The following is a 72,089-nucleotide window of genomic DNA, read 5'->3' as shown; positions in this document are numbered from 1 at the left end:
AAGAAAAAAGAATGAAGAAAAATGCACAGAGCTTCAGAGACCTTTGAGCATACCAACACACATATAATGAGCCCCAGAAGGAGAGGAGAAAGAGAAAGGGACAGAAAGTATTTTTGAAGAAAATATGCTTGAAATTCTCCAAATTTGATGAAAAACATTAATCTATACATCCGTGAAGCTCAACAAATTCCAAGATAAACTCAAATGAATTCACACCTAGACACATCATAAGACCAGAAACAAGACAAGGATTTCCATTCTTGCCACTTCTATTCCACATTGTGCTGGAGGTTCTAGCCAGGGCAATGAAGGGAGAAAAAGATATAAAAAGCATCCATGTTGGAAAGAAGTATTTGTAGGTGGCATGATCTTTTACATATAAAATCCAAAGGATTCACAAAAATACTATTATAATTAATAAAATCAGCAAGGTTGCAGGTCAACATACAAAAATCCAATACATTTATATACAGTAGCGATGAACACTCCAAACAGGAAATTAATAAAACAATTCCGTTTATAATAGCATAAAAATTACTTAGGAACTAATTTAACAAAAGAAGTGCAAGACTTGTATACTGAAAACTACAAAACAATTTTTAAATAAATACAAACAATCCCGTGCCCATGGATCAGAAGACTTAATATTGTTAATATGGCAATACTCCATAAATTGTTCTACAGATTCAATGCAATCCCTATCAAACTCCTTGCTGTCTTGCAGAAATGGATGAGATGATCCTAAAATCACATGAAAATTCAAAGGGTCCAAACAGCCAAAACAATCTTGAAAAAAAAAAAGGAAGAAGTAAGTAATAGGACTCTGAATTCATGCTTTCAAAAATTACCCCAAAGCTATAGTAATTAAGACTGGTACTGGCAGAGGATTAACATACAGATCAGTGGAATAGAATTGAGAGTCCAGAAATAAACTCAGACCTTTATTTTCAACAAGGGTGCCAAGATCATTCAATAAGAAAGAATAGTCTTTTCAACAGATGGTGCTGGAACAACTAGGTATTAACAGGCAAAAGAATGAAGTTGGACTCCTACTTCACGTTATATGCAAAAAGTAACTCAAAATTGATCAAAGACCTAAATGTAAGAGACTAAAATATAAAACTAGAGGAAAACATAGGTGTCAATCTTCCCAATCTTAGATTAGGCAGTTGTGTCTTAGACATGATTCCAAAAGCACAAGCGATGGCTTGTAACTGAGATTTGTTTTTAGTAAAAGATTAAAACAACCAAAATAAAACTCCTGAAAACACTCTCTTAGATATAGCTCCTTAATTCTTTGGGTCTGTTCAGCATGTTTGGCTTCTCTAACACCTATTTATTACATATGTGGGGTGCCACTCACGTCTCCCCTTAGGCTTCTGATGGTACATACACACAAGGGTCTGTTTTAATAATTTTAATAATAATAATAATGACAGATTTAACACTTAACATTTAAACAGCACTTACTGTTTAAACATGGATGAATCTAGACATTATCATACTAAGTGAAGTCAGAGAAAGACAAATATCATATATCACTTATATGTGGAATCTAAAAAAAAATGATACAAATGAACTTATTTACAAAACAGAAACAGGGAATTCCCTGGTGGTCCAGTGGTTAGGACTCTGTGCTTCCACTGCAGGGGGCACAGGTTCGATTCCTGGTTGGGGAACTAAGATCCTGCATGCCGCGCTGCACAGCCAAAACCAAACAAACAAACAACCCAAAACAAAACAGAAACAGACTCACAGACTTCGAAAACAAACTTATAGTTACCAAAGGGGAAAGGTGGGGGAGGGATATATTAGGAGTTTGGGATTAACATATACACACTACTATATATAAAGTACATAATCAACAAGGACCTACTGTATAGCACAGGGAGCTCTACTCAATATACTGTAATAACCTATATGGGAAAAGAACCTGAAAAAGAATGGATATATGTATATGTATAACTGAATCACTTTTCTGTATACCTGAAACTAACACAACATTGTAAATCAACTATACTCTAATACAAAAAAATAATAAAATAAACAGCACTTACTGTTTGCCAGGCACCATCCTAAGTGCTTCACCTATATTAACTCTACAAATCCCCCTAACAACTCTCTATTTTACAGATAAGAAAACTACAACACAGAGAGGTTTAATACCTTGCCCAGAGTCATCAAAGCCTATGGGGTGTGGAGCCCAAACTGCAACACAGGCAATCTTCCTCCGGAGTCTGTGCTCTTCATCTGGGCAAGCTCCCTTAACTCCTCAGATGGAGAGTTTTTTATAAACCATGTGGCTTAGGACTAGACTGAGGCCAAAGTGCATTTCCTACTCCCACTGCCCCAGATTTTAAATCTTACAAACTGTACCTTCAGGTACCACAGATAAGGAGATACTTTTCCTATATAAATTTAGTCAAAATCACTTTGGCCCTGGGTGTGGGAATCAGGAAGAAGAAAGATTGGAGTAGAGCTAAGGAAAAGATACCTTTTTCAGAACCGAATAAGCAAAGGCAAGGAAACAAAAGATCACTATGCCAAAGGAGGAAGAATTCAGATTGGGAAGGGAAAGCATATGGGATTTTCCTTAGTGAGATTTGAGGTAGGAGTTATCGGGATGATGACCACAGGCCAGTAAGTACAGGGGCTAAAATGTATATGGTTTTATCCATCCTATTTCCTGTTTTTCAGCCACACCTATGGCCTCCATTACCTGGGGTCAGCTCTACTGAGAGAGCAGGACCTCTTGGGCAACCATAGACTCCAGCCACATTGTCCCACTGTGATGCCCCCAGCAAGGCCAATAAAAGGCAGCCATTAGTAATGAGCTCTGCTTTTTTTTTTGCTTTTAAAGAAATACTAACTTTCCCAAGGTTTTTACATAAAATGACATTTTGTGCCCAGTGCATCATATTTTTCTTTTATCAGAACATTAATGCAAGAGTTCAGTGGGAGCTGTCTCAGATTCCTCAGAATTGCTACCAGGGAAAGATAAGTGGTGCAAGAGAGCAGTGGAAAAATACAAGCGCAGGAAAAGCTGGGGTTTTCTGGCTTTGTGTTTCTCCTTTCATGCATCAAAGCAATGCATGAGATAAGAACTTGTGATAAGTAAAAAATACCCATGCCCCCTAAGGTCATTGTTATCATCCTTGTACATGAATGCTTATTTACCCCAATTGCTTATTATTTCAGTAAATATTTACTGAGTGCCTACTATGTGCCAGGCACTGCTCTAGGCACTGGGGAATGCATTAGTGAATGAAACAGATACCAAAGGTTTGCGCTCATGAAGCATACTACTTCCTCCTGCTTTTCCTCTCCCCCGCTTCCTCTTCTTCTCCTTCATCTAGTGGAAAACATCAAGCTGTGAATTAGGAGACCCGGGTTCTGGCCCTAGCTCTGCCACTGATTGGATATATGATGTTCATTAGCATCTCCAGGCTCAGGTGTCCTCTCTGCAGATCCTAAAGATGAACAAAACATCCCTCTTGGAGCTGTGAGGAACCCCCAAATCAATCTAATATAGATTCTGTTTTCCAGGGGCTCACAGACTGGTAGGAGGGCCAGACACATGCCCAGATAACTATAATGCAAACTGAAGGTGGCAGAAAAGAGAAACAAGGAAAGGTTATGAAGAGGAGAACATGAGATCTAGGTTTCCAAACAAGTGGCGCTCACTGACTTTGGGCCTTGAGTGTGTGAACAGACAGGAATACTTTTCGAGGAAGAATGTAGAGGGAATAAGAAGAACCAGCAGTAGGAGAGGGGTGATCAAGGTTCAAATGGGGGAGTTCAGTGTGGCTGGAACACATTGAAAGAGCCAAACACCAAATTCACAGGAATTTTTACAAGGAAACAAGAGACTGAGACATTCTGTACTTGGCCAATAACCATGAGGTCAGTTGGTGGTTGTACTCAACATTTATAACCAATACCTTTTGAGTGCTCACCGATTACACAATTCCAATAATAGTACTAGGACTTCTATTCTAACTTACAGATTGAATGTCTTACCCAGCAAGAGCTATTCGTGTGTGTAAAATATAGACACATATGGAGGCTTTAAAAGTGAACCATATTCTGCCAGATTAAAATAATAAAACTTCTATACATGTCATTGGAAATAACACTGTGATTTCCTCCAACCTCGTACAATGATATAGAGGAGAGTATCGTCCCTCACCCTCTGGTTATTAAATACTGTTAATTAGGGTCACTACTTGTTTCCTTATGGAAAAAAAACCCCACATACTTCTGTTAATCAAGATGTTCAATTAAAGAAATAACTAAATAGTTCCAGATCTTATTTTAAAAGGAGGTGCAATTATCTACAGAAGTTTCATTTAGTGTACTGGATAACTTCCCTTTCCATTCTTCCCTCTTCTGTCCACTCTGGAATCAAAGAGCTCAGCAGCAGCAGGAGCAACAGCAAAGCGAAATGCTTTGTCCCTAGCCTGTTTTCCCTCTTACAATTACTTGCCTTCCTTGCTTCTTTCACTCCATTTCTTCTGTGTTAACCAACATTTCTACCTCTGTTTGGGTTACTATTGCTTTGTGCTAAACCAATCCAAAACTCAGTGGTGCAAAACAATCATTTTATTTTGTTCTCGGAATCTGTTCAGGAACTCAGTATACAGCAGGGATGTCTTGCTTCTACTCCGTGATGTCTGGAGCCTCAGCTGGGAAGACTCAACAGCTGGGGGCCTTAATCATCTAGATGTGTCTTCATTAACAGGTCTCCTGGTTGATGTTTGCTATCAGCTGGGACTGCTGACCAGAGGACCTGTAGGTGGCCTCACCATGAACTTGGGCTTTCTCAAAGCATGGCAGTCTCAGGGTAGTCAGACTTCTTACATGGCAGCTCAGGACTCTAAAGGTCAATGTCCCTGCAGATAAGGCACAAGCCACACTGCCTCTTACGGCCTAGCCTCAGAAGTCACAGAGTCTCATTTCTCCCTATTCTATTGATTTAGACAATCAAAGTCTGCCTAGATTCAAAGCAGAGGGGATGTCAACCCGACTTCTCAATGGAAGGGTGGCAAGGTCACATTATAGAAGAGAGCATGGGATGAGAGGTACTGTTATGGCCATCTTTGAAAAATATAATCTGCTATATTCTCCCATCCACTTACCTTGCTTAAGTATACTCTTATGATTTTTTTAAAGGGAAACAATCTCAGGAGACTGTTATTTCTCACTGAGGCTCCTAAGTTCTGTTAGAGGGTAACCAGATGCTTTAATCCACACCCAGCCCTCAATCTTTCCTGTTCAACACATCTAACCATTTCTCTGCTACATATGGCTCCTGGCAGAAAGGGAATTTGGTCTCCTACAGGCTGCTGGACCTGGCACTGATCACTCTGAGGAGAAAAGCAGCCACTGACATATGGGAGCTGTCCTGGCCCTCACAGCTAGGCCTTGTTGTTCTCCTGATGAGCGTAACCAATTTCACAGACCATCAACATCAGACAAGGCCACTCTGTGACAAAAGCAAGACTACTGCATAGTCATGTCTGAAAAGAGACAAAACATGAACTTTGACCAAACCACAAAATAAGCAGACGTCCTCCTATCCTGGCTAATAGCTGCTACTTTACAAATTGGCCTCCTTCTAGTCTATCCTCCTAGATAAGATTCATTAAGATACCCAATCATGGGGCTTCCCTAGTGGCACAGTGGTTGAGAGACCGCCTGCCGATGCAGGGGACACGGGTTCGTGCCCCAGTCTGGGAAGATCCCACATGCCGCGGAGCGGCTGGGCCCGTGAGCCATGGCCACTGGGCCTGTGCGTCCGGAGCCTGTGCTCCACAACGGGCGAGGCCACAACAGTGAGAGGTCTGCGTACCGCAAAAAAAAAAAAAAAAAAAAAAAAAAAAAAGATACCCAATCATGGAATTACCCCTATGTACAGTCTGTTACTTCCTAACAGAATCCAATCCAGAGCAAAGCCTCGCTTCTTTAAATCCTCCCCCAAATCACCTAACACAAGTCCAAATCCTATAATAAGTCCTTTCTAACACCCTCTGAGACGTTTCATCAGTTCCCCGTGGTGTGCATTCTCCCTCAACTCACTAACTAATCAACCCAACTTGTTAAACCATAGATATGTTCCTGGTGGACTTTGGCTGCAGAGCACTGGAACTCCTCTAAGGACCTTGAAATTAGAAAACACATTTCTGGCAAGGCCATTTCTGATCTCCTGAACTCCAGCTTTCAGTAAGACTTTGGATTTGGCTCTTTTACGTGCAGTTTTGGAAGACAATTTTATGAATTCCTTGGATCTCCAGAGGCTATTAAAATGCTTCCATAGTTTTAAAAAATACATATTTATACGAGATTAGGTTATCAGGGTTTCTTTATTGCCTTATCAAGTGCAGAAAAGTTATGATAAATAGCGGCAATAGCTACCCTGTCCCCAACAGATCACAGGACCTAAGGGGAACCTGGCTGCAGGCACATGGGTGTTTAGGCCTCTATTGTGGGAAAAGCAATAAGTTATACACCCAGCAACTGGCTCATCAGTTGCAGATTCCAGATTCTAGAATATACTTCTGCCTCTTCTTCCTCCTAGTGAGTTCTTCACTTTTATCTAATCTTATTTTGCAAAGAAATGTGATATTAATTATGATAATTACCCTTCTCCCCTCTACTTTATAGTTCTCACTCACTTGATGTAAGAACTCTCATCCTCAGAAAAACCATTCCAAACAAAACAATGACATCCATAGCCTTGTGGTTAAGTGCCAGACCTAAAACCCCACTCCACTCCAGGTGAGAGATACACACTGATTTAAAGTTGTTTAGGGAATCAGCTGTAACAAGCAAGAAGTCTGAATCTGCTGAAACAGATTCAGGACTGCAAACAATCCTGTCTGAATCTGAATTCTGGAGTAATCATGTGTTTGCTGCTCTGACACAGATGGCCCCAAATTCTCTTCAGCATCCATCTGTCTGCTCACAGGGTCCATAAGCTATTGAGTGTTCAAGCAACAAAATTAAATCATTCCTACTTAGGAATCACTTAGGACACAGTGATACATAGTTCAAAATCATAGGTTTATTTTATTCCTTTTTATCTCCTCATATTTCATAGAAAATTATACTGTCTGTAAGACTAAGTGCGAATTAGGCAGAGATGAGGACTGGTGAGGAGGGGAGGAGTCAGTGCACAAGTATAACTGAAAGGCTCACCAACCATAAGTGAAATTTAATTGATGTTCAAGAGTCGTGTGTGTGACTGCCGACAAGGTTCAGAACACGCTACCCCAAAATATGGCACCGTAGCACACTGAATATTTTAAAGCTGAAGGAATTTGAGTGGCAGAAACATGGCAGAAACAAGAAAGACACTTGACCTCTTGCCCCTCTTCTCCCCTGAGACAGGTCATAAAACCCTCATGTGAGAGGTTCCCTCCCTATATCCAGAGGAAAGGAGAATCTTTATCTCCAAAAATACAAAGGGATGTAGAGAAAAATCCTAACAAACAGGACTTGTTAAGTCTCCCCCAGTTTACTACACTTCCCTCATACTCCTTAATTTGTCATATTTCTCCATGACTTCCCAATCTTCGTCAAACCTAGCATAAAATACTCAGCTCTGTTTCTCTGGGTCTTCATTTCCCTATGCCGGCTCCTGTGTCGTGGAAAACTTACATTAAATACATTTGTATGCTTCTCTCTTGTTAATCTGTCTTTGTCAGTTTAATTTTCAGACCCAGCCAGGGACCCTAAAAGATCCAAGAAAAACTTTTTCTTCCCCTACAGTGTCCTGCTGACTCCCTTGCAATGTGGATATGACAGACCCTTAGATTTCTGAAACATCCAGGGTACTGGTCATCCTAGCATCTTGCTGGCCCCTGAAAAGGCTCACAATAGACCAAGGCCAGTTTATTTGGACTTTTTTGTGTGTTTTATGTGGGTCTGCATGTTTGGTTTTGGGGCTTGGTTTGGTTTTGTAACTGGCCTGTGGGGAAATTTGGGATCCAACACTGACAGGTCTAGAATGAGTGACATTTCTAAAAATCTGTCCTGGCCTTTTTCAGGCTCATGGGAGGGTATGGAGGGTAGGCAGAACTGGGGACTGCCACCCTCCAGTAGGCTGTTTAGGTCAGTCCCTCAAGGAAGGTTTCAAGTTAATCTCTGGCACAGTAAGAATTCTGGTCCCTTCTGTGCTTTACAGTGAATAAACTGATTATTTCTTCTGAAGAGGAAGGGGTTTCATTGAGGGTGGAAAAATAAATAAAACTACTTATCACACCATCTCAATTCTGGCTGCTTATACAAATCTTTGTGTTGATTAGATTGTCCCAACTGTCTTTTCATGTTTTAACTTCAAACATAATTTATTACCAGAAGTTAGAACACCTCATTTGGGGGGGGGGGTGATGACACAAGCAGGGGTGTGAGTTCTGTAAATAACTAGCTACTTGAATATAACTCAGAAAGGGATCTGAAAAGGAAATAACTACTTTGTTTTTTAAACAATTTAAGGAACTCTGAACCCCATGAGTGAATAAAAAGCTGATGCAAACCTTACTTTTAGTTCAGGAAGATTCATCTTTGCTCTTCCATTCAAAACATACAAATGAACAACAAAAACACATCCGTTTTATTTCATATCTACCATGACTTATTTCAGACTTGTCTAACCTTTAGAACTGTGCCCAGTCTTCCCTAGAGATGTCCTTTCTGGTTTACTAATCTCAGTTCTGTTGAGACCAGTACTTCTCCAAGTGTGGTCCCGGAACCAGCAGTATCAGCATCTCCTGGGAACTTGCTAGAAATGTAAATTTGGGGGCCTACCCCAGACCCACTGAATCAGCAACTCTGTGGTGGAATCCAGTAATCTGTGTTTTAACAAGCCCCCCAGCTGATTCTGATGCACAGGAAAGTTTGAGAACCATTGACTTAGACTGTCTGCTATACTGTTTTTTCTCTGGTAAACAAAGCAGCAGTTTTGATGATTCAAACTTTTAAAAAGATTGCTTAGGATTCCAGGTAAATTCACAATTCCCTGCTATGAACTGAGTATGCTAGAAAACCAAAGAGCTGGCACAGAAGTGTTTCATATGGTTAAGGCAGAGAGCCCTTGAGTTCTGCACTCTGGTCCTACCCAGAGCTTGCAGGCTATGTGTGCAAGGGGAGGCCTTGATCTCAAGTTAAGAGTGACTCTCCAGCAGGGGTCCTGGAAGTGCCACTGTGATGGACAAATGCTCTCACCAGGAATAAAAGAGTTTGGGCCTTAAGTGCTACTCAGTCCTCCAGGTAGCTGCATCTGAGCTAAACAGGGAGGGAACACGCTTGGAGAAATTGCACATAGTTTTGCCCTGCTTATTTTATCTTTAAAATGTATGTCAAATAACCACATCAAAGATCATCCCAGATGGCAACCTCAGGAGAGTCTGTGGCACCCAGTAGGTTATCAAAACACTTGGGGTATCTCTATCTCCTTTTATTGTAATTGCCTGTCTCCAAATGCATATAGTAACTGACAGGCTGTAAGTGTCGAGGATAAAGGCTAATTCCTTTCCTCATACAGAACTTCTAGTACAGTACCCAGCACAGAGCAAGTACTTGGTAATTTGTTAAAGGGAGTCAAGCCATCAAAAGTAGAATCTGAAACCAGGAGCCCAATAAAATCACTCCAAAGTCATCCCATATAGGTACGATTCATATGTGCTGGTGTCCCGCCAACAACACGTTTTCACCCTGCTGATTTTACCCTCCATTCGTCTATCCGCCACCTCTCCCATCCCAAAAGATTCACACAACTCATCACCTACGTAACATATTTACACGTCCCCTTCCGACACCCACGCCCTCAATTTTCGCCGCCGGGTCCGTCACTCTGTCAGTTCCCCCGTCTCCTCACCCCCTCTCACTTCCGTTCCCATGTCCCTGCGCGGCTGGAGGCAGTACATGCCTACGCTTTCAGCCCAAAACAAGTGCTACAAACCTCCGCCTCGTCCGCCCTCCCGGTGGCGGCCGACGGCCCATGCCTTCCGGCCTCTGAGAGCAGCTGCGCCGGCAGTGGCCAGACCCAGCCTGCCGATGGCCCTTACTTAGGGTCGGTCATAATAGAAACGCGCACTGGATATTTCCCAGGCGCCCTGGGGCGACGTACAACGGAGCTCCCACAATCCTCTTCGCCTCCGATCGGTCCACCCCCAAACTCCGGTATTAACCCCTTCACGTCTATGTTCATTGGCCCATCGACGCCCCTGGCACGCAGATTGCTTCGTGGAGATTCCGGACACTTAATTGGTAAAATACATAAAAGACCGGGCCTGTCCCTTAGTTATAGTTATCTATTGAAGATTTTCTCAACTTGCTTGTAAGTTGACTTGTAAACTTACTAACTCATTTTTAAATAGGAGCTTAACTTGTTGACAACATGAACGGTTTATAATGATGCATTTAAGCTTCCGGACCTACCGAAACTCTCAATTTCCTGTTTCTAACTGTTCACCTTGAACCTGTGCCTTTTCTACCCTCCATTCCCCATCTCTTTTTGGTTCTTGACTGATTATTTAACTGCATACCTCAATGGTTAAGGGCACAGGCTTTGTAAACCTGACTTTCTGGGTTTGAATCTCCATTCTACCACTATGCAACCGTGGAATCTTGGGCAAGGGATTTAAGCACGCTATTCCTTGGCTTCCTCATCTGTAGAATGGTTATGATAGTAGGTTGTAGTGAGAATTTTAAAAGTCACATGCAAGCAGCACCTAAAACATTGCCTAGCACAGAGTTAAGCGGTATATTGAAATAGAAATTATAATTATTGACGCTAATGGATATGTCTTATCAGCTAAGACCTTCTCGCTGATAAATAATAAACAGCAATCATGGTTAACGTTTGAGCGTCTGTGGACCAGGTACTATGTTAAGTGCTTTACACCCATTTTTGTTGTTATTGTTTAATCCTCATGATCATTGGCGGTAGTTGTAAGTACTGTCCTTCTCTCTTCTCTTTGTTTTTCTAAGCAGCTAAGAAAATTCAGGCCAGGAGCTTCCCTGGTGACGCAGTGGTTAAGAATCCACCTGCCAATGCAGGGGACACGGTTTCGAGCCCTGGTCCGGGAAGATCCCACATGCCGCGGAATAACTAAGCCCGTGCGCCACAACTACAGAGCCTGCGTGCCACACCTGCTGAGCCCGTGTGCCACAACTACTGAAGCCAGTGCACCTAGAGCCCGTGCTCCACAACAAGAGAAGCCACTGCAATGAGAAGCCAGTGCACTGCAATGAAGAGTAGCCCCTGCTTGCTGCAGCTAAAGAAAGCCCACGTGCAGCAACAAGGACTCAACACAGCCAAAAATTAATTAATTAATTAATTAATTTTTTAAAAAGGAACATAAAGGTTCATATATCTTAAAAAAAAAAGAGAGAGAAAATTCAGGCCAGTGAGATAGCAGATAACTCAATAACTTGCCCACGGTCACAGAGCTAATAACAAATAGAGCCAAGACTTAAACTCAGAGATGTCTTGGCCCTTCTCAAATATCACTGAGAAAATGGCCATAAATTCTTTTGGAGTGTTCTTCTTTTCCCTAAGAGTTGCCTCAATATCCATGCAGGTCAGGAAGGCTAGGTTCTCTTCAGAGACAGAAGGGACTGCAGGCGATAAAGCAAGGGTCTCTCCTTTGAAGGCTGACAGCAAAGATGACTAAAATAGCAAGTCAGAGTGAGCTCAATTATTGTGCCCTATTGTGCCCCACAGGCCCCATTACTGCCCAAGGCCACCGGAGATAAAATGTGCAGGATCCGCAACTCACCCCATCAGTCTCTAAAACTTGGGTATTATAAAAGATTTTGCTTGTTTTAAGACATCACCAAGAGACTCTTTAATATACTATTCTGACTCCAGATAAAGTGGTAGTAATTTCCACATTAGCAGCAGGTAGAATAAGGTATTTCTACCTCAGCCCAAGAGCACAGGGAAATCTCCTCTTTCCCAGATAAAAACAAAAAAGGAATACCCTCCTTTCCCTCAGAGCCTACAGTACCCAGGGTCTTGTTACTCTTTCTCCACACCTACCCACTCCCACCTCCCAACTTATTCTCAGGCCGTCCACAATGGTTTTTTTCAGGAGAAATACTGGTGATGATAAAGGGACTGGTGAAGGAGAAGAAGGTAAGTCCCTAAATTTGCTGAAGGTAAACCAAGTACTGCTTTGTCCCCACTCCTGTACCACTTTTATAGCTCCCTGACCTTCTTTGCTCCTTTATGGCACTTCAGAACACATTACCCTGCACACCCAGGAAAGCCTCTGGGCTTGAATTGCAGAAGAATCAACTTGCCTTTCTCTCTTCACAACACCCAACAATAGCACACGTGTCTGGGCTTGGTTTTCTACTTAAAGTGGGTCAACTGTACTCCAATAAATTTTTTTAAGTGGCTAAGTTTAAAAAGAAAAAGGAGAGATAGCATGAGAAAGCTTTTAACTTAATTTCCTCCATTATTTCTAGTGTCAAACTATTAGAAAATGTCAGCATAAGGGTAAGGCTGAGAGAAGTCCAGTTCCAGAGGCCTGGTGCAAAGCAAAAGTGTTGACAGAGGGAAAACAAGCAGACAAGGGTGTCTCTAGGGCCAGTAGAAATAAACAAAGCAGAGAGGTTGGGTGCAGATCTCAGACACAAACAAGAGACCCTGCCCTTACAGCTCCTTTCACCCTAAACCACATATCCCCATTCCAGAGACTTCATCTGCTTTAAATTCTCCCAACCAACCCTGTTCTTTCACTGCTGGGCATCTTGCCCTGATCACAGAAGCCACCACCAGCTGCTATTGCTTAGCAAAGAGAGTAGGTAAGGGGAGAGGATATTCCTAAATCGAATGTTAGAAAGGGAGATGTGTTCCCATCATCTCATCCCAGTTTTTCTCATAACATAATTTTAGAAAGTGTCATACATAGTTTGTGTTCAAGTTCTGCAGTACTTTCTGTGGTATTTTTCAGTTATATGTTTCTTAAGGGCTGATCTGGGGTCCTGATACACATATGACAGTGTTTCTATAGTGTACACACACTGCTGGTGCCCAGTTCAGGCCCCCTTTGCAAGGCAGATGGACGCACCCCCAGAAGCTGTGGGTGTTAGCAGCTAACTACACCCGCTTCCTTTTCTGGATAATTGTACTCTGCAGAATAAGAGCTTCAGTACTCTACAAGACTCCTACTCCCCACACACCCCTGCATCCTGCAGTCAATGACTGATGATGAGAGTACATAATGCCAGACTTTGCCTCAAGGTAGACCAATTTTGTGGTGCAAAATCTATCCCAGCACTCCTTGTGGGGTCAGGTTGAAGCTGGTTTCCAGCTGGCTTAAGTTTTTTCTCCCTGCTGTATCCTGCTTCCTTCACTCCCCTGCACTTGAGAGCACTCCCCTGATAAATCACATGAAGAACCCCCCTCCCCGCACCTCAGTCTCAGGCTTTGCTTCAGGCAACCCTCCCTAAGACTTTTTTTTTTTAACTGAAATATAGTTGATTCACAATGTTGTGTTAGTTTGGTATACAGCAAAGTGATTCAGATATATATAGATGTATATTCATTTTCATATTATTTTCCATTATGGCTTATTACAGGATATTGAATATAGTTCCCTGTGCTATACAGTAGGACCTTGTTGTTTATCCGTTTTATATCTAATAGTTTGTATCTGCTAATCCCAAATTCCTAATTTATCCCTCCCCCACCCCCTTTCCCTTTGGTAACTGTAAGTTTGTTTTCTGTGTCTTTGAGTCTCTCTCTGTTTTGTAAGTTCATTTGTATCATTTTTTTAGATTCCACATACAGCTCATATCATATATTTGTCTTTCTCTGTCTGACTTACTTCACTTAGTATGATAATCTCTAGTTCCATCCATGTTGCTGCAAATGGCATTATTTCATTCTTTTTTATGGCTGAGTAGTATTCCATTGTGTATATATACACCACATCTTTATCCATTCATCTGTCAATGGACATTTAGGTTGCTTCCATGTCTTGGCTATTGTTAAGTAGTGCTGCTGTGAACATTGGGGTGCATGTATCTTTTCCAATTAGAGTTTTCTCTGCATATGTGCCCAGGAGTGGGATTGCTGGATCATATGGCAACTCTATTTTTAGTTTTTTGAGCAACCTCTATATATACTGTTTTCCATAGTGGCTGTACCAATTTACATTCCTACCAACAGTGTAGGAGGGTTTCCTTTCCCTAGACTTTATTTTATCTCATGTTTATCAGAGGACTAAGCAAGCAAGGCCCTCTGTAGGCCCCCCATTGTAGGCAGAACAGTCGTAACCATCTCTGGGGAAGCCAGGGGTGAGTTAAGGTGCAACTAGATAGGGACCCTCAAATTAAACTTGGATACATGACCTAACAAATGAAAATGAGGCTCAGCCTATTCATAACATCTCTTGTCTTGCTGACATTAACAGACTACATTCACTGAAATTAGAAATAAAAGTAAATTCTTTCATGCTTCCTTGTAGTTCTTTTTCAATACAGAATCTGAAAAAAATCTTATAATTGTTAGAAAAAGCTATGTGACACTCCTTAAAAATTTGGTTAGATTGTAATTATTTTGTGATAGATATTCTTGCTCTAATAACACGCATCTTAAATTTATCAGTTGTTGGTTGTTTCATTTCTGTTAACTGTAAACCGTTACTGAAGATGGCCAAAGAACAAGCCCAAGGTTGGATACCCGATAAGGATGCTCTTATTAATCTAGAAGTGTTAAAAAAAAAACAGGCCAGATTACCAGTTTGCAAATAATAAAAATATATCCTAATTTAATAATTCTGCTATGACTCAGAAGACATATTGGGGTCATTATTATAAACCTTGATCATAATATTGTAGAAGTATATAGGTATTGGTTGAGTAGGGTTCAGGTTGAAAAATGGTTTAGGTTGAAAATGACCAGATTTTTAAAATTACATTTGCAGACATACAAAGTCCTTAACTTCTGGCATCACATTCAGTTTTTTTCCTCCAACACATAAATCCTATTATATATCCTTTGTAAAGCCACCCATACCAAAACAGTTAACTAAATATCACTCTTCTGGCTTAAAATAAAAGAGCCAAGGCAATTCTTTTCACTGGGATTATCCTCTCAATTAACTTCCATCTAAATTAAGACCTAAACATATCTGAAAACTTATTTCTGTATATTTGAATATATTCCTTTTAGTGTGACCTCTCATCATTAATTCCCTTTTTTATTTATTATTTTTATTTATTTACATGTATTTATTTGTATGTTATGTTATTATTTATTTCAATTCCTTTTTATTTGTTATTTAGCGAAATATATTGATTGTATCCTCCCTTGAAGAAAGTCAGGTTATGGAGGGTCTTTTAAGTGGTTGTTTTTGATTTGGTAACTGAAATAAGCATTTCCTATTTCATAAGAATAAAATATCATTATTAAAAAATTTATACTAATCTGAGAAATATTGGTTGTTTCTGAAAAGCCCTTTCTACATTAGTCAAATAAATCTCAATGTTTATAGGTCTTATGTATTATTTTAGTTCTGTACAAGATTTTCAGTATAGCATAGGAAAGAATACTATTTTAACTTGCATAACACAGGTATACTGAAGAGGAGAGATGACTTTCCTAACTTGTAATAATGGTTAAATGAAGTCTTGGTAAGAGCAATTGAAGAATGGAGAATTACTCATTAAAAGTTTTAAAGTGCTAAAACATTAGACTGGATAGAATTATACAGGGGAATAATATATCTTATTTCCTTTTCAGAAATAATAAGAAAATTATATGAGGGCAGATATGTACATTTTATTACAATAGTACCCTCTGTTGGTATTTCTCAAACATTTTCTGGCCACCAACCCTTAAGGGTTTCCATGATTGTATATGATTAATATCACATCATCCATTTCTAATAAAAAACATTTGCTAAGTCCTTCATCTTTCAACATTCACCAGTTTCACCACAAAAATTATATGAAATTTCAGTGTCACTGTTTGATCCAAAATGCCCATCTTTCCTGGCCTAGTTGACAGATACTCATATTCTAAAATCCCAGGCCAAGTGTCACTCCCTCTGTGAAGACCTTCCCAGTCTCCTTTTTCCTATGCAGAATTCATCCTTTCCTTAAATGTGCACTCATAGGTCTTTATACATACCTCTTTTAAACCTTACATCTTACTATATTATAATTATATGTTGTATCAATTAGCAATTGTGTTTGCCTGTCATTAAGAAACCCATTATTTTTCTATCACATAAAAGAAATCTGAAGGTAGGCAGTTCAATATTGTTACAGCAGCTCCTTTGATCTTTTTGCTGTGTTTTCCAAGCTCAAGCTCTGCCTTCCTAACTCAAAGTTTCCTCAGTGTAACAATATGGTTGCTGTAGTTCCAGCCATCACACCCATGTCCTAGGCAAGAATGAGTAAAAAGGTAATGCCTCCCAGCTTAGCAACTTCATAAGCATCATCACTCCTCCTCCCCTACCCCAGTGCATGTATGTGCACACACACATACACATGGACAAAATTATGAAGCTTTCTAGGAAGCCCCACCCAACAACTTCCACCTATGTACCATTGACCTATATTTAGTCACATGGGCACCCCTATCTGAATGGAAGGCTGAGAAATTACATTATTTCCCATTTGGGTACATAGCCACCCCCCAACAAAACCACATTTTATCACTTAGAAAGAATGGGGAGAAAGGTATGTGATAGACAACTAGCAATCTCTGTCACATTTTTTTCACTTTTTAAAAAATCATATATGTTTCCTTACCTAGATTGTAAAATCTTGGATGGTTTAGAGTATGTCATATTTATTTTGTATTTCCAGGGCCTAGCATAGTGCAAGACACTGTTCACTGTTTATTTCCTTCACCTACAATATGAAGGGTTATTCTATGTAATCTGCCTAGATAAAAAAGATTTCATGTTTTACCAGAATAATTTTCCGTGCTTTGTATTGACTTTATCATGTCCTTGATTATTTAAGAAAACAAAGTTTCCTTACTTATGAAAGAGCTAATGTTCTTGATAGTCATATTACTTCTGTTTATTTTTAAGTGCTTTATTGTTCCTTTCACATGAATAGCCAAATATTGTTTCTTTTCACCAACTCTCCTATTTTAAGTATCCAAATCTCCTGACTTTTGATTCTGTTTCCTTCCTAAGATTGACTCCTAAATGTAAAATGAAATAAAATAACTTTCAGGATATATTTTCTACCAGGCCCCTGGACAATCAAAAACTTGTTCTTTCACCTTAGAAAAAGATGCTAGAAACTATTATGTTTATTCAATATTACTATTGATGAGATGCACGGGAAGAGTTTTCTAATCAGAAGAGATGCTCAGCCTTCTCCAGGTTAAATTTGTATGGGCAAAATGTTATTAACATAAAAATTTCAAAATTGTATGCTAAATGGGAAGCACCTAGAGATTTCTCAAGGCCCTTGGTCTCCATGATGTTTCTATTTGTCAGAGTCCTGGTGATTCTTTGCCTGAGAATATTAGGCAATAGCAGTATAGCATGATCAGTTATAATTTCAGTTACTATTTTAAACTGCTTCTTGGCCACAACCTTCTTATTAATTTGAATCTAGCATCTTCAAGGCCAGTGGTTTTTAAATGAGGATGTGCATCAGACTTAACCTATGGATTTCCATTAAAATAAAGTTTTTTTGGTAACTGCTCCAGATTTACTGAATCTCTTTAGTTGGTATTCTTGATATCCTGTCAATATATATTCTTCCTGTATGTTTGGTATGTTCATGGTATAGAATGTACATTATATCTCTATTATTACTTTTCTTACAGTTTTTTCCTCTAAAAAAACTATGTTCATCTCTTTTTGTAAATCATATGTAACATTTACTGTCTGATGAAAATAAGCTCAATCATTATCCTTATAGATATTTTGTCTAAAACTTTGGGAATTGGCTTTATTATTGGGATTGTCTCTTATATCATACATTTTGGCCCATTGGTTTGTCTTCTAGGAAAAAGGATAAGCAGATAATTTAATTCAAGAAAGAAAAAAAGGGAGGGGGACTCTGACTAGAGAACTGAAGCCCTAACTACTTTTGGGGAATTCTGGATTTCTTTTTCCTCTCCTCAGACCTCTTAATTTCATGCTTTATAAGAGGCCCAGAAAGTAGAGGAAATCTTACATGCTGTGGTTCAGGGAATATCAAGCGATTTAGACAATGCCACTGCAGTGGGCTGAATGGTAACCCCCTGAAACATATTTCCACTTCCTAATCCATGAAATCTTTGAATATTACAATATATGGTAAGCAAAAAAAAAATGATAAATTTAAGGATTTTGAGAGGAGACCTCATCCTAGATTATCCAGGTGGGCCCTACATCCAAAGACAAGTGTCATTATAAAAGTGAGGCAGAGGAAGATTTGACAGACACACAAAGAAGGCAGTGTGATGAAGGCAGATGTTGAAGAAATGAAGCTACAAGCGCATTAATTCCAGGGCAGCTACAAGAAGCTGAAAGAAGCAGGGAACCACTTCTCCCCTAGGGCCTCCAGAGTGAGTGTGGTCCTGCCAGATTTCAGATTTCTAGCCTTCACAACTGTGCAAGAATAAATTTCTGTTGTTTTAAGCCACCAAGTTTGTGGCAATTTGTTATAACAGCTTTAAGAAACTAATACAGCCACTAAGATGATAGAACTTCTTGCCTCAGAAGTTCATAAAATTGAGCAGGCCATGGTTCAGAATTGAACTGTCTTAGATATGATTGGCTTCTTGAGGGAGAATGTGAGCTACTTTAACAGTAGAATGTTGTGCTTACATCCCTGCAGACTTCTTTGAGATCTGTGATACTACTAAAAATCCAGGAAGTAAACCAAGAAATCAGAATTTGGGTAATCTGGAGAATGACCTCATAGCTGGTTCAGCAGACTCTTCAGATCAGGGATGGGATATATTCCCTTGGTTTAATATAGGCACTCTTGGCTCCTGGCTGAGAAGTGTACCACAAACTCTGATCATAATCAAACATACAAAATCTGATCATAATCCTTCTTTTAGTATTTAGTATTGTTTGTTTTGCAGTTTCAGATTGATGATCTCCGTCACAGCTGTTGTTCCATCAAACAATTGAGCAAATGATTATATAGCAGAAAGAGCAGAAAAACCTGATACAGAGATATAAACCACTGTGGGAAACTTGGAGACTGGAACAACCATAGACAGAAACTTGACATATGATTGTGACACCTCAAGCAACAGTGAAAATCCAGAATGATCACACCTTAGACATTAATGATGTATTTAAGGAAAAACTGAGAGCCCAAACTAGCCCCACACTCAGCCTGGACTCTGAGAATCAAAACTATGCTTTACTGTCTATATTAATATAACTTTGCTGTTCCTCTGTCTTCATGAGCATCTCTTTATTTTCAGGACTGTCCTGCCCAGGCAAATGGTTTGATTGCTCATCCCAAGAACTTCCCCAGGATACAAGGTTAATATACAAAAGTGTCACTTTCCTGTATACCAGCAATGAACAAGTGGAATTTGAAATTAAAAACACAGTACTGGGGCTTCCCTGGTGGCGCGGTGGTTGGGAGTCCGCCTGCCGATGCAGGGGACACGGGTTCGTGCCCCGGTCTGGGAGGATCCCACATGCCACGGAGCAGCTGGGCCCGTGGGCCATGGCCGCTGGGCCTGCGCGTCCAGAGCCTGTGCTCCGCAGCGGGAGAGGCCACGGCAGTGAGAGGTCCACGTACCGCAAAAAAAACCCCAAACAAAAACAAAAACCCCCACAGTACTATTTACATTAGCACCCCCAAAATGAAATACTTAGGTGTAAATCTAACAAGATATATATAATATCTATATAAGGAAAACTAAAATTCTAATGAAAGAAATCAAACATGAACTAAATAAATGGAGAGATGTTTCACATTCATGGACAGGAAGACTCAATATTGTCAAGATGTCAGTTCTTTCCAAATTGATCTATAGATTCAATGCAATCCCAATCAAAATCCCAACAAATTATTTTGTGGATATTGACAAACTGATTCTAACGTTTATATGGAAAAGCAAAAGACCCAGAATAGCCAACGCAATGTTGAAGAAGAACAAAGTCAGAGAACTGACACTACCTGACCTGAAAACCTACTATAAAAGCTACAGTAATCAAAACAGTGTGGTATTGGCAAAAGACTAGACAAATAGATCAGTGGAACAGCACAAAGAGTCCCAGTTTAGACCCACATAAAATAATCTTTAACAAAGGTGTAAAGGCAGTACAATGGAGAAAAGATACCCTTTTCAGCAAATAGTGCTGGAACAACTGGACATCCACATGCAAAAAAATTAGTCTAGACACAGACTGTATACCCTTCATAAGAATTTCCCAAAAGACTCACCAATTCTTCACTGGAAAGCATCAACAAAGTTTGCACCCTAAGTTTCTCTGAATTTCTTACCTCAATTCTTGCCTTGCTGCTTCCACCACTCTTAGACTGTTGTATCATGATTCTGAATCCTAATTGAGTCTCCACACTGAAATCTCTACTTTAAACCAAACTTCCAATTTTAATGAATTCTATCCTTACCTCTTCCCTCTGAGACACTGCCAAATCTTTGTGGAATAGATGTGCTCCCTTGCTGTGATAAGTAATATCCTCAAGCTTTGTTTTTCAGGTTGTGTTGGTGATATTTGGGGAGCTGATTATATATATATATATATATATATATATATATATATATATAAAATATATATTATTATTTAATATATATAGATGTAGATATAGATGTAAATACATACACACTCATACGTTGCATCCATCAATCACATGAAAAAATTATAAGGGTTAGATCATAGATCATTGGGTCAAGTTGAATATTTTTCTATCCAATAGTAACTACAACGATAAAGATTGGTTGGCAATTCTCAATCCTGTTCAGTCTCTCACAACCCTCTTGCAGTTCATCAACTATCTGGGTACTAAGTTATGCATCTGAGGAAGGTAGATCACTCCAGAGTTTCCTTCCAGGCCCAGACCCTCAAAGAAGGTAGGGAACTAATACATACATATTAGAATTATTCCATTCCATTATAATGGAAGGGAGGGACGAATTGGGTAAATGCATTCAGACTAGGTACACCCAAGGGACAAACCAAACAAATTGAAGTGGGGCAAGAAGGGAGGATGCACAACAGTTATCAACTCCTAGTGGCTAAGAGCATAGTAAAGATGTATTAGTACATAATTACCACGTATTTAAGTAAACATTACACACAGTGCGCATACTCTATGTACTGTCATTATATCACTGTTTCTCAGCTGAAAATTATATTCAAGGGAACTCTTAAAAGAAAAACATTCTCTCAGACCCAATCATTTATGTAAATTCTTTTTATACTACTATTTCTTAAATATAAACAAACAAAACTAAATATGAACTCTGCTGTTCATAAAGCTATTATACAAATTCAACACCAAAGTAAATTTACAAACTATGCACAAATAAAAAATAATGTTCATTTAATGTGATACATGATGTTTGCTGAGACAAAACTGCCCTTAGAAACCTGAACATACTACTGACTGGCCAGTGTGTGCTCTTGACCTTCAGCATGCTTGTATGTCTTGTGAGGACTCTCCTTTCCCATCACTTTCCTCTCGCAAACTACTGGAAAATCTTCATTTGTACAGTAAGCCATGAAGTAGGAGGTTCACCTCACTTATTTTCTCACTAGCTTATGACAAAGTAGTATTACCTTGTGCCAACTTGATTTTAAAAACAGACCCAAATACATGTCCAAATTATGTGGCAGCTGTTATCATTCAGTCATCCAGGTACTCCAGAATATGCTTGAAACTGGATGTAAAAGTAAGACATACTTGTAGAAAAACTCAGACTGTCATTGGATTCCAGTTTGAAAAACACTGTCCTATTAAAGTATGTGTACAAAATATATGTTTAAATTAGGCTATTTTGTTAGCTTCTTATTAAGACTTTCTGGTGCTATTACCTGAGTACCTACATTATAATGCAGCACTTGACTCTTGCTTCATTTGGACAATCAAGTCTCTTGTTTGTGGGGACTAAGCTATGGGCCATTCTATCTCACTAGTCCCAGGCCCCTGAGAATGGGTGCATTGGGACCGCAGTTCAAACCATCATCACTCTCACCTCTACAATCTCTAAATTAAGTTAAAGAAGACACACATACTCAACAGTTGGGTAAACAAATAACTGAAGCAAGACGTAAATTTTAAGGAGTGGTTGAGGAGTTGTTTTCATTATAAGTTGCATTGGTAGGACAAGGCACCGAGTTTAAGACTGTTTGGGGCTCGGGTGAAAACTCCCCACTTCTCCAACCCCCTTTCTCCTTCCCTTCCTCCTGCATTCTTTCACTGTTCCTCTTCTTTCCACCTACTTTAGTTCTATGCTTCCCTCAAAGTTCATTGTGATGTTTTCCCGTGAAGCTAAATATATTTTTATTGAGAGATTATGTCCTTATCATTTTATATTAAAATGTTCTTCCTTTTATGAAATAGTAGGTAGTTTTAAAAATTGTCTTTGTTTGGCAAAATAAGTAATTGGCAATGTTGTGTTTTCCTCTATTTTTAAAAATTTTACACGTCCAAGATCTGGAACCACTGTCTAGAAAACAGAGAAAAGGGAAACAGGTAGGAAGAAAGAAAAGCATGTAAGTTGATTTAAGTTGAACAAGTTTAGCGCCATAATATATCTTCTACGGGAGCATTGGCAGAAATACCTAAGTCTCATTTGGGAGTCAGGGAAGGCTTCACAGAGGAGGTAACGTTTGAGCTGGGCTTTAAGGATTAGCAGTGGAGAAACGGCAGGGCATTCCAAGCAGAATGCATAATGCGTGCAAGAGCACGGAGCACAAAAGAACACTACGTGTCCAGCAACTCTAAGTAGCCTGGTGGCTGTTGCGCAGTTCTGGGGTTAGGTGATCAAGGGTGAAGCAGGGACTATTTCTTCCTACTTGGCCCACTTCCCCTGCAGGTCATTGCACAGTGCTGGGCACACACACTTCAGGAGCTCAATAATTACTTGTTGAATTGGGACAGGGTGATCGAGTGTGCTGGGAACCAGAGCCTCCGGATTCTTTCTCACGCACCGCAGTGTGACCTTGGCCAAGTCCCTTTTCTCAGCACTGCGGCTTGCTGCTTAGTAATCAGCCGAGGGTGAGAAAGCGGAGGAGGAGGTTGGCCTGAAGCGCCTGGCCTTTCCAGCGTCTGGAATCCCTGATTCGACGCGTGAAGGGCAGGGCGGGGCGGGGCGGAGCCGGAGGCGCGGGCTGCGGCGGGCGGAGATTCAGTTCCTCCTCCGCGCCAGCAGAGGGCAAAGGGAGCGGCTTCCCGCCGCCTTTCCCTTCCCTGCGGGTGTCGGGCAGACTGCTGCAGTTGCGAGCGGCGAGCGCAGTGGGCGGGCCGGGTGGCGGCGGCGGCGGCGCTGCACTGACTGGGTTGGGCCGGGCAGCAGCGGCAGCGGCAGCGACGGCTGAGGTGGTTGCAGAGACCACTGAGGCGCTGAGTGGCCGGCAGGCGCCTGTAGCTTCGAGCAGCCCCTTCGTGCCGCCCGGCAGTCCCCGGGCAGCGGTGGGCCGCGGTGCGCAGCCTGCCAGGGAGCTGCGGCGGGCACACCCCGGCGGCGGCGACAGCGGACAGGTTAGAGTGGGGGCAGGGACGGTCGCGGGAGCAGCTGGGGGCCGGAGAGGGAGCCCGAGCCAGGCCATCTCCAACCATGTCCGACGAAGCGTCAGCCACCACTTCGTACGAGAAGTTTCTAACCCCTGAGGAGCCCTTCCCGCTTCTGGGACCCCCTCGCGGGGTGGGCACCTGCCCGAGCGAGGAGCCGGGCTGCCTGGACATCAGCGACTTCGGCTGCCAGCTCTCGTCTTGCCATCGCACGGATCCGCTCCACCGCTTCCACACCAACAGGTACAAACCTCCGCTGAGGGCAGGGGCAGACTGCCCACACCCCTGCTTCCAGCCGGAGAACGCCGGGTTCCCCCCATTCTGGCCCTCCGCCTCGGGTCTGCGTTTCCAGTCGCCCCCTCCCCCACCTTCCTCCGCCCAGCGCTCATTCCCGGGCTCCTACCCTCTTCCCCTCCCCATTTCACCCCTGTCCTCCGATTTTCCTTTTGGCCGGCATTTTACTCTCTCTCTTTTCCCCCATTCATCTTCTGACCCAGCGACTCCTCCCTTCCCCCTCCCGCCCCATCTGTACCCTGCGAATCCCAAGCCCCAGCCCTTGATTCTTAGATGCTTCCCTGTTTTCATTCACCCTCAAAAGTTTAACCCCTTCCATTTCCGGTACAATCCAATCCTCCATAGAGAGGATTTCGGATGGATCAAAATCAAAAGTCGATCTTTTTGAAAGGTGGCACTTTAAAAGCTAGAATCTTCCTTTTCCCAATTTTTAACCTGTCTCATAGCCCTATTTTCACCCCCCAACCCCCCATTTTTTTAGTGAAGCTCTAGGAAACCAGGCGATTCTTCTTTTTTTTCTTTGCTCTATGAACTCTTTGCCCTAGCGCTTTAGACCCTGCCAAAATGTATAAGCTTAAATCTGGAAGATTCCTTCCTGAAGCACATCCTTTGGTTTGCTCCCCCAGTGGAAGGATGCAGCGAAGCTTAGGATGGGCTTGCTTATACAAATTTATTCAGAGGGTGCATCCCCTAACTGGATTTATTGGAAGGTAGAATGTTCTGGAGAATTCTCTCATGCAGGCATTTGTGTTATATCAAATGTGGGGGATTTGAAGATGTTTTACACATACCCCAACCTATAACATAGGTGCATATTATATGTATATGTGTGTATACACACACACACACACACACACAGAGGCCTGGGGGGGTGGAGAACAAGGGAGGAGGGAGAGAGAGAGGGATTCAGCTATGGAAAATACTGGAGTTGAATTAAGGAGTCTAGTTCTGATTTCTGGTCCACTTTAAAATATGAACACGAACAAATCCTTCCACATTTTAATGACTTTTGCATGCTCCCCCCCAACCCCTTAAATCAATCTACAGAGTTACTAACCTTCTACCAAGTACAAGGAATATATAAAATATGATTCTTACCTAAAAGAAAGTTATAGTCTGGAAACAAGGTGTTACGATTAAATAATCATACAGAACATCGCTATAACACGTGTGAAAAGAAAACGGTAGTAAACTTGTTACAACTGTTCCAAGTCCTCATTGCAAAAATGAGGAAACTGAGGCCCAGAGAGAAAAGACTGTGCCCAAGTTAATAAAACCGAGTCAGGCAAAGCCAGGATTACTCCTTCGGAGCCAGTGATGAAACTTGGAACAGAACTAATGGCTCTAGTGTTATAAATGGTTGTTATGGTTTCTTAGACTAACTCACAGAAACCCATGATGTGACTATAGCATGAATGTAACATATTTATGAAGTCAAGTGTGCTTAGAATTGTTTGCATTGGAAAATAAGGTAAAAGAATACTTATGCACATATTTGATGTTTTAAGTTTTGCAGCACTGGAATAAATCATATACACAGGAAAGTTAAATGATCTCAGAATTAGCCTGCTCTGATCATGAGGGCAAGGGAGTGGGGACAGAGGCTGAGGGTAAGTGCTGCCAAAATGTGTGGGGGTGATGGGGAGTGAAGCATGGTGAATAATACATTTCTTACAGCTTGTTCTGTTCTTTCTCCTCCTCCCAATTTTATCCTTGTGTTTTTCTACCCCTTGTCTTACAGACCTTGGTAGGGTCAACGTTGTTTTCCAGCATGAGGTGGTGAAGATAGAGGGGGAGGTTCTTGTTCAGCCCCAGTTTTCCCAAGTCAAGCATTTTTTCTAGTTACTGCCTGCTTTTTTAAACCCCCCCTCTCCTACCCTACTTTTCACAAGGCTTGGAATGGTAGCAGGTCTAGTGTATCTTGCTCTGTACCCTCCTCAGCGGAGATAAGGGGAAGCGGAATTAGCAATTCTTACAGCAGGTGATGTTTCTGCCCTAGGCTACCTTGCTTTTTAAATCTTTTCTCCTTCTGGAACGTTCTGCCTTCTTACCCGCTCCTCAGGATGGCGTTTGAGAGGACCATATGCTTCCAGTCATTTCTTTTCAGGGAGAAGAAAACAGCTAAATCATGTATGTGGGCAAAGTTTAGTTTAGGGAGTTCTTTTATTTTGGAGTTGTATGGGTCACAGCACATTCACCAATTCAAGCAACAATCCAAAACAGAAATCAGATCTGAATAGTTGAGTTCTGATATTGTGCCTTGGGTTTAATCATTATAAAACAAGTTTCATTGAAAATAGAAAGCTTGTCAATGGGTAGGTACTTGATTTACCTTTATTTTGCTTCTTCCTTGTTACCTGATAACAAAACTATGGAGATTGTTTAAATAATGCTGTTGATAAGGGCCTTATGATGATGATGATTTTGTGTCTGCTCATTTACTGGACTCTGGGGTATCTATGCAGTCTTCGTTAATCAAGAGAGTCAAGGCACTATTACTTATGATTCCTAAGTTTGAATGTTCGTTGCGTTTAGAGTCACCTGTGACTTAGATTGGTGTGTCACTGGTCTAGGTTCAGTGGAAAATAAATTACATGAACATAGCCAGCTTCCTGAGAATTCACTTTTCTAGGAGTATCTTTTAGGATTTTATGACCAAGTTGGGTTTGTCTAGAATTGGGGGGGAATAAAATAAACGTCAGTAAGCCAAAAAAACTTAAAACTTATTTCATTTTTAATTGAAATATCAATATGGAATATATATATAGTTTAAAGGCTTTTTTTTAGTTTGGGGGACAGGATTTTTCTGGTGTAATTGTGGGTTTTCTCTTAGCATTTGTCCACGGTAACTTCCACTGTCATCAAAAAAGGATATCATTTAGCAAATTGAAAAAAATATAATGATATTGGTAGGTCCTATAATTAAGTTGCGAGATGAAGGAGGTTAGTATGAACTAATCAGTGTGTTATTCTCTTCCTCTTTCAGGAGTGCATCAGTACTTTGACATTGAACAATTGTGAAAAGCATGTGGGAGGACAGTGCCTCACTTTTGTATACCCTATTGGCAGGATACAAAATGAACTACGTATTGTATAAAGCAGTTACTCAGTTCTGTGATTTCAGAGCCCCATTTTCAATCACCATTAACTAGAAAAAGCCCAAGACTACCGTGTGCCTTTTGTTCTACCCACAGTTTTCCTGTCTTGTTAGAGAATTAGAGGTGCAGAAGAGTTGTGAGTACAGGTGGGAGAATCACGTTTCATGAAGTGAGATATATTACAGAGGCAGGAGGAATTTGGTTTGGGGGCTTGTTGTGACAAATTGAGAATGGGGATCAGGCTTTGGAGAACTATTTAGGCTAGAAATGTCGATTTCTAGAACAGAGATTCCAGTAGTGTGATAGGAGTGGAACTGTGGGGTTACAGAGGCTGAGAGAATAGAAGACACTTTTCAATAAATTTAGCAGGGAAAGGAAGGAGAGATGTGGTAATTTGAAAAAAAAAAAGTGAAGGTTTCTTCATTTGTTTTTTGCCTTGTTTATTTATTTATTTTCCAAGAACAGATGTTTTAGCTCCTTAGAAGCAGCCCACAGGAAAGAGAGAAATTGAAAATACAAGATCAGGTGGGATGACAGGAGATGGATGGGATTAACTCAGAAGGCCAAATGGAAAAATTAGCCTTAGAAATGACATGGAATGTTGTTTACTTCCCAGACTGTAGAGGGGTAGGAGGGATGGGTAAGGATCCCAAGACAATGGAGGTCGCTAGGAGGAGAGTTGGAAATTTGAATGAGTAAGTAGGGGGGTTGTGTCATCTGCTCTAACTTGGGACCTTGATGGCCTGTTGGGCTCCAGAGGAGTAGCAGAAGTCAGGGTGGCTGTATGGGGATTCTGGCAGGGAGTCAGTGATGAATACAAAGAGGACTGTTAACTGAGAATAAATGGCATGGATTTGGAATGGCTTTCATCAACTTGACAGTAGGACTGTATTCCACAGTGCTCATTGCCTGGATTCTTATCCTGAGAGGTAATAGGTCTACCTGAGAGAGAAAGGGCTGCAGAAGAATGTATGTGGTGCACATGCTTTTCTTAATTTTAGAAAAATACCACTGAAAGCCCTTCATCTGTGTATTCTTGCTGAAAAGCCTTGCAGATAAATGTTCTTGGCTTTTTATTTTTAATTAAAATTTGGGCAGCAAGCCTAGTTATTGAGTTAAACCCCATTTCATGGATTCTTTTCAACATTTCTTTTAAAATATGGAGAAAGTCTCCTTTGTGAATAATTGCATGGTTATAGCTAGGATCTTAGTGTTAGGTAGTTTTCTCTTAGTGGAATAAGATGTAAGGGCTTTGTAAATTTGAAGAGTTCAGTGCTGAGCACACGTACACAGTGCTCTTCCATTACACATTTGAAACCAACAGAACAGTCTAAAAGCATCTCTTAAATTTCTATTATAAAAGTTCATTATAGAAAATTGTCGGCATATACGAAACTATAAAGACCACTTATGATCCTTTTCACTAAAGATAACAGCTGTCAACATTTTGATGTTGTTAACCGTTTTTGTTTTTGTTTTTTGGCTGTGCCACATCGCTAGCAGGATCTTAGTTCCCTGACCAGGGATTAAACCCCCACCCCCGGAGTGGAAGCACCGAGTCCTAACCACTGGACCGCCAGGGAATTCCCTGTTGTTACTTTTAATGTTATTTCTTTGTACATACATAATTTTAAAAATCAGGATCCGGCTATATATATAATTTGTGACTAGGTTATTTGCAGTTACATTTTATTTTCTTTTTCAATAAATAGCCTGAAAATATGATTTTTAATGATTTTTAAAACACCATTATTCAGATATAGGGATATCATTTAATTATTCCCAGTGTTTTGGGGGCATTTGTTTTTCCTTTTTTTGCTATTGTAATATTGTTTGGACATGTTTGTATATACATCTTTTTTCCAAAATTCTATTTGGGGAAAGGAATAGATTCTTAGCAAGGCAATTACTGAGTCCAAAGGAATGAACCTTTTTAAAGCTCTTTGTATATACACTACCAAATTGCTTTTCAGAAAGATTATGCCAGTGCCAATTTAACATTCCCACCAGCAGTGGATGAAAGTACTTCCTACTTGGTTTTTATCTACCTTGTCTTAAAATAATATTTGCATATTAGAAGATAATAGAATTTTTAAAAAACTCAAAGTACTAGTTTTCTATTTTGTAAATGATTGTTTCAAGTATGAGACCAATTTCCTTGCCACTGTTAATTTAAAAAGAAAAAGAAAAGAACAAGGAGCTAAGGCTTCTAAGAATACCCAAAACCTTGCAATATCTGTTATAAAGTTATAGATCTGGAAAACTGAGGAACATCCTGATTTTGCCCTAAGGTAAGAGCACAAAACCAAGCAAATTCCTGACTCCCTTGTCAGTGATGTAATGATTAGGTTATTAAATATGGCTTAGTTTTTAAAAAAGAGTCATTATTACTCATGAAGGGAAACACATTTCTACTAAGTTTTCGAAGCTAAAAAGAAATTCTTATTAAAAACAATTATCTAACAGCTTTTCCTAGTACACATGACACAGTGCTTTGGCACATTGAAGATGCTGACTAAATGTTTGTTGAGTGTGTGAAAGGACAGAACTTTCACTGTAATTGTCATTCACAGCTTTCTATTGCCTTATTGCATGACTGAGGCAATTTGGTTAATTCTACCAGGTTTGTTGATTTTTAAAAAATGAGGATACTGCTTACCTAGCAATCACGTGATGAAACTAGGTAATGTTACAAGGTATTCTAGGATTCTTAGGTGAGTTTTAGGTTTTTGCCTATTTATAAAAGTTTGTTGACTTCTGCTTTTATATTACTGAACTATAATAGTTTAGAGTGTGTGTGTGTTTCAGTACTTTAAAATACTTTACCTTTGGTACAAAGGAAAAGGTGCCATAAAATTGTCAGGATGCCCAAATTTTGTAAATCAAGAACTTTGGAATTAAGATTAGCTATATAAAATAAGAGGGGAAGTTTAAAAAATGAACACACGATTCAGGAAAAAACTGGATTTAATGAAAGGTGAGAAACAACCTAATGATAGGTAATAACAAGCTTTTATTCAGGAAGTCATTATTTTAGTACCTTATTAGTATCAGATATACTAAATCATGTCTTAAGGGTTAATTTCCCTAGGCTACTGCCAAAGCAATGAAGATTATCTCATTAATAATATAAAGCTAGTGGAAATTTATAAGAGAAAACAGATTTGTAGATTTCAAGATAAAAAAATTTAAAAAAAATATAACCCTGCAACAAATAATACAGACAAAATGTTAATATCCTTAACATATAAAGAACTCTAACAAAATCAACAAGGAAAATATTAATACCTAGTAAAATGCTGTAGCAAAATAGCTAATAATTATTTTTAATTTTGCTCTTGCCAGTAATCAAAGAAATAAAAATTGATATAAAAATGTTTTTCTCCTAACAGCTAGGTAAAATTTTTAAAAATGAAAATTTCGGTGCTGTTAAGGTTGTGGTGAAATGAGCACTTTTATGGACTGCTTTGGGGAGGGCAAATTAGTGCAGCCTTTTCGGAAAAGGCACTTGGCTAAGTATACTGTCACCCTTAGAAGTGTTCATATTCTTTGACTCAGTAATTTCCTTTCAAATAATCTATGTTGAGAGATTATATATGTTTATATAAATAATTATAAACAAAACGGTTTCATCTCAGTATTATTTGTAATACCAAAAAAAGAATTGGAAACAGCCTGAGTACCTATTATTGAAGGAATAATGTTAAATAAATTATGATACATTGAATCAGTGGAATATTATATAGGCATTAAAATGTTTTCAAGTAATATAGTTGGGTAAATGTTCAGTATATAATGTTAAGTGAATAAAAGTAGGATACTAATATCTATCTACACACACGCACACACACACAATGCTGATTCTGTAAAAATGTACATATTCTTGTAGAAAAAAGTGCCAAAACATTATGGATCATTTATTGTTAGTTAGTGGAATTATTGGTCATTTTAGTCTTATTCATCACTCCTTTCTTGTTCCAGCATCTTTGCAATGATCCTGTATATCATTGATATGTAAAAGTTATTTAAATATAAGAAACACTTTGAGCTTCTACCTGTGTACTTTGTTGGTGCTTTTCTCTGCCCTGCACTGGCTACTCTCTTCCTTTAATAATAATAGCTGCCATGTATTGAGCACATTTTATGTCTGCTGAGTGCTCTGTATGCATTCTCATATAATGTAAATAGTAACCGCGTTTTAAAGATGATGACCCAGACTTGGGGAGGATTTGTTTCGCTTCAGATCAAACAGCAGGCAAGTGACAGAGCAAGAATTTGAACTCAGTCCGGCTCCAGTCAGACCGATAGGAAAGTAGAGAATAGTGTATTGAACCCCATATACCCATCATGCAGCTTCAACAATTACATATGGCAGTGTGCTTTATCTATACCCCGACTCATTCCTCAACCCCTTCCTTATAATTTTGAGACAAATATCAGACATATTCATTCATAAATATTTTAGTATGTATCTTTAAAAGATAAGAGCTCTTTTGAAAATAATCACAATATCATTATCGTATCTAAAAATATGCTCATATTCCTCATAAATGTAATAATCGTATCCTATTTGTATCTTAAAATTGTGTGGGTTCTGTAGTTTCTGTTGTGATTTCTTTTGTGTTGTTTTTAAGGTGGAACTTAACTTCCTGTGGAACAAGTGTGGCCAGCTCAGAATGCAGTGAGGAGCTGTTTTCATCAGTTTCTGTTGGAGATCAAGATGATTGCTATTCCCTATTAGATGATCAGGACTTCACGTCTTTTGATTTATTCCCTGAGGGGAGTGTCTGCAGTGATGTCTCTTCTTCTATTAGCACATACTGGGATTGGTCAGATAGCGAATTTGAATGGCAGGTAGGATTTTTTTTCTTATATTGCCATCATTACTCCATAAGTAGAAGTATGAATTTCTGTTTTGGTATTTTCATCTCTACCTCAAAGTAAATTTCTCCAATGTTTATTCAGTCCTGGAGATTCTCTGACAGCGTTAAGAATTAGAAGAAATATGTATCCTTTATTTTTGCTAACGTACCTTTTAGGCGTCTCACGCTACAGATACCTTTTGTACATTTTCATGTAATTTAATTGTATAATGTTCCTATTATTATATATCATTAGTACCTTTGTGTGCATTAATCCAAGCAAATTTTCTCTTTACTGATAAATGGCCTTCATGTCCTTATAGGCACAATACCTTTACATCAAGGTCACGTTATATATCTAAGATCACAAACCACTGCATAATACATAATTTTTCATTGTTATTAGGAATATAATTTCTCATTTTGTATTCTCTTCATATGTAGAGTTGTTTTTCACCTAACAATGTTTTTTCTTCTGTGGCACATATACCACATAAAATGGCTTTGTGGCAAATTGCACTCATCATAAGGCAGCATTTCCAAACAGTCTTTCAGAAAATGTAGATCATGTTATGGCAACATCCGTTTTCTGATTGTAAAACACAATAACGTTTGAAGAAGCGTTCCTTGCATACAGCAACTGTTATATTCAACAAATACTTGAATATCTACTATGTTTGAAAGCCATCTAAATACTTGAAGTTGTTTTCCAAAGGATGAATCAAACATTTTATTTCAAAAAAATTTTTTTTGATTTTTTATTTATTTATTTTTTTGCAGTACGCGGGCCTCTCACTGTTGTGGCCTCTCCACAACAGTTGCGGAGCACAGGCTCAGCGGCTATGGCTCACGGACCCAGCCGCTCCTCGGCACGTGGGATCTTCCCGGACCGGGGCACAAACGCGTGTCCCCTGCATTGGCAGGCGGACTCTCAACCACTGCGCCACCAGGGAAGCCCTATTTCAAACAATTTTTATTAAAATATCAAATAATACCAAATAGCATAAAATTAAAAATAAGTCTCCAAGTCCCACTCTTCTGTGGTTACCACTGATAAGAGCTTGTGCAGATGCAAGTGTGCTTGTACAGCGTTAAAAACACACAGAGGGACTTCCCTGGTGGTCCAGAGGTTAAGACTCTGCGCTTCCACTGCAGGGGCCACAGGTTCGATCCCTGTTCGGGGAAATAAGATCCCGCATACTGCTTGGTGAGGGCACCCCCCACCAAAAAAAAAAAAAAAAAGACACACAAAAATGGGATCACACTTCAGCCACTGTTTGGCCCTCTGCTTTTTTCAACTACCTGTACTATGTCTCATTCTTTTTGATAACTGCATCATAATTTAATCAGTTCCCTAATGATGAATGTTTAGGTTGGTTTCAGTTTTTTCTTGTTATAAACAATGCTATACTGAAAATTAAGAGGTTTTTAAAGAGGAAAATATAATCCACAGCCCCTCTGTTTTTAAATTTTATTTTATTTCAAATGCTTCTATTTCATATACAGTTGTAAATATGATTTGGATAAAAATTTTTAAAAATTGAGATAAAATATACCATTTTAATAATTCTAACATGTATAATTCAGAGATTTTTAATATATTCACAGTGTTGTGCAGCCATCACCACTATCTAATTCCAGGACATTTCTATCACTCCAAAAGAAACCAATGCCTATTAGTAGATAGTCCCAATTTCCCCCTGCCCCCATCACCTGGCAACCACTAATCTACTTTCTCTATGAATTTACCTATCTGGATATTTAATATAAATGTACTCATATAATATGTGGACTTTTGTGTCTGGGGTCTTTCACTTAGCATAATGTTTTCAAGGTTCATCCATGTTATAGCATATAGTATTTCATTCCTGTCTTAAGTCAGCTCGAGCTGCTGTAACAAATACCATAGACTGGGTGGCTTAAACAACAAACACTTATTTCTCACAGTTCTGGAGCCTGAAAGTCCAAGATCAGAATGCCGTCATGGACAGGTTCTGGTGAGCACCCTCTTCCTGGTTTGCAGATGATTGCCTTTTGCTGTATCCTCACATAGAGGTGGAAGAGAGAGATAGCTCTGGTCTCTTGGTCCTCTTATAAGGTCACCAATCCCATCACACAGGCTCCACCCTCATGACCTCGTATAAACCTAATTACCTCCCAAAGCCCCACCTCCAAATATCATCATGTTGGGGATTAGGACTTCAAGATATGGATTTGGGGGGTGACAAACATTTAGTCCATAACAGTTCCTTTTTATGGCTGAATATTCCATTTTATGGATACATAACATTTTGTTTATTCATTCATCAACTGATGGATTGTTTCCACTTTGGGGCTGTTATAAATAATACTGCTATGATCATTCAGGTACAAGTTTTTATATGGATGTATATTTTTAATTCTCTTGGATATACACTGGAAGTTGCTGGGTCATGTGATAACTTTATGTTTAACTTTTTGGGGAACTGCCAAAATGTTTTCCAAAGTGGCTGTACCATTGTACATTTTCACTAGCAATACATGAAAGTTCCAGTTTCTCCACATCCTTTCTAACACTTGGTATCGTCTGTCTTTTTTATTATAGTCATCCTACTGTGTGTAAAGTGGTATCTCATTGTGGTTTTGATTTGCATTTCCCTAATGGCTAATGATGAAGAGCATCTTTTCATGTCTTATTGGCCATTCATATATCTTCTTCAGGGAAAATGTCTATTCAGATCCTTTGCCCATTTTTAAATTGCATTGTCTTTTATTGTTGAATTGTAAGAGTACTTTATATGTGATGGCTACTAGGCTCTTATATACATGATTTGCAAAAATATTTCCCATTCTGTAGGTTGTCTTTTCATTTGATATAGTGTCCTTTAATACACAAAAGTTTAAATTTTATAGAAGTCTAATTTATTTTTTCTTAGAGTTCTGTTCTTCTGATGTCATATTTTAAAAACCATTGCTTATTCCAAGGTCATGCAGATTTTTCATCTTTTTCCTTCTTAGAATTTTAGAGCGTTAGTTCCTACATTTAGATCTTTGATCCTTTTGAGTTACTTTTTATATATGGCATAAGGTAGGACTTCCAAGTTCATTCTTTTGCATGTAGATATCCAGTTGTCCCAGCACCAGTTGTTGAAAAGACTAATTTTTTCCTTATCTAATGGTCTTGGTACCCTTGTGGAAATGAATTGGTCATAGATGTTTATAGGTTTAGTTCTGGACTCTCGATTCTATTCCATTGATACATATATCTATCCTTATGCCAGGATATCCTTATCCTTATGTTTTGATTACTCTAGCTTTGTAATAAGGTTTGAAATCAAGAAGTGTGAGTTCTCCCACTTTGTTCTTCTTTATCAAAGTTTAGGATCAGGTTGTCCATTTCTGCAAAAAGGGAAGTTGGAATTTTGATAGGGATTTCATTGAATCTGTAGATCAATTTGGGGAATGTTACTGTCTTAACAGTATTATTAAATATTTCAGTCCATGAACATGGGCTGGAATGTATTTAAGCCTTCTTTAATTTCTTTCAGTGATGTTTTATAGTTTTCTGTGTTTAAGTTTTATAGTTCCTTGGTTCAGTTTATTCCTGAACATTTTATTCTTTTGATACAGTTGTAAATGAAATTGTTTTCTTAATTTCATTGTTTGGATTATTCATTGCTAGTGTATAGGAATACAGTTGAGTTTCGTATATTGATTTTGTACCTGCAACTTTGCTGTACTTATGTATTAGTTTTAATAGTTCTCTTTTTCTGTGTGGATTCTCTAGGGTTTTCTATATTTAAATCATGTCATCTGTGAATAGAGATGGTTTTCCTTCTTCATTTCCAATCTGGATAGTTTTTTTTTTTTTCTTGCTTAATTGCCCTGGCTAGATCTCCAGTACAGTGTTGAATAGAAGTGGCAAAAGCAGGCATCCTTGTTTTTTTTCCTGATCTTAGGGGAGAAGCTTTCAGTCTTTCACCTTTGAGTATGTTAGCTGTAGGTTTTTCACAAATGTCCTTTATTACCATATTGAAGCATTTCCCTTTTATTCCTAGTTTGTTCAGTGTTTTTATCTGAAAGGGTGTTAGATTTTTTTTGTTTGTTTTTTGTTTTGTTTTGTTTTTGTTTTGCTGTACGCGGGCCTCTCACTGCTGTGGCCTCTCCCATTGTGGAGCACAGGCTCCGGATGTGCAGGCTCAGCGGCCATGGCTCACGGGCCCAGCCGCTCCGCGGCATGTGGGATCCTCCCAGACCGGGGCACGAACCCACGTCCCCTGCACTGGCAGGACTGTCAACCACTGCGCCACCAGGGAGGCCCCTACATTGATTTTTGTATGATGACTCACCCTTGCATTCCTAGAAGTAATCCTAATTGGTCATGGTATATAATCCTTTTAATTTGCTGCTGGATTTGGTTTGCTAGTATTTTGTTGAGGACTTCTGCATCGGTTTTCATAAAGGTTATTGGTCTGTAGTTTTCCTTTCTTGTGATGTCTTTGTATCACTTTGGCCTCATAGAATGAGTTGGGCAGTGTTCCCTTCTGGATAAGATACTATAATAAAATTCTCATTTAACATATAAACTTCTTCATGATCTGCAAATTATTCACTTAATGACTACATAATAGTCCTGGTACTCTAGTATGTCAGAACTTATGAAACCATTCCACTATTTACCTCTGTTTCAGTTTTTTTTTCTATTATAGATAACACAGCAGTGAGCATCTTTGTGTGGGTACTTTTTTTATTTTTCAGTGCCTCATTTTTAAAAAAATTTATTGAAGTATAGTTGATTTACAATGTTGTATTAATGTCTTATGTACAGCAAAGTGACTTGGTTATACATATATATATATATATATATATATTCTTTTTCATCTTCTTTTCCATTATGGTTTATTACAGGATATTGAATATAGTTCCCTGTGCTATACAGTAGGACCTTGTTGTTTATCCATCCTATATATAATAGTTTGCATCTGCTAATCCCAAGCTCCCATTCCTTCCCTTCCCTACTTCCCAGTGCCTCATTTTTTTAAAGTGCACACTTTGTATTGAAAATAAGACCACAAGGATTCTTAACACAGTATAAGCAAATGGAGTTCTGATAATTCTGATAAATATTTTTTCTGCTTATTTCATGTGACTTAATTTAGAGTTATCATCCATAATGTTGCAAAATGGCAGGCACTTTTTAATTTTAATTGCTGACTTCTTCACTCATTTTATGAGTAGAGTGGAAAACTATCCCCGACCACTCACTGTTAATGCACATGACTGACAACACTGAAACAAAAATAAGGCCTGCCTTAGTAATGTGTTTTCCACTTCTGAAATTGGAGTGTAGGTACTCTGTTACCATGGATATTTGCTGTTTAAATATGCTGAAAGGTTTAAAATGCTCTCTTGTCTTTGTGGGATCTCATAATCATGAACAGTAAATTACCCCAGAAGATAATTACAAATTATGTATTAGGATTAATGTAGGCTAAAAATCATTGACTGTAGTTTAAAAATTCGTATTACCTCTGTTGTGATTAAAATCTGCATCTGTTTAAATCTTTCTTTTAGACAGATGTTTCAGTTACTACTAAAGTAAATATAAATGATTCATAGATTCTCTGGGAAGAGAAATGCTAACTGCTTGGCAAGGCAGGATTTTAACCTTAGAATGAAGTAGCATTTTAGCATTTGAAGTAGCATGAAAACATCTTGCCTTGTTGATAGTTTTCTTTGCTTGCAGTCCTTTTACTATTAAAGATATATTTGACTAGTCTTAGAACTTGAGAAATTATTTTATTGTTGAGCAGGAAAGCACAGAAAATTTAAAGAGTGAGTAATTCAGCTGTCATGCTTGAAACCTAGAGGTACAGTTTGAAATTGCACATCAGCTGTTAAAGAAATGAGCTTACTCATAAAATTTTGCTGCATACTGCAGAAAATATGGCAGAGGTTTGATTTAATTCTCCTTACTTGTCACAATTACTGATTCTAATATAGATATACCAAATATTGTTGTCCATGAAAAATACGAGATGAAAATTATTAAGCATTTTTATCCTGAAATATATTATCAGTTATAAAATGGAAAATTGCTGGTCTAATAAATACACAGGAGCACATACAGTTAATTCTCCTGTATATCTGCAGCTCTAATCCCCTATCTCCAATTGACTACTTGACATTTCCAGTTGAATGACCTTATTATTTAATGCTAGCCCATTATCTGATGCTGAGTCCTTGATCAGTGATGCAACTTCCAATTACAGTGTTTCCATGGGGGGAAAAAAAGACTCTGCTTTGTGACATGTCTTACAGTGTATTGTAAAATGATTATTGTCATTTCAAAGGACACTTGTACTTGCTTTTCTCATTATCACTGCAAACTCTCCATATCCCAAATTGCATTCTTCTCTCATTCCAAACTACCTGCAGGGCAGGACAGCCTGACATAGTCGAAAGCACTGGACTTGTGTCCTTCTTTGGATGGTGCCACTAACCGTATGACCCTCCCTGGATATCATTTTTCCCTTATTTGTACAATGAGGTGTAGGACTAGAAGATCTATATAACATTACTTCAGGTCTCTTGCCATAAAAAATGAGTTCTTTAAGGATTGTATGTTAACCAGGGTGGGTTGTATGACCATGAAATGTTGCCAGTTTTCTTCTGGTCTCACATATGGCCATTTGACTATTATCCTTATCCATTCAGTTAACAAATAGTCTTATAAATTGTATTTCATTTGAAAATTTCCCTATCTGCTCCCATTTTTCTTTCCATTTTTGCTTATCTTAGTCCAGGCCCAGATCACAAGAAAAGAGCTTCCTAATTCCAGTCTTTCCTCTATTTTGTCCCCATACTGCTTTTTAACTCATCTTCCCTCAAGACCAATTTCATCATTACTACTTCTACTTAGAAATGTTATTGGTCTACTTCTTCATATCATATAACAGCTCTAGTTCGTTTGTTAAACTTTCAAATCCCTAGCACTGATTTTCTGTTTTAATTATATTGGTCTCCTTAACCTCATCCTGTGTTTTTTTCTTCCACCTATGGTTTTATTAACTTATTCTCCTTACCTGAATACCTTTTCCTTTTCCCCATGCTGTCATTCCAAGAGACTACCTTGTGAAATTTAACCCAGCCACTTTAGCAACATGAGATATTCTCTGAGGGCTTATGCTCTTTTTTAAAAAGGGTTTAAAACCATGGCAAGGTATAGAAAAAGGGACATACTGCGATTTATTGAGTATCACCCATGTGCCAGACATGTTACCTTTTGTAAATCTCTCAACAGTCCTTTGAGATGGATGACAGTAACCATAACTTACTGAAGACCCTGAAGCTCAAAGAAGGGAACTAACCTACACAAGATCACATGACTAGTGAGCAGTGGGGCTGGGATTTGATTTGAACTCTGTTTGGGGTCTTTTAACCTCTCCCCAGAAAAAAATGGCCAAAGAACCATTAATTGCTTATCTTTTTCCACCCACCCCCCCAACAAACATGTAAACATAATTAAAGGCACAAATTAGGGGGCTTCCCTGGTGGCGCAGTGGTTGCGAGTCCGCCTGCTGATGCAGGGGACACGGGTTCGTGCCCCGGTCCGGGAGGATCCCACATGCCGTGGAGCGGCTGGGCCCGTGAGCCATGGCCGCTGAGCCTGCGCGTCCGGAGCCTGTGCTCCGCAACGGAAGAGGCTGCAACAGTGAGAGGCCCGTGTACCGCAAAAAAAAAAAAAAAAAAAAATAGGCACAAATTAAAATGCTTAACATACAGTCTGGCACTTAGCAGATATAGGCTACAGGTGAATTCTTTTCTTAAGTTTTGAGAGTATAGATACTTTGAGAGTTCCTTTCTCTACCTAATTTATCAAAGGAGCTTGAAGTAGGGGAGGCCTTTCATCTGACAAGGAGCATCTCATTTTGTTTTAGGAACCCCAGGGAGATCTTTAACATAGTAATGTCGTGATTTGAAGTTTTTCAAAGGGAAAATAGCAAAATGTTTTACTGACATTAAAGGCTGAAAAAGAGATGGCCTTCATGTGTGCATTCAGCAATCATTCTTTCATTACACTGACTAGATAACATTTGAGCTAAGGGTGAACAAGAAGTGTTAGTGAGATTTTAAAGGAAGTCATACAGATTGTTGGATGTCACTTATATGCTTAGATTCATCAATGACAGTCAAAGTGAAAATGTGGTTTTTAAGAGTAATAGCTAACTTGGATAACTTCATTCTAAACATCATGGTCACCTTGCGTAGTGATCAACCCCCTTTTTGTGGCTTCACTCATCTCTTCTATGCAATTGACTCCCCAGTGCCTGCCCCCTTGTAGTTCTCTAAGCTTTAATCTTGTAGCTTCAACTCACGCTAGGTATTTCCATTGATGACTTGTCATCTCAGACATGCGTTTGTTATTTGCTATATTTATATTATAGCACAAAAATTATATGTTTGTGCTATTGTATTATCTTTCCAATTAGAATATAAAGTTCTTATGTAAGGACCATGACTTAGGCTCCTTTGGATTCCCTGTACCTGTTACAGTGCTGTGGGTACAATAGGAGGCCAAACACATGTGATTGCAGTAATCTGCATGGATAAAGTGGCTTTTCTTTTTGGTAACTTCAAAAGCCTAGTAATCACCTAGAGTTCAGATATAATTGCAAAGTCTGTAGAACCAAAACAACAAAAAGGTGCTGTTTTGTACATTGTAAAAATGAAAACATTATTTTTTTTTAATTTTTATTTTTTTGTGGTACGTGGGCCTCTCACTGTTGTGGCCTCTCCCGTTGTGGAGCACAGGCTCCGGACACGCAGGCTCAGCAGCCACGGCTCACGGGCCTAGTGGCTCCGCGGCATGTGGGATCTTCCCGGACTGGGGCACGAACCCGTGTCCCCTGCATCAGCAGGCGGACTCTCAACCACTGTGCCACCGGGGAAGCCCGAAAACATCATTTTTGAAGATTGTTATGTACTCATTGTAGAAGAAAATATTTTATCTTTCTGAAAAATGACTTAAACACATTTATTTAAAATTAAATCCATTCTGACTTTTGGAGGTGATGGATATGTTTATTACCTTGATTGTGATGATGCTTTCATGGGTGTATGCATATGTCCAAAGTCATCAAATTGTATATATGAAATATGTACAGTTCTTTGTATATCAGTTATAGCTCAACAAAGCTGTTAAAAGATTAAATCCATTCTAACTGATTTTTAATAGGCAGTATAAAATTATAGCACATATTTTTGCTGATTTGATTTTCTGTGTGTTAGGCTTTTTGCTTTCTCCTTTGTCTACACGTTGTCTCTTGCCATTTTTTTCCAATTTTTCTTTTATAATACTTCTGGTCTTTAAAGTATTTTTCTTTATATTAACAACATATTTTAAATTAGTTTAATTGTCTCGAGGTTATGAATACAGACATGAGGACAAGGGCCATGATTTGTCTTTATATTGGCAGTATGTCTAGCACAGTGTCTGGCAAAGAGCCAGGTGGTGGCAGATCACTCAGGTCTCTTGAGATGGAGTCTACTGCTCCTTATTCATTATGCTGTGTGGGTCCTAGCCTACATTCACATTATGAATTTAAAACCTTAATGATGATTGACTCTCAAGTTAGCATTTTAACAAGCCTTGATTGTGACTTGAAGCTTTTGGAAAATATCTCTCATTGAATAAGTGACTATATATACAAAGAGTATGTTGATGTTGCTGCTTTGTCTAAAATAGGAGTGGATCAGAGTTAATGTCTTCTGATTCTGTATTTGTCATTAGTCTTTTATTAAAGTCATTTTTAATCAATACAAAACATGTGGCATTTACATTTTTTTTTAATTTTTCTTTCCCTGCCCCCTTCTCCTTATTTTTATAAAGTTACCAGGCAGTGACATTGCCAGTGGGAGTGATGTACTTTCTGATGTCATACCCAGTATTCCAAGTTCACCTTGCCTGCTTCCTAAAAAGAAAAACAAGCACCTGAATTTAGATGAACTTCCTTGGAGTGCAATGACAAATGATGAACAGGTAGCGATCTCAACATTCTTAATTAAAAGCATATATGTGGGGGACTTCCCTGGTGGTCCAGTGGTTAAGATTCCGTGCTTCCAATGCAGGGTATGTGGGTTTGATCCCTGGTCGGGGAACTAAGATCCCACATGCTGCCTGGTATGGCCAAAAAACAAACAAACAAACAAAAAACACATATATGTGAAGCTTGATTTATTGCCTATTTAAAGCTACTGGATAAATGTGGATTGCTTAGTAAATATGAATTTGAGTTCTAACTAATTGCTTTGCAGGGAACAAATATAATATTAAGTGCTTCTGATATTTAAAACATTAAAAATTACACACTAAAAGATCAGAGGTTTTGGCATTGATCTTGTTTATTGTAATTTTTCATCATTTAGGTGGAATATATTGAGTATCTGAGTCGTAAAGTCAGTACTGAGATGGGTCTTCGGGAACAACTTGATATTATTAAAATAATTGATCCTTCTGCTCAAATATCCCCTACAGACAGTGAGTTTATTATTGAACTTAACTGTCTCACAGATGAAAAACTGAAGCAGGTATGTAAAGAAAATACAGATTGTACAGCTATTGAAAATACCATTGTTTTATAACATGTATACTTGAATAGTCATATGTAAATACATAAATAATTAAGGTCAAAATCACTGCTATGAAATGTGATATTAGAACATGTGGTTTTAAGAGGTTTCATGTACATCTTACCTGGCTGTACCTTTCTGGGACCATGTGGATCTAGAACCTGCTTTTTAGTTATGCAGGTTTTGAAACCTAATTTCACAATTTTAGGGGTGGTTAGGCTAAATTATAGATTTATTCTAACTCAGTTTACAGAAGACCAATTGACAGAATCAAAATATTGATTATTGAGAGCTGTACTTGAGTGAACACCTGAGCTGGGGGATTTGAATAGTCTTATGCAGTAATTGAGCCTGGCTAGGGTAAAACAATGAATTTTCCTTCTCCTATTCTGAGGTACACATTTCTGGTATCTTCTAAATATAGGCTTTACTTCTCTTTCTCTGATACATAGCTGAATGAGTACTTATGTTCTACTTTTTATTTTTTTGCATTTATCATGATTTATGAAAAATTTCTCTCAGTATTTCTCTCAACAGACATACTATAATTTTCTACATTCCAGCCCATTTTTCATTAGTATGGTAAATTGATGCCTTGCATTTGAAGACAGGTACTGTGGGCCCCTAGCTAAGATCTAGGAAACACTCTAATCTTAGATATAATCAGCAGCTTACTTAAATCATCTTAAGGTGCAACCTTTAAAAAATGCCTACTCTTATGCATTTTATTTTATTGTTAGTTTCTATTTCTGAGTGTTATTTTCTTATAATCCTAAATTCTATAGGCTAGTAGCCTTCCATTTACTGATTATATTTTATATGCTTTTAAAAATCTAACTCCATAATATCTATTCTAGAATTTTAAACATTGTCAATTTTTCTGGTACTTGTTTCTACATTTAGAGATTTCTTTTGTCTTTATATTCTACCTGTGTGCATCTGTAGCACATTTGACAATTTTAAGTACAATATTCTTCTTTTCTCCATTATTCTGAAGGCAGAATGTCGAGGAACAGCAGTAACCAATTTTTGTCTGTCTGTTCCAAGGTCAGAAACTATATCAAGGAGCATAGCCCTCGCCTACGGCCTGCAAGAGAGGCCTGGAAGAGAAGCAACTTTAGTTGCGCAAGCACCAGTGGAGTGAGCGGTGCCAGTGCCAGTGCCAGCAGCAGCAGTGCCAGCATGGTCAGTTCTGCAAGCAGCAGTGGGTCCAGTGTTGGAAACTCTGCTTCAAACTCCAGTGCCAACATGAGTCGAGCACACAGTGACAGCAACTTGTCTGCAAGTGCAGCAGAGCGGATTCGGGATTCAAAAGTAAAACGTCTAATCAATACAAAACTTTACCTTTCAATATTAACATTAGTATTCCTTCATATAAATTTCTTGAAGAGTTATAATTATCCTGCTGTATAGATGCCTGTGGGTTTTGGTTTTAATTGAACAAGTAGGATTCTCTCCTATTGATCAAAGCCCTCTAGGCTGAGTGCTTTGAAATGCTGTTTTAACCCACAGCCATATTACCTTCAATTTTATCTGATTTTTATGTCTGTTTTAAGTAAGATAAATTGATGGAAATAATGAGTGAGTCTCAAGATTGCAATACTGACTGCAGCTTACTACTAAGCGGATCTTACTATGTTGCTGATGTTGCTGTCTATTAGCTCCTAAAAATGTTCTGTATGTTTTTTGTGTGTGTTAAATGTTTTCTTAATGTTTTAATCTTGAATGTTTCTTCTTAGCTCTTTTTAAAATGTAATCATGCTTTCTCTAATTTCTGTCTACTCTTCTGACAGTTGAAAAAATTCTGTATAATATTATTGGGCACATAAATAAGAAGTTTAAATGTGTACAGAATGGTTCTGTGATGCTTAGCAGGGGAGTTCGGTTCCTTGCAGTGGCGACAGTGTGGAGCCAACTTATGGATGATAAGGGTTTCTCTATAACTCTGGGAACCCAGTGGTGACAAGGATACACAGTGATTTCTTCCCTGATTCTTACCAAAGTAGCAGAAACATAGCCAGCTTTGTTGGTTGCCACGTGTTTTCTTTGGATATGTGGTCATTCCTTTTTGGCATCAGTTTGCCAGTGACAAGGAATAGAGTACCCACTGGGTTTCTAATGGACTTTTAAGATGGTATTTGCTTAATATGAAAAAGACATGGTTCTTTCCCAGCCATTGTAAAATTGCTAGTGCTTTTGGATGAAAGGCACCTTAAAAGCATAAGCATTAGAGATTTTGACAATGTTCTCTATATTTGTATTCAGTATTGTTCACTACATGTTTCCTCTGCACTGACACCAGTGTGCCTTAATTTGATATAAAAAAGTCTTAGAAATGATTGGTTGTCCATAACTAGTCAAATGATAAGTTTCAACCCTTCCTTATAAGAAGATTCACTAGTCAAATACCATTGAAATAGAATCTTGAAGAATCGTTTTCATGTCTAAGCTAATGGCTCACTTACTGGAACCAGGATTGTACTGCAGAGGAATTTGAACATCTCTAATCAGAAAATATAGAATTTGATCCATAAAATACTCTGGGGTAGATAGGCCAGAACTGAACCTTACTGATTTAGAAATTTTTATTTTGACAGAAGCGATCCAAGCAGCGGAAGTTACAGCAGAAGGCCTTACGCAAGAGGCAGCTGAAAGAGCAGAGGCAGGCTCGGAAGGAGAGGCTCAGTGGGCTATTCCTTAATGAAGAAGTGCTGTCCTTGAAAGTGACTGAGGAAGACCACGAAGCAGATGTAGATGTTTTGATGTAATAAGGGTGAATTTATCAGCATTCTTTCTAAGCATTATTCTATCTTTATTTGTTTACATGCATCTTGACCAAACTTTTGTTGGTTAGGGCTGTGCTGATGTACTATTCATAATTTAGGTCTGTGCTTCTCAGCAGGTGGTCCTCAGACCAGCAGCTTCAGCATCAGCTGAGAAGTTATTAGAAATGCATACTCTTGGGCCCCACCCCAGACTTAGTGAATCAGAAATTCTGTGGGAGGGGCCTAGCATTGTGTTTTAACAGGCACCAGGTTATTCTGCCACACCCTCTAGTTTTAAGAACCACTGATTTAGTAAATGTTTTAACTATTTAAACTTCAGGGTGGTTAAGTGGGCTTTTTCAAAGACTAGTACTTTTACAGTTTAGAAGACTTTAAGGTACTGCTGACAAATAGTTTATTATGTCAGTATACATATGTAGAGATCATAATTCAGTTTCCTTCTTAATGTTATGATTTCTTAGTTTAGTTTTTCTAAAGGGCCATAGCATAATTCTCATTTCCTAGTGGACATCTTTTTTCCAGGTTGGGGTAGGGTGTGGATTGCTGTTTACAATAGTGCCTTCATTAGGTTTAGTTCTATCTGTTTTCATTAATTATTAACTCAAAGGTGTAAAAACAGGCCCTGATACCTTTCGTTAGGTTTGTTTTTGTTTTTCACTTTATGTAAATTCAGAATCCTTTCTGCAAGTGATGACTACTGAGAAAATAATGTTACTAGTGGCGAATTTTAGACATGATGCTATGTTGATTAATATTCAAAAGGAGAAATCAATTAAGCAAAACAACCAATTCTACTTTTCCACTGCTTTTTGAAATTTTAGGCTGTGAAACTGCCTTAAAGGCAGAAAATATCTCTATCAAGTTCTTTTGTAGGTCTTTTTATTTTCAGCACAGCTCTAATTTTTAAATATTTGGTGTAACAGCTTCTGGCATGTGAACAGGTTAATGTTCAAAATTAACTAAAGAAAACCCTTACAGTTCTGCTAAACTCTATAAATCGCTAGAAATACACTGAGCAGTGAGATATAAAAAAAACTTAGCTTCTTGGCTACTAATAGAACTCTAATTTTAAATGTGAAATCATGGAGTCCCTTTAAATGTTTTCATGGAGAGTTTGTTATGAACATTAGAAGTAGTGTGATTCCTTTTATTTTTCCACACATCTTTAAACATTCACATGGGTTAAAAAAAAAGGAAACTGATACTACTGACAATCAAGCTGCTTTCTGACTTTCATAATTTTCTTTTTGTTGTGGAAACTTGGGAGGTAATCATAATTTTGTAGGAGGAGTTGTAATCAATACTTTTTTTTTTTTTTGCGGTACGCGGGCCTCTCACTGTTGTGGCCTCTCCCGTCGCGGAGCACAGGCTCCGGATGCGCAGGCTCAGCAGCCATGGGCCACGGGCCCAGCCGCTCCGCGGCATGCGGGATCCTCCCAGACCGGGGCACGAACCCGTGTCCCCTGCATCGGCAGGCGGACTCTCAACCACTGCGCCACCAGGGAATCCCTAATCAATACTTTTTTAAACTCTAGAGTCAGCGGTTGATAGATTCCTACTTTTTTTTTTTTACATTGTATCATATCAAGTAACCTGTTAAAAAGATTAACAACTTAGATTCTTAATTCTCAGTTGATAGAAAGGCTTAACCTTTTCTTACAGTCATGTGTTTTGAAATTTTGATTTTATTTTGGTTCCTCAAAGGTTAAAGAATTGAAACTGAGGAAAAAAATTGATATATTGCAGCTTTGCTGAGGACTGTGGTATGGTTGTAACATTTCGAAGACTACTAAATTCATACTTTAAATTTTTACTAAAATAAAAGTATATACAGTTATCAGTTGGAGTAGTCCTTCTGACTTTCCTCCTACCCCCTCTTTGTGCTTCTAACTAGCTTAGAGGGCCCAAAGAGAGCTTGGGGATAGATCCCAGAATATTCTGAGGAAGACAGAAAGCGTCCACCTCGTTGTTTTCCCTTCCAAATATATGAAGAGTAAATGGAGAGAAGAGCAAATACAGATGAATTCTCTACCTGCTCTTAGCAAAAGCAAAATTCCAGGGAAGGATTGCCTGTTTTCTTTACCTACTCTTCAAGGAAAACAGGCTACTTTTGGAAATCATAGAGCAGCATTTATCTATTAAATACTTAGAAACAGTTTACTTGACAGTGACCAGTAAAAGAAATTCCTAATAAGACCAATTCCTCTACTCTCCCAACAGTCACATAGTCTTATTACCCTAGATTTAACTTAAGTCACTATTAAACAAGTTTACCAAAGCACCACAGAGCCAATTTTTAAAGTTTATAAAGGTTTGAGTGTTTATAGTAAAGTGCGCCATGAAATTTTGTGTAAACTGGATGCGCTGTTTTTACGGTACCATAAATTAGAGATAGCTCGTTAAGTTGGCTTGGAAGAGATTGAAAGAATGAAAAGAAAAGAAATTAAGCAACTTGGATTTGCTTATGATCGAAGAGGGAGATTACAAAGTTTTTCTCTACCTAACCCCCCCTCAAATAAACAGCAGAAAAAGACAAAAAATTCTCGTCTTTGTTAATGTGCTTTCCTTTTTTTTCGGTTTTATTGCCTCTTGTAGGTAATTCAAGTTTGAATTATTTCTTTCTTGGAATAAGTAATAAATTGAGTCTGGTCTCTTTCTGAGTTCAATTTAAAACAAATCCAACTCAATATTTATTTCTTTTTAAATATAAACCCCAACTAACCAATTAATAAAAATGTGAGATTTATTTGCTCCAGTGTCAGTTCTCATCTGTAGAGAGTTGATGTTGGAGCAAATAAGTCTTTCCTTTTAAAAATAAGCCTTCTTAACTGAGGGCATGATAAAAAATTAGCCTTGTTAACTAAGGGCATGATAAAGTCACATCAGATTTATCCAGAAACATTTTATTAGAGATCTTGTATGTATGTCAGTTATATCTCAACAAAACTGGAAAAGAAAAAGATTTCATAGAAGCCTGTCAGTCCCTACCACAGCTTTTAAAAGTGTGAACCTTGAATTTAAACAAAATGGCATGTCTTTTTCCACAGTTTTGCAACAGAGTTAAAGTAAGACAATGTAGTATAATGTGTAGTGGAGTATAAAGGGCTAATTCATTCTATCCCAAGAAGAACTTAGAGTAAAATAACTTTTTTTTCTTGAGACTTGTCTCATTTTTAGTTAGGTGTGTTGGCAGTTTTGTCCATTTCGTCAGTCCTTTGGGTTAACTAGATATTGCTGAATTAATCCCAGAAACTGACTTGTAATTTGATGACTCCATGAATTGGGTGGACATTTCATTTTATTTAGCTCTTAAAAGTGCTAAAACCCCTCATGAAGGAAAAATTTTAAGAAACTATTGTTATAAAGGTATCCAGATTCTGATGAGCTTTAAAAATTGTGAAATTGATCAAATGTCTTCATATTTAAGCCAAAAATGTTAGTACATGACAAATATAGAAGTCTTGTTCCCAGGATTCTCTAGCAAAATTTTTTGTTTGTGGCTTACTCTATATAGCCTCATGTGCCTTAAAGGTGAACTCTGTACTTTTCGTCAATATCAGGCTTTTCCAAACTCAAAAGTAATCTAAATGTTTTAATTCGTTTTATAAAATGCCCATGCTGTTGGATATCAGTAAGCAAAGGCATTAAGTCGAGCTACGTAATCAATGATAAGAGTGTATAACAAAACAAAAACCTTCAGATCTCAAGTTTCATTTGCATTACTTGATTTTTGGCCCAGCTAGATCATGGAAGAACATTGAAGTCAACTAAAGTATAGCTTAATGTATTCTTTTATCTTTTCCCCTGAAAAAAGTCATAAACCAGAATACTTTTTTTTTTTTTTTGGCTACGCTGTGTGGCTTGCGGGATCTTAGTTTCCCGACCAGGGATTGAACCCGGGCCCTCGGCAGTGAAAGCACAGAGTCCTAACCACCGGACTGCCAGGGGATTCCCGAGAATACTTTTTAAAACCAGATAACTCTGGAAAGATAATTTTCAAGGCAAAAATACTTTCAAGAACAGAGATTATATGGCAAGTTGATTCTCTTGTTAACTTTAGGTATTCTTTGTATTCATTCAGGTAATAGCTGAACATTCCTTTTCCCTTTAACAAATTACCTTTTAGCACTTCTATCTAGAAGAAAAAACGTTTGCTTCAAATTGGGAGGGGGTTACTTAAAGTCAGTATATAGTATGAGATGGTTGATAGGAAAATTTCCAGTTACATTCAAATAATAGTAGTGATGTTGATTACACTGACATTCAACATGTCTAAACTTAGAGGTAAATTTAATCCTTAAAAGGACTATTAGGTAGAAAATAAGTATTTGTATACACATGTACTGTGGTAATTTTGGATTCATTTTAAGTCTGACAAAGTAAGATAAGTTTTATCTTTACAATGAAATTATGCTAAGTAGCAGGAAGTATCTGAGAGATATTTAGACCTAGGCATCCCTGTCAGTATCTGGAACGTAGCTCCTTAGAAATGCTTAATTCTTATTTCTTTGGAAAATAACTTATTTACTTATTCCAAAAGGCTTAGAAGGAACTATGAAAATTCCTCTAGGTTAACTGGCTATTAAGAGTAAGAAGTCAACTATACTTTGATAAAATTTTTTTTAAGGATAAAAAAGAGTAAGGAGGTTGCATGGTATAGCTGAGTTGACTCACTAAAATTTTATTTTCATATTTTTTCTAATATTAAAATTATTTGTTTTCAGCCCCCCTTCACAATTATATTTTAAATTAAGGTTATTAATGTTGTAACCTAGATCACATAATGGTAAATTAATTTTTAATTAGATATTCATACTGAACTTGGAGGAACTGATTTGGTCTTCTCTGATTTCAATATGTAATACTTTTTATTGTTAAATTTCTTTGTTACATCTTTGTGGTCAATGGAACCTGTGGAAATATGTGTTATTTTTTTGTGGTGAGGGATGGGGGTAGAAAAGAGGAGAGTTGTTCTAATTATACATATGCATTTTGATTATATAAAGGTAGATGTAGAATTAATATGTATAAATGACAAGTTAACACTTACTTATTCTGAATTGTTCTAAGGAACAGTGGCCTGAAGCCATGGCTTGTTTTGTGGAGCTGCTTGCTCTTTAATAGTAGCTGACCAATTGGATTTAAGTTGAGACTTTGGGGTTAGGTTATCAAGCTGAGGCTTTTAGGAATGGAGCAGACCATGTCTGTTCCTATAGTGGATCAATTTCATTTCTCCTTTGAGTACTCTAATTTAGATATAGGTATTATCCATTCTAAATCTTTGTGTTGGGAGTTTTATAGAACTGTTTTCAAAAGCTATTAAGGATAAACAGAAGTATATGTAAAACATTTCACAGACGGTTAAAATTTTCAATTTTTTGTTTTAGTTTCAAAGGTTAGTTATGTAGCATCAATATCATAACCAAAGCAAGTAGGAAGTTGACTGGTTTGGAGAATCTTCAAGTAGTCTTAAATACTGTAATGTATCAGGTTGTTAACCAGGATTTTTTTCCTGTATTTCTGCTAAATGTATTACTATATTAATGCACTTTTGTATATATAACTGTCTTCTGTACATTCTGTACTTACTACAATGTATATAAAAGCTGTTTTTCCTGAAGCTGTGAGGGAAAAGCAATAGCTGTAATACAAGTCATTTCTATTTTGAGTTTCTTCTTGTACTTGAAAGTAGTTGTTCAGTAGTTAAATCTAAATGAGTATATATGGTTGTAATTAAAATGGCAATGTGGCAGAGCTGTCTTTTGAAACTGATTATCAGAATGAAAAGTGTTTTGGTTATTAAGAACTCTTGTAATATTTTAAACTGTCTCTTTTGATGTACCATGAATTCTTACAAACCCACTGCTGCTTACTACTTTATACTTCTGATTCTACTCCTTTTCATGTCTCATCCCAGAACATTTATCAACAGAGAAGAATTCCTCTCTTTTCTTTTGCTCATGGTTTGGTTAAGGCTCCATAAACTTGTGTTTTGTGAAAGCTCCAATTTCTCAAATGTCATTGGCAAATCATTTTTTTTCCTGGAAAGATCAGATTTCTAGAGAGATTAGCATTCATAGTAAGTGAAAATTAGGTCTAACAGTGTTTACAAAAAACCAGATCTATTTTCCTTATGTATTGTTCTAGAGTCTTTTTAAGTTATAGTTATATAAATGTCTGTGAGCAGTTTTATGTATAGGTACAGAAGCAGTTCAGCTTTTCAGCAGCAACTTTATCTCCTGCCACTAGAGGGGGGTCTGTGGTTGCTCTCTCCTTCGGAAAATGTCTTAACTGCTTTGCTTTTGTTTTTAATTTCAGAGGTTGGAATCGACCTCATGCTCAAAATTTCTTTTGTGATATTAAATGCTTTGATTTGTTAGTCAAAGGTAAGTTAATTGAGCTTCTTTAATAAAGCCAATATTATTCATGCTTTTCTGTAATCTTCAATTTTTAATAAATGAGTTAGATATTAAGTGAAGTGTCTGTGTCTGTGTGTTTCTTAGGTAGTCTAGAGCTGTATATGCTGTTCATTATGGTAGCCCCAGCCACGTGTAGCTATTTAAATGAATTAAAATTAAAGTTAAAATTTAGTTCCTTCGTCCCATTAGCACCACTTCAAGTGCGCAGTAGCCACAGACGGTGAGAGGCTACTATCTTGGAAAAAATACAGAACATTTCCATCATCACAGAAAGTTCTGTTGGATAGTACTGATCTAGATATTTGATGTTTTATGCAGCGACCACTATCATCATTTTACCAATAAACAGTAATCAGTGACTCAGAACTGCTGCCCACTAATCATTTATTAGTGATTGGTGTGAGAGGAAGAGTGAGCTGTATTTCATTTTCTACTTCATTAAAGCCACTATCTATGTTGGGAACTTGGTGGTTTAATGGAGAAATTTCTCAAATATTGACTATTTCATTTGACTATGAATACAATTTAATGTTTGAATAATGTGGAAATTGGGTGCCAGTTTCTGTTTTGATTGTTGCAAAGAGTGATACCATGGAGCTTTCTATGAGTTTATCCTTCTCTGATGCAAAATCAATTTTAAGTGACAATACTGGGACATAAATTTTTAAAGAATCCATTTTTTAAAAACTGTGCTTACAGATACGTAGAAGTATAAATTTCAGAATCATCCCTCAGAGTGCTTCTTTATTCTTGTGATGTGAGAACCTTAATAGAATCACTGTTACTTAGGTCTGACAATCTCTACCTTCTCCCTCACTATCAGTTTGAATCTCTTGGTAAGTGGGATGTTTATATTACATTATCTGTGTTTGTTAGTAATAGCTTGATAGATACTAGATTTAGGTAAAATGTTACTTCCCTTTGTAATGGGTGAATAACATTAATATTTTTAACATTCCAGTTTATTCATTTGGTTGCCAGGATACCATTATATGCTTTTTTTCCCTTAAGAACAGCAGATAATTGAATTGGTACATTTTCTGCTTTGTCTTATAGAAATTTTGAAGTAGGACAGTAAAATGAATCCCCACATACCCATATTTCAGCTCTTCTCTCATGGCCAATCTAGTTTTCTTTTTCCTCTCTACCCACTCACCTTAACACTGATGATACTAAAGCTCACAGGTAGTATACTTCATATATCATCATATCTCATTAAAAATAATTAATATCAAATATCTGGTTTACTTGTTTGAAATCAAAACCATAACCATTAGTCTTAATTTCAAAATCATTCTGCTTTTGTTAGCACTAAGGTTGAATAATAATTTTTATTATTGCTTGATAAGTCCTGATGGTGTGTCTTGAGCACATTTTCAGTGAAAACGAGATACGTGTTGCTTTTAGATAAAAACAAAGTCCAGTTTTTTTCCATACTTCTTTGTTAATAAAGCCATGGAATAATTTGGATAGCAGGCAATAGGGAGGGAAATAACTGTTCAAGATAAGCTGAACCAGGTATTTTCTGTCTCACCTACCTCTGGGTTAAAAAATTTTCTTTTTCAGCCAAATTGGACCACATGGTAAAGATATGAATGTCTAGTATTTGTAAAGAGTTATGCATGGGTACTATAGGGGACATAAGGTAAAAATAGAGATTCTTATGCTTTTATCCCTTAGAAATTAATTTTAGAAAATCTTTTTCAACAGATGTGACCGGGACTGTTGGTTCTGGTTTTCTATTTTAACTTACTGAAGTTTATACTTTCCAAATAAATTGTAGAATTTGAGAGCTTGAAAAGACTTTAGAGATCATTTAGCTTGGTGGTTCTCAAACTTGAGTGTACATCAGAATCCCGTGGAGGGCTTGTTAAAACACAGATGGCCAGGCCCCACTCCCGGAGTTTTGATTCAGTAGGCATTTTTAATGAGTTCCTAGGTGATGCTCATGCTGGTCCAATGAACACATGGAGAACCACTGATGTAGTTCAATCCCTTTTCCTCTTCCACTTTGCAAATGAGGAAATTGACACTCAGAGGAAAGTGACTTCTTTGCTCCAAACTGGTTAATGACACAGCCAAATCATCCAAATCCTGAGGTGCCTTGTTCACACCCCAAGCCCAATGCTTTTCGTATTGTGCATTTGTTTCCTTCAGAGAAGGTGCCTCCAAAGGATTCCTTCTGAGTCTTTTCAGAACATTTAGATTTTCTTAGTAGTGGTACATCTTTATTTCCCCAGACTGGGAGTTTCTGAGTTAGAGTCTAGGGATTAAAATTGTCAGCAAAAATGTTTTGCATGCTGATGTACTTTTCTGGGGAGGGCTGTATATCTTTCATCAAGTTCTCAAACGAGTTTTCTTTCCCCTAATGGCTAAGACTCTGTTCTTTTAGGGCAATTTTGGCTTTTAGAAATAACCAAGGTTCATTTGGAGGGCTGTCTGGTGGTTACGTGCCGGTGAGAAAGCTGGCTACGTTTGGTCAATGAGGTGTGATTTTAAAAGACTGTCTTTCTTGTATGGCCTAAAAACTGGCTTTGATGTATATTTAAAAAAGAGTTCCAAAAGTATTTTGGGCAATGACAACATCATTGGACTAGGTGTTTGGTGATGACATGAAATGTGGATCTTATTAATTTGAATATATTAGCTCTGGCTTATTGATTAAAATAGCCTTCATTACTTCATAATCATAGCATGTATTCTAGAGAAAAATCTTCCACTAATGTTTTAGAAATATTGGGTTAGATTTCATGGAATTGTTTATCAAGTCTGAGATAACAGAACTAGATGGTAATCTGAAAAGTTGAAAGAGGTATAGATTTTTTGATTTAATGGTCATTAAACCAGTCTGTTTTGTAGATGAGAAGCTTGAGGCTAAGAGAGATGAAGTGCTTCATCCACGTCCTATAGCTGAATGATGACAAATTAAGGACTAGAATCCAAGTCTCTTGAGCTATAGACTAGTGCTCTTTGCACCGTATAACACTGCTTTGTATCATGCTGTTACTTTTCACACTGTTTTGAGAGAAATCACTATAAGATTTTGGTATAGAGCAGTAGTTAAAGTGTGGACCCCACACCAGCAAAATCAGCATTACCTGAGAACTTTTAAGAGGTGCAAATTCTCAGGCTCCACCCCAGACCTATCAAATCACAAACTCAGGGGATGAGGGCCTAGCAATCTGTGTTTTAACATGCTCCACCCCCACCCAGCTGAGAATTCTGACGCATACCTGAGTTTGAGAACCACTAATATAGAGTAGTAATTCTCTACTCTGGCTGAAGACCAGAATCCTCTGGGGAATTTTAAAAAAATAATCGTGCTTAACCACCCACCCCCCTCACTCACCCAGGCAAATTAAACCAGAATCTCAGGAAATGAGGCCTGGACATCTATTGTTTTGTAATGAGCATTTTATTTTGGAATAATTTTAGGTTTACTGAAAAGTTATAAAGATAGCACAGAGAATTCCTGTATATCTGTTACCCAGTGCCCTAATGTTAACATCTTATAACTATGGTACATTTGTCAAAACTAAGAAATCAACATTGGTACATTACTATTAACTAAACTACAGATTTATTCAGAGTTATTTCTTCATTCATGATTTGATTTCACTAGTTTTCCCACTAATATCCTTTTTCTATTCCAGAATCCAATCCAGGATCCCTCATTGCATTTAATCATCACATCTCCTTAGCTTCCCCCAGTCCGTGACAGTTTCTGTCTTCACTTGTTTTTCATGATCTTGACAAATATAAGGTGAATTGGTCAGGTAATTTGTGGAGTGTCATCCTCAGTTTGGGTTTGTCTGAAGTTTTCCTCATGGTTAAACGGGTTTTGAGATTTGGGGAGGTGAAGTGCCATTCATCCTGAATCATCATCCTGAAGGGTGCATCCTATCAACGTGACTTTAACACTAGTCATGCTAACTTTGGTCACCTGGCCATTGCAAAGCTATGTTTTCCTTTTCATAGTCTGTTCTTCAGAAGCAAGTCTCTTCTCAGTCCAGCCCATACTCAGTGGTGAGAGGAAATACATTCTACCTCCTGGAGATTTGCCTCTCCATTTATTTATTTATTCAGTCATTTATATCAGTATGGATTCATGGATATTTATTTTATACTTTGGGTTATAACCTAATACTATGTTATTTATTTTGTTGCTTAAATTTTTCCAACTTTGGATGTCGGGAACTCTTTTTTATTGGAGTATAATTGCTTTACAATGTTGTGTTAGTTTCTGCTGTACAATGAAGTGAATCGGCTATATGTATACCTATATCCCCTCCCATTTGGACCTCCCTCCCCCCCCATCTTAAAGGTTGGCTCCAGTGTCCCTTTGACCTACCCCTATTCTTTTGTATTTTTAGTACTTTATTTTTGGCACTACATGATGCTCCAGCCCTAGAATCAGAATTTCTCCAAGGAGCTTTTGAAAAGCTCCTCAGATGATTCTAGTGCAGAATTAAGTATGGGAACCACTGATACTGAGAGTCAACCATATTCTTCTGTAAATCTCCTAATGCCATGATCAGACCAAATCTGATGTTGTATTTTCAAAAAACATAGTCATCTTTGATTCATTTCTCCTCCTTTTCCTTCCATGTTCAATCTTTTCACAGAAGCTGTTTTCTCCTTCTCAGCAACAGGAGCGGCATTTTAGAGACTTTAATGTTCATAGGATCTTGTTAAAATGGCAGACTGATTAAATGGGTCTGTGGTAGGAGCCCAAGATTCTGTCTTTCTAGCAAGTATTTAGGTGATATGAGTGCTGCTGATCCATGAACTGCATTTTGAGTAGCAAGCATCAGAACAACGTTCAGACAGCTTAGGACATCTCAAGAGCCTCCACAGTCGGCCTGACTCCAGTCTACTTTCCAGCTTCATCATCTATGCATTTCTTCATTTACCCTACACTCAAATCAATCAGTCTACTCAGCATTTATAGTATTCACCTTCTGATGTGGCCCCCAAAGTTCATATAATTCAATCCTTTGTGTAATCCCCTTCCCTTAGGTGTGGGCTGGACCTAGTGACTTGCTTCTAACCGACAGAATACAGCAAAATGGATGGGATGTCACTTCTGTGATTAGGTTACAAAAGACTGTGACTTCTGTTTTGCTTATACTCTCTCTTGTCCCCTTGGTTGCTCACTCTGATGAAGCAAGCTGCCATGCTGTGACATGCTCAGTGAAGAGGCCCTCATGACAAGAAACCAAGGGACTGAGGCCTTGGTAGTTCTACCAAGGCCTGTTCAGCCCATGAGGAACTGAATCCTGCCAACAATCGTGAGTGAGCTAGGAAGCGGATCCTTCCCAGTGGAGCCTTGGAATGACTGCAGCCTTGTGAGAGATCCTAAGCTCAAGCACCCATCTAAGTCATGTCCAGATTCCTGACCCACAGAAACTGTGAGATAATAAATGTGTGTTGTTTTAAGCTGTTAAATTTTGGGGTAATTGGTTATGCAGCAATAGATAACTAATACATTATTTACTAAATATACAATGAAATGACTTCCTGTTGCATCCTTGTTATCCTGCAAAGGAAAACTCAGCTGCTGCTTCCTCATCTATGTATTCAGCAATAGGATGCTTATTATGTAGTAGGCACTGTGGTAAACACTAGGAGATAAGTGGTAAATAAGCAGAAACAGTCTCTGCCCTCACACAGCTTACATTATTTTGCTTTGGTTTTCAGAGTTTCACAAAAGATGGAACCAAGATGCATTTCATTAAAGGAAAGCTATTTTTTAATGCCGAGAAAGTAGGAAGGAAGTAATCTAAAGGCGCTTTAGCCTGTATGCCATTCTTTCTTACAATTAGCAGGGTTTATTTGTCTTCCCCACTAGTCCTCATTTTCATTTTTACATCCCCATGGTTCCTTCCTTGCACATGTGCAAATAACTTTGCTAATTTAATATTAATAATAGCTTTGTTAATCTGAGATTAATGAAGATTTAAAATCAAATAGAGTTCTTTACAAAATCCAAACAATGATGTTCTTCATTTTCTCCTGTTTTTGAAAGAGGATATTTATTGAAAGCACGAATACTGTTTGTCTCTTTGTAAAGCCCTGTTCCTTTCAACATGATTTAGGTCATGATAATGCTACTTATTAAGGTTACAAGTTCTAGTCATTGCAACATGAAGTACAGCCATTCATAGGCTGATGAAATGAAGGTAATTTATGATTCTTTAATGTTGTAGTGACATGTATTGAAATTCTCTTATTTTAAAATTTTCTTCCATTAAAATAGTTCTGTTAGTATTCTATTATTCAAAATTTATCTGTAGGTATTTGATTTCATTTTATATATTTGTATAATACCATGTATGATAGAAATATGCCAAAATATATTTTAAGAAAGTCATCATTTTACGTTAATTGTGTACAAATTTCCTGAATACTCTGATGCTTGTGTCTGTTTATAGCTAGAATTAACTCATTAGCTTATAAATTTAGAGTTTCTAACTGCCTTGCAAGGGAAGGATAGTCACTCAGTGAGCCTAGCAACACTGATTTGTGATTAATCATTTTAGTTAGTGACTCATCTATGATCACAGTACAACAAAAGTTTCATGTTTGCTTAATGGTATTAACTCCATTTATCTCATGTGCAGTCAGAAAATTGCCTTGTCACCAGAGGACTATATCTAAATAAGACAGTTATTAAAAGATTTATTTCCATTGAGAGTGTGACCATTTAAAACCTCCCCAAAGAATTCAGATTAAGTAAATACTTTATTATATAATTTAAAACACCATCATTTGTAGCAGAGGAGTTTGACACCTAGCTTTTCCTTGATGTTTTTTGTCTTAACTGTATATTTTTATTTATTTTTTTTTATTGGAGAATAGTTGCTTTATACTGCTGTGTCAGTTTCTGCTGTACAGCAAAGTAAATCAGCCATATGTATACATATATCCCCTCTTCTTTGGATTTCCTTCCCATTTAGGTCACCGCAGAGCACCACGTAGAGTTCCCTGTGCTATACAGTAGGTTCTCATTTTCCTTGATTTTTGAAAGAAATATGTTTTTAAGTTAAAAATTTCAAATTCTCCATCTACCTTTCCCCATGTTACCACATACATTTCTTCAAGTAGTTGATGTTTTCCTCACTTTTTAAATTAAATTGTCGACCAGTTCTATCTGATATCTGATCTTTTTGTTAAATTTTGTTAGTTGTTTTAAGTCACCATTTGGTATACATGTAAAACACTATAAAGGAATAGGAAGTAAACATGGAGGATGCCTGATTACCTAGCACTTCACATTGGATGGAAATGATGCCATCCTTGTTTGCATACCTCTGGAAGAAATTAAGTGTAAATTTTGATGGCCTGGTTTATATGTGTGTTCTTTGATTCAGGATTGTGCATAGCTAGTTGGTTTGAGTTCGAATGAACTAAAATGAAACCAAAAGGATACAATTTGCAAAATCCATACTCTAGGAAACACAACAGAACAAACAACCGAATTTCCTGAACAAAAACTTGCAAGGAAAACAAGAAGATGGAGGGGGAATCCTATCAATTAAAAGAGATATGAGAGGGACTTTCATGGTGGTGCAGTGGTTAAGAATCCGCCTGCCAATGCAGGGGACACGGGTTCGAGCCCTGGTCCGGGAAGATCCCACATGCTGCTGAGCAACTGAGCCCGTGCACCACAACTACTGAGCCTGCGCTCTAGAGCCCACGAGCCGCAACTACTGAGGCCTGTGTGCCTAGAGCCCGTGATTCACAACAAGAGAAGCCACCCCAATGAGAATCCCTCACACCGCAACGTAGAGTAGCCCCTGCTTGCTGCAACTAGAGAAAGCCTGCGTGCAGCAACAAAGACCCAACGCAGCCAAAAACACTGACTGGATATTCAATAATCTCAAATATTAAAGAATAATCATTAATTTTTCCTAGTGTGATAATGATTTTGTAGTTATCTTTAATTTTTAACAGTTTTTATTTTAGGGATCTATACTGGCATATTTATGGATGAATTCATATGATGTCTGGAATTTCCTTCAAAATAATTCAGGTGTGGGTAAAGTATGTGGGGTAAAGATGAAAGAACGTTGGTATGATTGGATAATTGTTGAAGCTGGGCAGGAGGTACATGGAGGTTAATTATATCAATTTTTAAATATGTTTGAATATTTTAATAATTAAAAGTTCAAAAGTATGAGGGCAATATAAAGTCATTTTAAAAATCAAAAGCAGAGATTATCGCCAACAGACTCTCTAAATATGTTTCTAAATATGTGATTCAGGAAAAAGAAAAAAAATAATCCGAGAAGGAGGTCTGATATTCAAGAAGGAAGGATGATTACACTTAAGATCTGTGCATTTCACTGTGTGTCAATTATACTAAAAAAGAGACATGTCTATGACATGAAGACCCATAACATGGGGAGACATATATCAGGCAAATATTAATCAAAAGAAAGGTGGTTTAGCTGTATTAATATCAAACAAAATAGACCTGAGGGCAAATATCATTACTACAAAGAAGGTGATCACAAGTAATGATGTTTCAGGTTACCATAAGAATACAAAAATTCTAAACTTGAATGTGCCTAACAACCTAGATTCAAAATATACAAGGCAAAATTTACAGAACTACAGAAGATATTGACAAATCCATATCATAGTGGGAGTTTTGAACAATTTTCTCTCTGTATTTTTTAGACCAGGCAGATAAAAATTCAATAAAGTTATAGATTTGAACAACACAATTACCAGGCTTAACCTAATGGAATATATAGAAGACTATGCCAAATTATTACAGAATTTTCAGCAAGCCGACACAGCATCTGAGCAAAGTTTTAAAAAATCTTCTTCAGACCACTTCCTCTGACCACAATGCAGATAAATTAGAAATTTTTAAAAGATGATTAGGAAAAACCCATATTTTTGGAAGTATGAAAATGCACTTCTAAGCAACTCGTGTCCTTGAAGATATTCTGAAATTAAAAAATACAACTGAATGGAGAAGAATATTATGCATCAAAACTCATGGTATGCAGCTAAATATTATTCGTGGGAAATTTATAGCCTTAAATGTTTATATTAAAAAAAGAAGAAAGGCTTAAAATTAATTCATTAAGTGTACAAGTTAAGAATTCAGAGACAGAACAACCAAGTAAAACTACAGAGAACAGAAGGCAAGTAATAATAAAAATAGCAGAAATGAACTAGAAAACAAAGCTGCACTCTACAGAATCATCTTTGACATCATCCTTGAATCCTTTCTTTAACTCACAATCTACACTCCATCTATCAGCAAAGCCTGTTGGCTCTATCTGCAAAATTTGTCCAGAATTTGAACACTTCTCACCACTAGCATTGCTACCACTGAGGTCTAAGCTGTCGTCACATTACTTGCCTTTAGACTGTGATGCAAGTCTGACACATGTGAAAACAGAGAGAGAAGAAAGGAGAATTGGGGAAGAAAAGCCTCAGATTGCAGCACAGCTCTAAAATATCTCGGCCAGCTGAATGGGGCGCTCTGCAACGATTACTCGTGTGCAAAGATCATCCTGTGCTGGCCAGAAATGGCAAGGCTTTGTACCACTACCATGCTCAGTCATAGGCTGAGAGCTGCCTGAGAAGCACATGGTCTCAACTTAAAAACAGCAGGCCCTAAAGGAACCTGCATATAGAAGCTGTTGGATGATTGCATTCTTGGAGGCTGATTGTCTCTGACTGGGGCACCTTCATGGCTACCACAGTATTCATTTTTCTTTGATGTTGTCAAGATGAGACTCAGGACACAGTACAGGGCTCAGCAAAGTATGGCCTGTGGGTCAAATCCAGCCTGCTACCTGGTTTGTAAATAAAATTTTACTGGAACATAGCCACACCTATTCCTTTATTTCTTGTCCATGGCTGCTTTCATGTTACAGTGGCTGAGATAAGTAGTCAAAATATAGAGGCTATATTGCTTATGAAGTCTAAAAACTCACCCTTTACAGAAAAAGTTTGCAGACCCCTGACTTAGTATATATTTAGAAATATGCAAGGCACTGTGGAGTCTATGAAGTTATATGTTAGCTTTCTTTTAGGAAGGGTTAGACGTACGCACAAATACATATGATTCTAGGGCTATCTTACAAATTCTATTCTTCATACTACATGTAACCACTTTGGAAGAAGCAGGGATTTGAGAAGGGCAGTTCTATATTCTGATTTAGGCTTTTAAAGGTTTATTCTGGCTGCTCTGTGGAGACTATTATAGGAAGACAAAGATGAAAGCAGGAATATCTGTCAGGAAGCAATTGGTATAGTCTAGGCAAGAAATGATGGTAGTTTGGACTAGGATGATAGTGGCAGAAAGGGAAAGACGACATTTTCTGAGATGAGGAAAACTGGGAGAGGGATTGAGTAGTGTGAGAATCAACGTTTTGTTTTGACGTGTTGAATTTGAGGTATCCAAGTAGAAATACCAAATAAAAAGTTAGATAAACGAGGCTAAAGTTCAAAAATGGTCTGAATGATGATGTAAATTTGGGAGACAGCAGATAGGTAGTATTTCAACTTAAGCCTAGATGGAATCATGTATCAAGAAAATATAGATAGAGAGGTGTTTCTTACGACCAAGACTTGAGACAACAACATTAAGCTGTTAGGGAGAGGAAAGTCAGAAGAGGAGCTCGTGTAGTGTTTCTGGAAAGAGGCAGTGAACAACTGTGTGGAATGCTACTGAGACTAAGATGAGGTAGGAAAATGGTCCATTGCATTTGGCAACATGGAGGTCATTGGTGACCTAAAAAGTAAGCAGGTTTTTTTTTTTTTTTTTAATGTTCAGGAGCAGAAGCTAGAATGAAGTGGGTATAAGAAAAAAATGGGAAGTAAGGAAATGAAGATAGCCAGTGTAGAGACAACTGTTTTGAAGCACTTTACTATGAAAGGGAAAAGGGAAATGAGGGGTAGTTGGAGGGAGATGTGGCATCAAGGGAAATACTAGAGCTAGTTTGAAGGCTTTTAAGCAGGGTGGTGACCCTATTAGTGCCTTAAGAAGTCTGATCATCCTTATCTTCTTTTGCAGAATAGAACTTACAGAGAGAAAGCCAGGTGAGAGACGATTAGAGTCTCAACTAAGGCAATGGTAATGAGGATGGAAAGGGGGGACAAATGCATTCTTCATTTTGTAGAAGCCACTTGCCTCAACTTATTTTTTTCTGAGATTTATATATATATATATATACACATACATACACACATAAATATATATATTAGCCATTCTTGATATATTTCTTTCTTGAATGTATAACTCACTTAGATTTTTCCTTTTCCTATAATACTTGAATTAGCATTAAATGTTAGAGATGGAATGAAACTAATGAAACTAATTAGCCAGCTCTAATCATGTACCACGCAAGCTGCTACATTGCCCTTTGTTTTATTACTTATACTTTGCAATCAGAGAGACTAGCTTACCATTGCTGTGTCTCCCACTTTTTAGCTATGTGATGCTGAGAGAATAATTTGGATTATTGTGAGGCTTATGTGAGGTAATATTTTAAAATAAATGTTTCAAGCAGGATTTCCACTCTGGTAATGGTGGGCTAGGAATTTGCACAAAGCTCCCATTGAGGGATACCATGAAAAGTGTATGTGTATGTGTACGTGCATGCATTCACACACACACACACACACACACACACACGTGCACGCACACACACACATACACATACATTACTTCAAAGCAATAAAGAAATTTGGAGGCCAAGATCTAGAGGGCCAAGAAAAGGCAGAAACTCAGAGAGGTGAGTCTGACATTTGCGGCAACTTTTCCTATAAGGCCTCTGTTGATTCCAGAAGACACTGTTCTATGACTGAGAAGCCAAGCAGTACCTTGACAGCTTCAAGGGGCAAGGAGATAAAAAAGCTGCAGTCCAGAGCTCACCAAGGAGAGAAGGGCCTGACAACTCTGCCCAAAGCTTTTAGTTGGACTTCAAAAGGCTACATCCTAGGAATAATGGGAAACTAGAAATAGACCAATCCTTGCAGGAACAAAAGCCCAGTTTCCAATAATCTCAATCCTTGAAATTGGATTAAGATAATACCAGATTGCTTGGGATTCTAGTCACTTGCAAGAAAGCTCTCTGGGTAAGGCAATTTCATTCTAGGCCTCAAATTATCTTTTGCAATTGTTCATATGCAGTGTTCATCACTCATTCAAAAATAACTATGTATAAAAGTGAACAAAATGTTGTGAACAAAAACCAAGAAAAACAACAGATAATAGAAACAAGCTCACAAGTACTCCATATAATGGAGTTATCAGACACAGACTTTAAAATAACTATCCTTAATATGGTAAAGAAGATAAAAGGCAAGATTGACAATTCAGGAAAAAGACTAAAAACTGGGCAAGAGACTTCTTAAGTACTTCACAAAACATCCCCAAATGGCCAATGAACATATGAAATGGTGCTCAATCTCTTTTGTAATTAGGAAAATACAAGTTAAAACAATGAGATACCACTACATACTCCTCCAAATAACTGAAATTAAAAAGGCTGACAATACCAAGTGTTGACGAAGGATATGGAGCAATAGGAACTCCCAGACTTCACTGCTTGTGAAAGTGTATTTTGGTGCAACCACTTTAGAAAAGAACTTGGCATTCTCTACTAAGCTTGAACATATACATGCCCTTTGACAAAGCAGCTTTATCCCTGGGTATATATACAACAGATATGCATGCATATGTGCACCAAGAATATTCATAGCCACATTATTTGCAACAACCCCAATTGAAAGCAGTCTAAATCTCCATTAACAAAAGAATGGAAAAATTTTAAATGTGCTGTCTTCAGACAATAGCATACTGTATAATATAGTGTACACAAAACTGTATGGATGAATATCACAGTTACAATGTGGAAAATAACAATCCAGACACAAAAAGAGAACCTATTGTATGGTTCCAATTATATGAAGGTCAAAAACAGGAAAAGCTAGTCTCTGCTGTTTTAAGTGAGAGTGATGGTTGCCTTTGGAGAAGAAGAAATAAGTAGTAATAGGGAGAGGGCATGGGGGGAGCATCTGGGTGCTGGTTACAAATTTGTAGTGACTTTGTGACAATATACGGAGTTGTACATTTATTTCCTATGCACTTTCCTGTATGTGTTATACTTTACAATAAAAAATTAAATATTGGGCTTCCTTGGTGGCTCAGTGGTTAAGAATCCGCCTGCCAATGCAGGGGACACAGGTTCGAGCCCTGGTCCGGGAAGATCCCACATGCCACGGAGCAACTAAGCCTGTGCGCCACAACTACTGAGCCTGCATGCCACAACTACTGAGCCCGTGTGCCACAGTTACTGAAGCCTGTGCACCTAGAGCCCGTGCTCTGCAACAAGAGAAGACACGGCAATGAGAAGCCCGTGCACTGCAACGAAGAGCAGCCCCCGCTCACCACAACTAGAGAAAGCCCATGTGCAGCAACAAAGACCCAATGCAGCCAAAAATAAATAAATAAAATAAATAAATTTATTAAAAAATTAAATCTCTCTATCTCATTCTCCAATTCCAAGCTACTTTCACTCACTGTTCATTTGACACTCTAGAATATATCCAATTTGGCTCTCACAACTTCCTCACCTCCTCTGTGAAGCCCTTCCTAACTCCTCCACATAGAGTTGTAGACTCCTTTCTTTGGTCCCTTACTGTATCATAATCCTTATAATAATAGTCTTATGTGTTGGTTGTGTCTCCTACTACAAAATTGTAAATTCCTTGCAGATAAAGATTATTCATCTTTTTACCCTCAAACTGAGTGGAATGCCTGGCACCACAGGCATTTAATACATATTTGTTGGTAGAATGAGTTGCAAATATTATCGTTCCTATTTTACACATATGAAAACCAGTACTCACAAAGGTAAAGTATCCAGCCTAATGTCACACAGCTACTAGATCGTTGAACTAGGTCTGAACCCTGATTCTAAAGCTGGTGCTTCTGTCCTCTACAGTGACAAGTTACCTGTGTTAGTCTACTTAATCTTCACTACATCTTTATGACCTCAGTACTAGTATCATCCTCATTTTATAGATGAGGCAGCTGAGGCTCAGAGTTGTTCACTAACCTAGATCATACCCCCAGGAAGTAGTTGATCTGTGATTCAAATTCAGGTTTCCCAAATTCTTAAAGCCCTTGCTCTTAACACCATCACAATACATTTATGGTGTACCTCATAATACATTTAGAGTACATAGTACTTCATAATACATTTAGATTTGCTTCCTGTCAAAGCAGCATACAAATACAACATTTTCATTTCAGGGTTTGGTGGTCAGAAAGTTCCTATTCTAACTTTATTTTGCTTCTTTCAAGGTGGTACCTTTTTGCAGTAAGTTTCCAAATGGGATTTTTATCTTTGAAGCCTCCAAGTTACAGATAGTGGTCAATAGAACTCTGGACCAGATCTGGGTTTGAATTTGGGCTAATTATGTAATCTCTCCAAATCTCGATTTCTTGATCTCTAAAATGGGGCTAATGATAGCACTTATTTAATAAGACTGTTGTATGGATTAGTGCCTGACAATAGAATTGCTATTGTATCATTATTGTTGATGACATTGCTTAAGTTCCTGTTTTATGGAAAGGACAAAAGAAGCATGAGAGAGGTGAGGCAGTTATCTGTTCTAGGCTGTGTTCACCCACAAGGATTTACTTAAGGAACAAGTGCACTTGTAGAACCTGACTGGATTTTGCTCTAGTTTGTTCTTTTAGGATAAACTCTGTTAAACCCTGTTTTCATTATTTCTTCCTATTCAATAACCAAATGATTTTTTCCCTCACTGCTCTTTAAATCATGTACATCCTCACCCTAGCATCTGTGGTTTTGCATCCTACGTGCTCTTCCTGTTCCCTCCATACCTTCCCATTCCTCCAATGACAGCATTCAATGCTTTCTAACCTGGCCCCTGGGCCATGAGCTGGCTGCTCCCCTCTGATCCCCCTCCAACCCCCAACACACTCCGGTCATTGATCCTTCTATTCTAGTCTCTTCACCTGGAAAGCTAGTTTCCCTTCTGATCCATGGACAAGCCCTTTAAGACCTGGCTGAAGACTCCTATCTTCCAAGTGTCTCACTCATGTACTCAACAAATATTTTTTGAGTGGCTACTCACTGGGAATATTGAACTGAGAGACAGACAAGACGTGCTTTCTTTCCTGGAGCTTACATTCTAGAGGTTGGGGGGGAAGAGAGGGGAAGAGAGAGAAACGGAGAAAGTGAGGGAAGGAGAGAGAAAGGGAGAGAGGGGAAAAGGAAATGATAATTTCAGGTACACAAAAGCACTATGAAGAAGATAAAATCAGGTGATGTGATGGAGAGTGACTGGCAAGTGAGTCACTTAAGACTTGGGAAGACTGAGGAGGATAAATTTAAGCTTTGTCTTAAAAGACAAGATTAGGAAGCAGTCATGCATTCTTGGCAAAGGGACCCACCAGGACAAAGAGACAGCACAGAGCACAGTACTGCATACCAAATAGGCAATTTGCAGGTTCCTGTTGAACACATAAGGATGGCTGCCTATTACCATGGCTTTTCTAATTAAAATGTGATGACTCTTTCTTTAGGCAAAATGGTTCATGATTTTTAAAAAATTCATTCCCATACAAACACTGTAATTGATAACACTAGACCTAGCTCAATACCCACACAGACGAGAGAAGGGAGAACAACTAAGGTCACCAAATAGATCTGGCCAGCCACCATCCACTTCCATTGGATTTGCTAACCAAGCCTTGTGGTCTTGCCAAGGTCCAGCTGGACTCCTGGAGCCACCATCATATGCACAGTGCACTTTACAGGGGCATACACTTCCTAGGAACGAGATGCTTTTTAGGCCAGGGTTCAGGCTAAACAAGAATACTACCTGGCAGCACCCAGTGATTCCCTAAGAGGGTTGTTTCCAGGGAGCAACATAGAAAATGAGTCCCTTTATGGGTTAATTGCCAGCACAATATATCAGCAGAATTGCTACAATTCTCGGGTACTTCCCTGGTGGCCCAGTGGTTAAGAATCCCCCTTCCAATGCAGGGGATGCGGGATCCATCCGTGGTCAGGGAACTAAGATCCCACATGCTACGAGACAACTAAGCCCGTGTGCTCCACAGCAACTGAGCCTGAGTGCTCTGGAGCCCGCATGCCACAACTAGAGAGAAGCCCACAAGCCTCAGAACAGGGTCCACAAGCCGCAATGAAAGATCCCGCGTGCAGCAACTAAGACCTGATGCAGCCAAATAAATAAATACATATTTTTTAAAAAAAGAATTGCTACAATTCTCCTTAATCTCCTCTCTCTGGGTCTCCACCTCTCAGTAGCTTCCTCTCTTTTCCACCAATCTGCTGCAGGGTTGAAATTCTATCATAGGTCATTTAAGATTTATTTCCTAGAATCCTGTTAAAAAGTTTACAGCCCTAGGAAGGGGAACATGCCATACCATTACTTCCTTTTAACATACTTCTATAACCTGATTAGGCAAATTGTCCTAAGTGTATATACAACCTGGACACAGGAGCAGGCTTCCCAGTAAGTTCTGGATGCAGAGTCAGAACAACCAGCAATAGTTCTGCCACTGCCTACGCTCTGCCCTTCATGGGTGAGGGGGAACAGAAGAGTAAAAAATGAAAAAGAGTGAGATGAGCAAAGTTTTTCTTTGACACTACCACCCTCTTTTTCTATACAATCCTCCATGCTCTCATTACCCTTCCTTCCATCATGTGGATTTGCAATTGAGAGTTGCTTAGAAAAAGAAAAAAAAAGTCAGATCCCCAGGCTCTATGCCTAGGGATTCTGATCCAGCAGATCTAGGTGGGACCTGGGAATCTATATTTTAACACTTTCTTCCAAGTGACTCTGATTCTTGTCTTCCCCATACCACACTGAGAATTACTGATTTAAGGTCATAGAGATGACTGGAGGGCAGTTGCGACTGAGGTTTTACACCTGAGTTTGTGCATTTGGGCTGATGTTGCTACAAAGCCTGGAATAAGGATAAGTCATTTATAACAAAATACACTACCTAGGCGCTTGCTGGTCAGAGCAATGATTTCTAACAACTTAGCAACCATGTTTGAGGAAGAGTTCAGAAAGTCATGCCAGGGCGGGGGACGGGGAGGAAAGTGAGACAAAACGGCTGCCACTGACCAACTGCACATGCGCAGTAAGGGGGAGATGTGGAGAGTGGAGATGGTTATCGATCTCAGAGGGGCTTTTCCTGTCCAGATATAAAGGAGCATAGGCACCTACCTGAGCAGGTATAGCTATTAAAGTGGTGTTACAGAGCAGAAAAGACAAGAGGGGTGCTCCACAAGAAGTGGAGTCAGGGATGGAGCTAAGAAGGGACAGGACTAGAGTTTGAACCTATGACCCTCTCACTCCAAAGCATTACTTTTTAATCCTTCCACTATTTGAGGAACTCAGCAGAATTCAGTTCAACTCAATAAGCCTTCATTGTTGGCAATATTGTTCTCATGGATGTTCTCTGGACCCTGCAGTAACTACAAAGATGATGATACTAAAGCACTCTACTCACATTTTGTCATTTATCTTCACTGCAGAGGTAGGTACTATTATTGTTCCCATTTTATAGATACTCACATTGAGGCACATAGGCGTTAAGCAATTAGTCCAGATCACACAGCTATAAGTTACAGAGCCAGGATTTGAACCGTGGCAGCAAGACTCCTGAGCTTCACTGTCCAATTTGATAGCCACTAGCCACAAGGGACTATTGAGCACTTGAAATATAACTAGTTCAAATTGAGACATGCTGTAAATTTAAAATATACACCTGGTAATTTAACCAAGGAGGTGAAAGACCTGTACACTGAAAACTATAAGACATTGTTGAAAGAAACTGAAGCAGACATAAATAAATGGGAAGATATTCCATGCTCCTGAATTGGAAGAATTAACATTGTTAAAATGTCCACATTACCCAAAAGCAACCTACAGATTCAATGCAATCCATTTCAAATTTCCAAGGACACTTTTTTCACAGAAATAGAACCAAAAATTCTAAAATTTATGTAGAATCACAAAAGACCCTGAGTAGCAAAAGCAATCCTGGGAAGAAAGAACAAAGCTGGAGGTATCTCATACCTTGATTTGAAACTATATTACAAAGCTGTACTAATCTAAACAGCATGGTACTGGCAGAAAAACAGTTACATAGGTTGAGAGATCAGAAATAAACCCTTCAGGGAATTCCCTGGTGGTCCAGTGGTTAAGACTCCATGCTCCTAATGCAGGGGGCCCAGGTTTGATCCCTGGTCAGGGAACTAAATCCCACATGCCACAACTGAAAGATCCTGCATGCTGCAACTACAGATCCCGCATGCCTCAACGAAGATCCCACATGTGGCAGCAAAGATCCTGCATGCTGCAACTAAGACCTGGTGCAACCAAGTAAATAAATGAATATTTTTTTAAAAAAAGAGAGAATATTTACATTTATTTAAAAAAAGAAATAAACCCTTACATATATGGACAACTAATTTATGACAAAAAAGCAAAGAGCATACAATGGAGAAAAGACAGTCTCTTCAATTAAAGGTGTTGGGAAAACTGAACAGCCACATGCAAAAAAATGAAACTAGATAGCTGTGTTACACCATACACAAAAATCAACCCAAATGGATTAAAAACTTGAATGTAAAACTTGAAACCATAAAACTTCTAGAAGAAAACACAGGCAGCATACTCTTTGATATTGGTCTTAGCAATCTTTCTGGATATACCTCCTCAGACAAGAAAAGCAAAGCAAAAATCAACAAATAGGACTACATCAAACTAAAAAGCTTATGCACAACAAAGGAAACCATCAACAAACCAAAAAGACAATCTACTGAACGGGAGAAGATATTTGCAAATCATATATCTGATAAGGGGTTAATATCCATAATATATAAAGAACTCATATAACTACTCAACAACAACAAAAACAAACAACCCAATTAAAAAATGAGCAGAGGACCTGAATAGACATTTTTCCAAAGAAGATATATGGATGACCAATAGACACATAAAAAATGTTTAACATTACTTTTTAGGGAAATGCAAGTCAAAACCACAGTGAGATATCACCTCACACCTATCAGAGTGGCTATTATCAAAAAGGCAAGACATAACAAGTGTTGGTGAGGATGTGGAGAAAAGGGAAGCCTCATACACTGTTGGTGGGAATGCAAATTGGTGCAGCCACTATAGAAAATAGTAGGAGAATTCCTCAAAAAATTAAGAATAGAACTACCATGTGATCCAGCTATTCCATTTCTGGGTATTTATCTAAAGAATACAAAAACCCTAATTCAAAAAGATATATGCACCCCTATGTTCATTGCAGCATTATTTACAATAGCCAAGATAGGGAAACAAACTAAGTGCCCATTGATGGATGAATGGATAAAGATGTGGTATATATATATGTCGTATATATATATATATATATATATATATATATATATATACATATATACACAATGGATACTACTCAGCCATAAAAAAGATGAAATCTTACCTTTTGTGACAACATGGATCAACCTTGAGGTATTATCTTAAGTGAAAAAAGTCAGACAGAGAAATACATATACTGTATGATTTTACTCATATGTGTAATATAAAAGCAAACAAACAAAAACAAAATAAATGAAAAAGCAGAAACAAATATGTAGATACAGAGAACAGAGTAGTGGTTACCAGAGGGGAAGGGGTGGTGGTGGGGAGGGTGAAATGGGTATGGTGACAGATGGAAACTAAATTTTGGGGGGCCATAAGCATGCTGTAGTGTATACAGAAGTAGAAATATAATGTTGTACACATGAAACTTACATAATGTTATACACCAATATTACCTCAATAAAAATAAACTTTAAAATACACACCAGGTTTCAAAGATGTAGTATGAAAGAATATAAAATATCTCACTGATATTTTTATATTATTACATGTTGCAATGTTAATATTTTGATATGAATTTAAATATATGAGCACAATTAAATTTATCTATGTCTTTTAACTTTTTTAATATGGCTACTAGAGAATTTTAAATCACATGTGGCTCACATTATATTTTCATTGCACAGATCTGCTCCAGTGGCTGCATGCTAAAACCACAACTTTTGCTTGAATTAGAGATTAAGCAGATGGTTCACACTGTCAAGAAGTTTATAATTTGAGTAGGAAGGATAAAAGAATCAAAATTTTTCTTAAAATTGTATTATAATTAAGTGCTATGAAAGAGAAAGAAGAGAGACTTTCTAGCATGTCATGCGGCAGGGGGAACATTTAAATTGG

The 72,089-nt window shown here is 38.1% G+C and overlaps 1 protein-coding gene across 1 annotated transcript; it reads left to right on the top strand.

Annotated features, from left to right (window-relative positions):
• The first annotated feature begins 23,725 nt into the window (after positions 1 to 23,725).
• FAM199X (family with sequence similarity 199, X-linked) lies at positions 23,726 to 46,749 on the top strand. Its single transcript, XM_027097508.1, has 6 exons — positions 23,726 to 23,946; positions 31,730 to 31,949; positions 41,829 to 41,978; positions 42,365 to 42,526; positions 43,616 to 43,882; positions 45,166 to 46,749. Exons 1-6 carry the CDS (start codon positions 23,750 to 23,752, stop codon positions 45,334 to 45,336), a joined length of 1,167 nt encoding a protein of 388 aa, XP_026953309.1. The 5' UTR covers positions 23,726 to 23,749; the 3' UTR covers positions 45,337 to 46,749.
• The last annotated feature ends 25,340 nt before the right edge of the window (positions 46,750 to 72,089 follow it).

This window comes from Aethalodelphis obliquidens, unplaced genomic scaffold (assembly GCF_003676395.1).
Source record: "Aethalodelphis obliquidens isolate GAN/ISIS:26980383/991018 unplaced genomic scaffold, ASM367639v1 scaffold114, whole genome shotgun sequence".
In the NCBI taxonomy this organism is placed as follows: domain Eukaryota; kingdom Metazoa; phylum Chordata; class Mammalia; order Artiodactyla; family Delphinidae; genus Aethalodelphis; species Aethalodelphis obliquidens.
Note: the sequence above shows the minus strand (reverse complement) of the source record. Positions and strands in the feature narration are given on the sequence as shown.

Bases quoted from the DNA above. Each gene is read 5' to 3' on its own strand.
- FAM199X (XM_027097508.1), top strand. From the start codon at position 23,750: ATGTCCGACGAAGCGTCAGCCACCACTTCGTACGAGAAGTTTCTAACC. The intron at 23,947-31,729 runs GTACAAACCTCC...GTTGTTTTTAAG, and splicing joins CACCGCTTCCACACCAACAG to GTGGAACTTAACTTCCTGTG. The intron at 31,950-41,828 runs GTAGGATTTTTT...ATTTTTATAAAG, and splicing joins ATAGCGAATTTGAATGGCAG to TTACCAGGCAGTGACATTGC.